The sequence below is a fragment of the Epinephelus fuscoguttatus genome, linkage group LG19, assembly GCF_011397635.1.
Source record: "Epinephelus fuscoguttatus linkage group LG19, E.fuscoguttatus.final_Chr_v1".
Lineage (NCBI taxonomy): Eukaryota > Metazoa > Chordata > Actinopteri > Perciformes > Serranidae > Epinephelus > Epinephelus fuscoguttatus.
Window position 1 is genome coordinate 19216089 of NC_064770.1, and position 60948 is coordinate 19277036.

Here is a 60948-nt window from a genome sequence, read left to right on the forward strand (position 1 = left end):
TCATGTGCGTGTATAGACAGATCCTTTATTGTACAACTGAACTTTGTTGGAGCAACACACGCTCGCTTATTCTCGCTATCACATACACACACATTCATATCTATATCTTTAAGATATATGATAAATAGTGAGTAAAAACAAAATGAAACAAGCATAATCCATGTTCAGTTGTCTTACTCTGAGCTCATATAGCTGATACATTAACAGAATGGCATGCTGGCTAGCAAATGATTAAGTGTTGACCTTCTTTCACGCCCACAGTTCCTTGTAGTAGCTCAATTCTACCACTTGGAGGCACTGTGACTTACAAAACACCCTATTCACCCCAGGGAAACATGAGTGTTGGTGAAACATGTCAGCACTACATACACACATTTTGACATGATATCATTTTAATTACAGAATGCTGTGCTAGTGAAGGAAAAAGCACAGCTCAAACAACCATCATTATTTTGTACATATAACTTCTAATAAAAGTATTTCTCAGTAAAATCGCCTGATGATATGCTCTTCATGAACATTAATCCAGGCTGTGAACAGGCAGACTTTAAAGATAAAAAAATAGCACCATCTGGCTACAGTTTGAGGACATGGAAACTTGTGCAGACATTATTTCCGCAAAACAACATAAATCAAAGAAAACACTTAAATGTGGTTCAGGAAAAATGCCTCAGCAGCATCTCTGTGGGAAAAAAAGCTATTTTTATTTTTAAATCAGACATATTGAGATCATTGGTGGATACACAGTAATGTTGAGCTTCTTATAAAACACACTGATGTTTTTGCTAGAGAAGTTTCCCTGACAGATTCTCTCTTCCGTCTGACATTTATCAAAATGTTTGACTTTCCAAAACAATATTGAGTACACAGATCATACACAGCAGAGACTGCCAGCACAATGAAGCCATATTACAGTATACTTGAGATCCGTTTTGGTCTCAAGACCACCTTTAGGGTGCATTTTTACTTACTCATGTCTCGGTCTAGGACAAAGAGGACTCAGGAAGACTGTCAAGGCCACAACTGGGGCGATATCACTAAACTGCCTGAGCAAAACTGAAGTGTTGAATCAGCTGATTTCAGCCCCTTGTGATTTTTGTACTTGTTTTGCTCATAGAAAGGAAAATTCCCACACTTGAAAACTACCTCTGCAATGACTTTTGATTATTTATCAAGACATCTCTCTTGGCACACCTATACACACATAGCATACTGTATACATGGCAATATAAGAGGAGAATGAAGAAGAATCTTTATGTTTTCTGTAGGTATTTTTTTTACAGAAATGTGGATGTTTCAGAATAATTTGAGGAGTGCCTATGATTTGTATGTTCCACTTTTTATCATAAGTGTGTCATGCAGTGTGAGACTTGCACTGGTCTGGTCTTGTCACGGCTTGGTCTCAGTTTGGGTGGTCTTGACTATAACACTGCTACAATATCAATCAAAGTATCTCTGTCTTACATGTTGTAAAATAATTGGAGACTGAGTTTAGATGCAAAGATCACCATTAGATGTCAGCAGAGGATTTATAGGCTATATGTGCTCCAGTCAGTCGTAGAAGAAGTATTCAGGGGCTGTATTCACAAACATTCTGAGATACTGATACTCGCAGAGAGCTCTCAACGTAGCCTAAAATTTTTTTATAAGGTCATGGCTTGAGAGTGATTTAGGAAAGTACTCTGAGCAAGGAAAGGGACAGAAAGCTTTACCTTAGTGAGGAGGTGTGGTTGACCCCCGTTGCCAGATGTGACACATTCTTTTAACAGATGTGATTGGTTGTCACAGACACACCCTTTTGTGTGCATGTAAGGCGTGGGCACCCAGTGGAAATAAGATGAACTGCTGACTGTGAAAGTGTTGTCACTGTTAGTGTGATCACTCTGCTGATGGAAGGTTGAGACAGACTCAAGTAATTGCTGCTGCACTGGTGCATTTTTCAAGTCTTCTAAATATCTTAGTGTTGTGATCATTTTATTTCTGGTGTTATAGCGTTGAGTGGGAAATGTGTGCGTATCCCTAATGATTTCAACCACACAAATTAGAAAGTCCTAAAAGTCCTCCTCCATGCGCCCAACAGATTTTCACCTTAGGAGCTCTACTAAGGTCTAAGATGCTATGTTAATAACTTTCATCCTTACCAGGACCTAGTCTTAACTATGAGGGAAAATTCGAACAAAACGTCATAAATCTAAGAATAAGAATTTCATCACTTGGATCAACTATTAGTACTAGGAAACTTAGTGAATATGGCCCCAGATCTTTGACTTAATTTAAGGTAAAAGTAGCAATACCCACACTGTCACTGCATTCTAAACCCTTCTTAAGTAAAAGTATTATAAGCATAAAAATATACTCAGAGTCGTTATGTGAAATGTGTCCTTTCATTATCATATATATTATACTGGATTATAATTAGAGATGCATCAGTGTGTAAGCATCACTAATGCTGCAGCTGGTAAAGGTGGAGCTAATTTCAACTCCTTAATGGGTAGTTAAGCCTGTAAAAAATATCATGAGTTATTAGTTGATTTATATTTTGTATTAATCATCTGAATCAATGCAAAAGTAAAAAACAAATTACTACTAACTAAAGCTGTCAAATAAATCCCAAAATGGCATGGAGTAGAGCTTTAAAGAAGCATAAAAATTCAAAATTGTACTTAAATTTTGTGTTTAAATAAAAGTATTTAGTTAAATTCCACCACTGCTTTTATTCTACAGGTCTAAACAAACTAAACTACAGGTTCTAAACTGTGTTTTAACCTGTATAAAGCAGTGAAGCAGTGAGAGTGAATGCTCATGGCAAGAGGAAAAAAATTAGAATCCTATTACCTATATGTCCACTAGGGGGTGACTGCAACACACTTTTCTTGTCATGCATGTCCTCCAGAAACAGGTTCTGTTTGTTTTCTAAATTTTGAAAAGTAAAAAAAAAATATCAGAACTCTGCAGGCTGTTGTTTGATTCATATGGCACATAATATAATACATCACTGTTCCTCCCAAAGTGAAGAAGATACATTTTCCCACTCTGCTTGCGTTTTAAAGCGTACAACACTGGGGTAACATGACACTAATCTTCTCTCATGCTCCCTCTCAGAAGTTGGCACCACACTGGATTATTGAAATAGGATTCTGCTGTTTGATCACAAGCAGTTTATATGATGTCTTATACTCAACATCAGGAACAAAGTTTATAGCTGCCAGCTCTCCAATGTGTGCACATGATGTACAACTACTGTGCAAAACAGCTGCTGAATTTCCTATTAGAACAAATTTAATAGTAATGTCCTAATGTCTGCCATGTGGATCATATATTTTTAATACTTTAGGAGATTTTTTTTTCTGACAACACATCTTTCCATTTATTTGAGTAACATTTTGATTTCAAACTTTTACTTGTGGTGGAATAATTTTAGACTTTAGTGTGTCTACTTTGCTTAAGTAAAGCGTCTAAGTACTTCTTTAATATTTTTTATTATCATTGGACACATGCTGATCACATGGTGAACTTTCAATGTGCTGTTCTGTTATACCGATGCTCTTAAAGTCAGATCAGTTTCATGTGATGCTTCAATATGACGTGATTCAGAGCATCCTCAGACTCCAGACATGTTCACAGATAATGCCAGCAGCCATGAAGGATAAACACCAACCTTTTTTTAGCTGCCTACCAGACGCCAAGGTGCAATTACCATTAGTTCACATACTACCCAATGCCATCTGTGCTCACACTTGTATTCACACGTGCACGCCTGCAGTGCATTATGCAGGCAAACAGAATTCACCACACACACACACACACACACACACACACACGCACAAAGAAGCGTGTTACATCCCACACAACCTGTGTGAATTTTATCCATTCACTAAGGCTGCTGAACCCGCAGACGGAGGATTCACTTCTCAGTTTGTTGGATAAAAGATCTCTTTCTAACGTCATCAGTCCTGACACAAAAGAGAGGCCAGTTAATGCTGCTCTGGTTAAAGTCCCTGGGCATACACATAACATATTGAAGATGTCAAGAAAACTCCGGAGGCCTATAATGGCCTCACAGCTCCATTTCAAACGTGGTTAACCTTAAGGGTTATTTATCACCGGGAGGGTCACCGGAGGGCACTTAGTATTTACTGCAGGACATGTTGGATGGGGGAGAGGAGATTGAGAGGAAGCCACCCTCAGCACCATCCACTGGGTGCTTACTTTGGTGACTGTATAAACACATCAACACTGTTTAACTACTTGATTAAGAAAAAAAGCAAAGGATATTTACACGTTGACAGCCAAGTGTTTTCTTGGTATCCCAGGAACGCAACAGGATCATTTCCATAAGTCTATGGTTGGGAATTTCTCTGGTGAGACATAATGGTTGTGAAGCAGCACACACAATGGGGCTGCCGTCAGCTGATGGGTCCCTGAATGGAACATGTGAGGACTTCAGAGGAAGCTGCAGCCCTCCTCTCTTCTTTCTCTTTAGATTTGTTGCCTTTTTCATCCAGGGTGTCTGCCTCCCCGAACAAACCCCAGAGCCTTCAGATGTGGCTAAACGATAGAGAAAATGGGCAAGCCCAGTTTATTCAAAGCTGATTTCATCACGCCCATAAATCTCGGAGAAATCAAAGCCCATCTCATGCCCGCCCCTCTCCTCTGCCTTTGTCTTGCTAATACACATTAGAGTGCGGCTGGCTGCCCACTTTTACGGCAGCCCGGACAGGATCTGGGCAAAGTTGCAAATTTAGAACCTGGAGGCACCTTTGACCCTTGACCCCCGCCGTTAAATCTTGCCACTAGCGTCCGCCTTAGACCCCCGCCATGCGGAGGAATCTCCCAGCTCCATTTCCTGCTTAAAACTACCTAAAACTTACAGGAGGGCATGAAGACATATACGATGAAGACGACAAGGGGATAAGACAAAAAAATAATCTCATCTGATTTGTACTCATATGCACATGACCACAAATGCACCACTATCTTACCAACACACTCGTACAGACATTAAATGCATTGTATCTATGTGTGTGAGTATAAGCCCACAAACACTAAATCACCCATGCTCTTTATAACATGGTTTCACAGTCGAGAGCATATGTGAGACGTTTCCTACAGCAGCCAGCTGTCAGGAGATCTTCAATGCACAACTTTAAAACTGCATATAGACTTCAAAAAACAGAGAGAGAATATATTTGGAGTTAAGTTTTAGATTAAAGTTTAAGGAACAGCACCACAGTGTGTATTCACTCATCCCAAGTGACCCTGGATAATATTTGATTCAAAACATTGCTTCTGTAACTTGAGACTTAATTAAAACACTGTGTTGTTAATAATTTAGTGCCAGCAGAGAGACTCTACCGGTCGTAATCGTTGAGTAAGAAGAGAGGTGGTTACATGGGGGAAAAAAGGAGGAGAAAAAAGATCAATTATTCACTGCTATTTTTAAGCACTTTAAGTCTGGTTTCATAAATATCAGGGAAGGATTTGGGAAGAAGTGCTAACATTTGGTGCTTCAATATGGTGCTTCCCTTCCATATTTCTGTGTGTCCGTCCGTCTGTCACACACACACACACACACACACACACACACACACACACACACACACACATACACACACATACCTCATGCATACTTAAGATACACTCCAAAGCTGTGTGGCCACTAGCCAGCAACAAAGGCCTTCTAATCAAACACTGGTGGCTAACAAGGGTTTCTATACGGGTGTGATGAGTCTACTGAGGCAAACATTTCTCCTTTAATTTTCAACAGTGAGTCGGAGAGTGTGTTGCCACTCTCTGGTGTTTCAGGCCTGAGCAAAGCTCCTCCAAATTAGAGAGTGGTGTGACAGTGCCGAGATGCATCACTGTGGGGAAACATGGAGCAGCGGTTACACGGCTGCTGATCCATTTATGGGCTTCAAATAGGCTTCCCACATTTGAGTTAGAGATGAAAATATGCAGATAATTTGAGAGAGCTTGTGAGAGCTTGCGCGCACAGGCACGTGAGGACGATTACACACAAAGTGGCACAAAAAAAAAAAAAGATTTTAAAACATGATACGGTTGAGAGCAAAACAGATTCTCTTCCATTCACACATTAATGAGGGAGCAATTACCCCCAAAATGAAGATGTTAAATGTATCTGATCAGCTTGATCATAAAATTGTGTCTTTTCTAAAGCATGAGTCTCTTATCAAGTGCCAGGAGACATGCTTGTGAAGTCAGAGGTGACAGTACAAAGAGAAATAATCTGTACTTTATTTAATGGTAAATTAGACTCTTCATGTTTTGCTACATCTGCTACCCATGAGTCATTCTTTGTAAATGCAACCAACAAAAATTAAGTAAACTCAGAGCACTGTTATGGCCTTTCAGATTCACAATATTATTGAGCTGGAACTCTGGTATCTTGAGAATATCTAAAATTGGTTTGTTATTGTCTGACATACTTAAATACATACATACCTGATATACATATTTACATACATACTAACATTCATCCATCCATCCATACGTACATACATATATCCATACATACATACATACATCCATACATACATATATACAAACATACATACATACATACATACATACATACGTACATGCATACATACATACATACATATATCCATACATACATATATACAAACATACATACATACATACATACATATATATCCATCCATATATATATATATGTATACACACACACACACACACACACACATACATACATACATACATACACACTAACTTGACATACATACATTCATACATAAATCCATCCATCCGTACATACATACATACATACTAACTTGACATACATACATACATACATACTAACTGGAAATACATACATACATACATACAAACACACATAACACATTGTTATGTAGATCCGATTACAGGCATTCATCAGTCAGTGGGCTAAATAAGTCCGACAGGCGGATGTGATATCTGCTGGCAGATCAGATGAAGGATGGCGGTCGTGCCCTAATTGAGGGGTCAAACTGAAGTAGCTGTGTTATTTCAACCTCACTGACCCTGGCCGGTGGCCCCAGTCTCCCCGGTGGATTTCAGAGTGGATGGGGAGCTGAGACCAGCCGTGCAGTCGGTGTTTGTAGTGGGTGGCTTTGTTTGTCTTCCCAGGCTCAAAACCCTTCTCTGGTGACTGATGATCAGAGTCCTGGTTGCTGCTGGAGTCTGAAATAAGTAAAGCTAGAGTTACACCTTTAGCAAACACTCCATCGCCCAAAGTTCAGAAAAAAGGTGGATGAGACTGACACCAGCTAAAAGTTAAGAGCTAAAAACTCTCTCTCACACACATACAACCACACACATAGGTAAAAGTTGCCAGTTCCCGAACTCTATCTGCTCAAACAGATAGTCTCTGCCAGGATATGTCTCTTATCTATCTGATTCGTCAGCGGTAAAATCCCAGGGATCGCCTGCATCCTCTGATTGGATGTAACAGCCTATTTCCTCCCTTTTCCCCTTCATCACCAGATCACCACAAGCTAAGTTTGTACCAGTTCATCCTCATTTGCCATCAACTGAAAAATGGCTGAGGCCAAAATATCCTGCAGCAAGAGAGCCCTAGGTTTCTTTTCTCTTATGGTGACTGACATGAAATCACATCTATCTGTTTGAGCAGATAGAAAAGAAAAAGGCATTTTAATGATGTTTAAAGGCTGTAAACACTGTTCTTCTCACTTGAACCTAAATGTGACTTCATTTTGATGAGATTTAAAGTAGCAAAGCGTTGACTTCCTCTGCAATTTCAAGCGTAAGAATGTATGAGTAAGAATTTCCAATTAGGGCTTTAAAGAGTGTTGATGTGATAGAGACCGGACAATGTAAGCAGCACCAAGGCCAGAAAACCTTTTTAAAGCTGCTGGCATAAACCTGTAAACACTAAGGAACCCCAGCTGTAAGCAGCCAGTCTAAACCTTGTTATCCCATAGTTAACCCTGTCATGAGGAATGGTCACACACCTAAATATTAAGACAGAGGGAGAGAAAAAGAAAAGAGGGAAATGTCTCTCCATTTTTAGATGGGGTTAATAGGTTCCCCTAAATGTCTGCGTTGTGCAAATATTGACAGTGTCTCCTACGTCTCATCTTAATGACCTGGTCTGTGCCTGATCTCTCCTCCGGTCATGTTGCCTAAAGAGCCCAAACAGCTGCTCTGCAGTCGCTTCACATCTGTCCTGAGCAAACCCAGACCAGCCTGATGTACTCAGACCCACATTGCTAATGATTGCCCAGACTCCTCGCAACAGAGATGGGAGATTTAGAGGTGCGTACAACTGCAAAAGTAAAGCTATACAAAGGCATGGATGCACATACCATTAGCTCATCATGAATCATTTGAGAACAATCTGACTTTAATGAGAAGTGTGTAACAATATCTTCCTCTATCATATCTCTTCAAAAGATAATTTCATTATAATGTCTGGGGAGGGACGTTATTTAATTATCTGAATAATGTAATCTCAATTCAATCACTATATTACTGGGTAACAACTCTAATTCAAAACATTTCGAGAAGTCAACATGAAATGTAAGATCGAGACAACGATACGTGAGGCTATCGTGTAACTCAATCAGGTTCACATTCCACATAACAATTAGAAACTGTTATTGAAGTAATTAAAAGTTTGGAAAGTTTAGATGATCCACTCTTTGTTCGGGGCTCTTCAGAGAAATGATTTGTTGAAAACCACGCCTTTGCCCTGGAGAAGTTTCTCTCTGCAACAACACATTTTCTATTATGTAGTTTGTGTCAAACTAACAGTTAAGTGAGACAAGCCAGGTTAATTCAAACGTCTCTAAGAGCCTCTTATTCAATTCCACATTGATGGTGTCAGGCAGAGAAACTGCCCCGGGCCCGCAAAAGGCTGTGAACCCTATAAATGTGTTTTGGAAAAGTCTGAACTGGTGAGTGAATTGTTGTTAAGCAAGAAAACACTTAAACACTTACACCCAGGCGCACCCACTGCACAGCTGGCATGTACCTCATAACTGCCAAGTATATCTTTCTAAAATTACTTATAAAAGCATCAAAATACAGAGATAGCAATCAATGATTTTAAAAGAAAACTATGCCGAGCTTGGTTGTTTATTCTTCTTCAAAAAAATAAAGGGCTTCAAAAGGATTTGCATTCCTTGGATAGTTTAGAAAGCCTCAAGTGGCAGTGCCAAACAATGGTGATCATTAGCCATATCAGAAAGAGCACTGACTAATGAGCAAGTTAACCTTTTAACCTGCAGACACAGGGCTCCTGACTGGCCTGTGAAGTCAAGCATGAAGCCTTGTGTCACCTCCATCAAACAAGTCTGCATTTACGAGAAGCATACATATGCATTTTAAGCAACACATTCTCAGTCTGACCTCGTCACATATCAATGTTTGGTCATGGACTTTCTTTTTCCTGGGTGTGTTGGTTGTTGACGTTCTGGGACACCGTATCAAGCATTACCTGTTACATGCATTGTCTTCTTTCAAAATAAACTTCCATTTTCACAGGAAATTTAACGTGTCTCTTTCAAAATAAATGTGCTACATCAGTACAACACTGCAAATTGACCTTTTTTTTTCCTTCAACAACAAACACACATGGTTGGGTTTCGACAACAAAAACACGTGGTTAGTTCTAGGAAAAAAGAACAAGGTTAGGCTTTAGAATCTTACACCGCTCTCTTGGGTGAAAGTTGGTTTGTTGGACCCATCCTCAACCTCTCCCACCCACCTCAGTTGGACTCTCGCAGGCTAAACTTTCGTCCTTGTCCCGCCGTGTTTCCCCCTGACACCCCCGGGCACTGTTAAACTGCCGCGTATCATGCCGAGGTTAAAGGACGCCTTTCTGACGACGCAAGTCACTACCCAAGCACCAGATTTCGATGACTTTGAAGTGAGATCGGTCTCTTTTAAGAGCTTTAAAAACAATGCTTACAGTTTCCAAATAGTGAGTTGTGTGATCAAGAGAAGGGGTAGTTAAATCATGGATAGGCTTGGATGGATCACTGAAGGGGCCTACTGGGCACAGGGGCAGGGCCCCAAAGTGTCAGAGGCCCCATGGGCTTCACCTACAAAATTTCACATACTGACGAGGAAAAGAAGGAAGACATGCAAAATAACTTCAGAAAGAGGCAAAACAACCATAAAGAGAGACCAAAGTAGACACAAAATGACATCAGAGATGAGTTGCAAAACAACAAGAAGAGGGAAAACCACCACTAAGACTGTTTGTCATGCTACTTAGAGAGGTGGTGGGGCCTTTTGCATGTCTGTGCCCAGGGGCTCATTGTGTCATAATCCGTCCATGTGGGCAGACACCCACCTTTTGAAATCCCTTTCTTCCATCCATTAATACTCTCTGCACCGTGAACTCTCAACATGCTTTTAAGCATTTTTGCAGAAGATGGTAAACTTGGCTGGAGATAAACTCTGCAAGTCTTCCTCCTCTAGCTTGTTGCAGAGATTGATGGCTGTTAGAGCCTTGACCCTTTTGCTACCTGTATATGAAAAAGGCCTAATCTACATACCTTCCATTGATTCATCCAAGAAAAATAAGTCTGCCTCTTTGTGCACCACACACACGACTCAGTGCCCACATTATATATCGGTAATGTCCTCCATTAACCATTGTTAGTTAAGCCTTCATGCATTCATCTACTGGTTGAATAGGAATAACAGCAAAAATAAGAGATCTTTGACAGAAGTAACGAGTGCCTTTACAGCTCCACTGGCACCTTGAGTGTGCATATGCGCTATAATGAGACTTTTCCATCTGTGGCTGTCAAGGTGTCAAGGAGCCTTTTGAAAACTCCAGAGTTCGCACCATGTTCGTTTTGTCAACACTAAACTTCTGGGTCATAAAAAGCAGGATTCATAGGAAGAAGCTCTGGGTTAGCCAGAGGTAAGATGAGGATTTGTTCGCCACAAAGCCTGTGGTGGAGCACAGCGGTCAAGTACCGGCCTCAAAGCTGTACATCATCCCAGTGAAGCAAAACAGGTGAGCAGTTAATAAGTCATCATGGGTCATGTTACACACACACATTCAGCAACAAAAGAAATCATCGCAGAGGATGCACTTGAAAAAAAGTGTATGCATACACAGTGAATTACACACGATAAACACATAAAGAACAGCACAGTGCTGCAAAACATATCGATGCAAGCAGTCATTTCTTATCCCTGTGCCACCTCAATTAGAGAAGTCCATTGATTCTCGATGTTCGATAGGACTATGCAAGGACAGGACTGTATGTCACACGTTCCTACCTCTGCCCCCTATTTCCCACGAGCACAATAGGCATCATAAATCTGATCTGGCCATAAAACTCTGCCCTCAGCTGAGATAAACACTGTCACTAGCACATTCCTTTGCACACAGACTGTTTAAAACCTTATCTTTATCATGACTATTGTGACCTAAACATGCATTCATAAACGTTAGCTGCACGCTGTACCTTACATGTAAACACCAATACACCGAGGCCAGTTGTGTGTGGCTACTGCGCAGCCAGATGTTCAGACCACAGCAGCCTCATGCTAAGCCTGTGAGCGTTCACATGTCCTACTCAACCGCTACTAAAGATGAGTGGTGAGTGGAGCTGACCAACCCTGACGGCTGTGGCTCACCAAATTCTGTTTGATCTTGGCGCAGCCTGCTAAAAACACCGAAAGGCAGGCTGTTGCAGGATGCTTGTTGTGGGCAACATGAAGTTAATTTCGACACTCAGTGACACGGTGACACGCTGCAGCAGAAATGTTCCCACTGAGGCTTGTTGCTGTAAACACACCTGGATAGTAAACTGTTGCCAGTACTTTCTGAGTTTATCCTATGATTTTGGAAATGTTTTATCATTGAAAGCAATGTGTAAATCCCTACAGTGGGCTGTTTTATATTTAGTTAAGTCACCAAAACTTAAGAAAATAACTCACCTTAAATCTTAGTTTAAAACATGTACATACAAGCAGGATTTTGTGACATCACTACTATTTTGAAGACCTGTTCAGGTCCTATATTTACACAAGTGTAATTTGGAAACATGAAGAAGTCATGAAGACTTCAGTGCACATACACTGAGAATGGACTCCCATGCTGTAGGAGACATTTTGTGTCCAGTTGTTAAACTTTTGAAATTAACAATATATGCACGATCATGGTTTCTGGACTTTTCAATAAGGGAGAAGAAGTAAATGTTATTCTAAGAAATCTTTAACAAGGTAATTAAAAGTTTTTGTAGAAAAAAAAAACTATCTAACACAAATTGTTATTCCATGGAGAATATTTTTTATTCAATTTTATTCTATTATTTATTCTTATGTCATAAATCATGTCTGGAGGGGATCATTTAGAAAATTAAGTTTACAATTAATCTTAATCCCTCCGGAAACAGTACTGAGAAGGAAAAATATTCACAAATCACTGTAGTTTTAAAATAAAATAAACCTTCATTCCAACCCAGTCTAACCCCCAACTCGTCAAATACCGATGCTTGGTCAGTGGCGTGCTGAGGAACTCTTAAGCAGCTACATGAGATGCCCTGGGCGACAGCATATTTAGATGCTCTGAGGAAGTGCTGCAGTGAGAAGAGTGACAAAATCCACATAGGGCAGGCGGGTGGAGAGGTGAATATGTCAGACAAACTACGGACTTTCACCCAGGAGATCACTGTTTGTGTCACATGTGAAACCAAAAGTCAATCAAGTTATTTTGGTTATAATGTAATGTGCCGGTATGTGTAGCATACTATGCTAGTGACGTATGTAATGTGAGGTTACATTAGTAACAAAGGCAGTTACTTTAGGATAATACATGATGTTTTTTTTTCTAAACCTAACCACACACTTCTGCAGCCTAAACCTAAGGAAGTAAAGCTAAAAACATTTCCTGTGAAAACAGAAGTTTATTTTGAAAAGACGCAATGCTTGTAACAAGCGTAAATTGACATGTCGTTCCTGGGTGTTCAAAACTGGTGCTGGAGAAGTACCTACAGTGTCATAGTTTCATGTGCAGGGCCACTGACTAAGCGTTTGTATTTCATGAGTTAGGAGTGAGAAATTGTTGCACATGAATTGATGTAATAATGTCTTAGTTGTACAAAATCATATAATATAATATAGTGCCTGAATTTCTAATTCATGCTTCATAAATTATCTGACATGATGTACTACGTGAACCTCAGGCTATTGCTGGACTTTGACACGGATTTATGTTAGGCGCTGGAATAACCAGTGAGTAGCAAAGACGAGGACGAGGTCAGTGCAGCCATGTCAGCTATTATACTGCCTTCAATTTAAATTAAGAAACTAGTGGTGTGCACTTGCTTCCTGTCTTAAGAAGCTTTTCGAAAGATTAATTGCTTTCTACCAGCCGCTTACAATGAAGGTCAGTTATTGAGCTTTATTTTAGTCTGTTCATTATTTGCAGGAGGAGAGAGGGAGCAGAGGAAAAGTGGAAAGAGAGAGAGGAAGCCCTTTGAAAAGTTCTTGATGAGCTAAAAGAGATTTTTCAAAGTTCGTAGGGCATGAAGCCATCTTTAAAGCTGACAGCTCTTTGATCCTGCGGTTTGCCATGATTTGTTTCTGATTAATGTGGAATTTGGTCTTTTCATTCATGTGGATACATCCCCTCCTGTTAACACACACACACACACACACACACACACACACACACTCATGCACTTATACTTAAACCTAACTTTGCTTCAACGCAGTCACACACAGTACTGACACACCAAATGCGAGAGATGCCAAAACACAGCTGACTCCAAAAAAACTGCATCCCAGCGCTGTGGGGAATGCAGCCTGTTTTTGTCTGGTTGGAAAACAAGGAAAGCAAAATGTCACCCTAAAGGCAAAATGTAAGAGAATAAAAAACATAGGGAAAGAATTTGCAAAATAACGGATTAGTGAGTATCATACTACTGGAAAGTGGTTTCACTGAGAATTTATTGCATAGTATTGCAGTTCAAGCCCGGCCACAGTAAACAAAGGATGTTCCAGGTGAAACAAGAGAACGTTACCTTTCATTTTATTTGCCTTCAGACATTAAATACATGCCAAGAGAAAATAAAAGCTGTCAACACTTTTGTAAACTCCTCAGGTCATTTTAACCTCAGCAGACTGTTTGAACTTCATGCTCCTCTCTGTCTCAGCTGTACAGACGGGATTTTTTTTTTTAATAACACAACATTTCTGATTATAACCTGGAAATAGAATCTATCATTTCATCCTATTTCAAAGCGCTATGAGCGACAGTGTGAAGGCGTGTTTACGAAAAGTACCGAGCCTTTCTTCAACTTAATGTTGTCTTTACTAGCATCAGAAACTTGCAGAAGAATACATGAGCAGCCCAAATTGACCAGTCAAACGTCATTCAATCTCCACGTGGTATCTCTGTGGCTCCAACTTGTAGTAGGTGAGGTTCTGAGGAGGTACGCAGTAGTATGCTGAAGCTACAGCTGGCTCCTGTCGGTGTAAAAGAAAGTCCTGTACTTCTGACCTCCTATCATTTAGCGAAGGACCAGTTGATTCTGCACAGAAACCTCATCTCAGGTATCTAAAGGGAAACATCTGTATTTTTGAACCTGGACTTTATTTTCCCATGAATTTGTGTCTAAGTGACAAGAAATTGGTCCGGTATTGAGCAGGAGTGCAGCAGCCGGCAGCCACAAAATGGGCTGCAATGTAATACTTTGGGGTCAACAGTGCAACATCAGTGTATGTCCACTTTAAGTGCTTGTTTTTGTTGGCTGAGATCATTATTAGAGGTGTCTAAAAATAATACGGAAAGGACCCTACAGAGAAATAAAATGTTTTCCTTTACTATTTGCTTGATCCGACCTGTTTGTTATTGTGTCTGACCAAGTCTCGCCCAATGAGAAGTCTCGTTCTGAAGTCAACAAACAGAAAAAAAATGTTTTATTTCTCTGTGGGGTTCTTTCTGTAATGTTGTCAGACACTTATATCAACAGTCTGAGCCTGTCAGTGGCCAAAACAAGCCATTTTAATGAAAGTACATTGACGGTGCATAATTGCCCCAAAGGATTACATTGCAGCTTGTTTCATGGCTGCAGTGCTCTTGCTCAGTGCTAGACCAAGTTCAAAAAATCTTGTTCCCATTAGTCATTTAGACACAAAACATAGGGAAATAGGGGCCAGGATAAAAAATACAGAAGTTTCCCTTTAATTTAATCTTACACCCACAGCCCAAATCTTGTGAACATATGTAAGGAATGGAAAAAAGACTGACCATTAAACTGAGAGCTGTTAATCTGGCTGTGAAGTCCACCACTCATGAATGATATGCTTATAAAATTGCTCAGACCTTGTGGTCCTCACACTCTACTGCAAACCAGTCCGAGATGATGATTCATTTACACCAAAAATAAATTGTTCCCAAACAATGTGTTTCAAAGTAAGCAGTTCAACCTAAATATTTGAAGTGTAAATGAAATATTCTTTTGCAAAGCCCCTTTAATGAGTAAATTAGAGAGAATTTATGTCAAAGTTAGCTTACACAAACAAAACAAAGCTATTGTAATAATTATGAGTAACGAGTCAGACAAAATAGCCACATGCAGCTGATTCTCTGGATATGATACAGTCATTACAATGATAATAGTGACTGTATTACTGGACGAATAATTGAATTAGTCTGCCTTGTCTCTTCTTATATAGAACAACTCCCAGTCCTCTGAGCTATGGGTCACTGGATGGTGGAAATGCTTTAGCAAGTGACCAGAGAGGAACGCAAACTGTTTAACTGTGTGAAGTTAATAACTGGATGTAGCAGGGCTAATGTCACAGTACTGTAAATGTGGGATGACATCAAGTAGAGAGTGCGTGTGTGTGTGTCTGCCTGTATGTGTGTGTGTCTAAGCAATGAGGACATGAGTTACAAAGCCGAACCATCCAACCCACCCACCCACATTATTATCCCTCCCACCCTTTCCTCTCTGTGCACTGCAGCAGCCAAGTCAGGAGAGCCGGAGCTGGGCAGGGAGCGGGATCGAGCGGGTGGTCGTCTGCAAGCAACCTATAAAACATCTCTGTCCATGAGGTTAGGAAATATCCTTGGCCCTGTGCTAAAGAGGTTACTGTTCAATCTGATATTCAATTTTCTCCCCCATCCTTAATATTTCCACTGTAACAATACAACACAGGTCATGGCCTTTTGTTAATCAGTAGCACTAATGATTACCTTTGTTTTACTCATCTGTTTATTTGTATGTTTGATAGATTAGGGTTTCGTTTCCGCCAGTGGAGAAACATTTTTTTAAATGAATGGTAATGAAGTCACATGGAGTTACATGAAATGTAATCCCTGTCAGTGTATGGCCAGATGTCCAAGGAATTGAGTTAGCAGACAAACCCAACCCTAACAATTTACGTCCTCACAGTGCCGACATTCAGTACCAGTGCTGAAAGTGCAGTCGTGTGCTCTCAATGTAGTGAGGCAGAATGTACAGGTGTGGAGGTCCAGTGGTAGACAGACATGTGGCTGACTCTCATGCAAGAAACTGGACTAATGTCCCATCGAAACCCAGCAGTCAGTTTTTATTGACTAAAACTCCAATTTTTCACTAAGCCAGTTTAGTTGTCTGACCCTATCTATACCTCAACCACAGGTTATTTGCCATAACTGCAGTCTTTACCTGAATTTAACCAAAGTTTCAGCTCATTCCTAGTCCTTGTTTGCCAAATACTGCCATTTTGTTCCGTCCCTCAGAATGTGATATCGCGGCTGAAGGTGTCTTTATGAGATACACCATGCTCCCAACAAACTCCAATGTAAACCAGTCTGAGGCAATACTTGACGATGAAAGCGACTGACATTGTATATAGAGCAAGAAAGTCCATGTAGAGCGGATAGGAAGGGAGGCGAATGGGTCAAACAAAACTGGACTATCAGCCAGGAGACCACAGTTTGTGTCCAGTGTGAAAAGCTATTGTTTTAACGTAATGTTTGGCACTTTACGTACAGTCATTACAAAGTGATAGGACTCTTGGCATTTTTACATCTTGTTACATACTTATCTTAGCCCAAACCATGTTGGGCAAACATGTTTTTTCTAAACCTAAGTGTAGTTTTGTTCCCTAAACCATACCGCGACCATTTCACAACATTAACCACATTACTGCTGTACATTGCTATGAGACACAGAGAGGAGTGATGAACTGACTTTTTGCTAAGCCCTGCCCCCTTTGCAATGATCCGACAAGCTGTCGGAGTAAGCATGGAGCCCACACTGCAACTAACTGCCCTCCCTGAAGAACCATTATCATATTTTTGGAAAACTGAAGCAGTGATTCCAGAGAGAAGCAGACAGAGGGGTCTACAGTCTGTGTTTGAAGGATATATCCAGGATGTCAAACTGACTCAGCAGCAACAACAGGTTAAAAAGACAAAGATAGAAGATAAGCAAAAACAGCATGTGTATACATTCAGGAGGCTATATCTTCAGTAGCTAGCTAGCTAACCCCACACTTTTCAGGGACTGATTTTGGTTTTGGAACAGGGAAGAAACTTATATCTTTTTCCAGCCTCTCCAGGTAACGAGTATCATTAATACACAACGTGCTCCAGGCACAACATTTAGCTCCAAATCCACAAAACCAGCCTGAAAATGAAGGAAGTCTGAGATGATTGCCTTAGAGTCAATGGAGCACAGCTGTGTTGTTGTCAGACCCTGGTGTGAGCTGGCCCAGTGCTATGTTATGTTTGACCAGACTGTGTTCGGGGAGGGCGGGACTTAGTGAAAGGTCCATTGGTCAGTATTTGACAACCTGGGGTAAGAACGTGTTGATAGTTTTGTTATGTTTTGTGACGTGGACATTAATAGTAGTTGCCATTGAATGCAATCCAAGGTTTTGCAGATACTGACATAATCACGTGGAGATAGGATTGCAGCATGAGCACAAGTTGGAGGATGATAACTTCTTGAGCCGAAGCAGTTCTTTATTCTTACGCTTAGTCAAAACATGTCAGAAGCAAGCACGTCACATATTGTTATTTTAAGAAAATGTTTGCGACTCAGAAATGCCATCATTTTGCTTGTGAGTGACCCTTAACATGCTCCAGCAAAGTTAATGGAACAAAAGTCAACCAGAGCATAAGCTAAAGTTCGTCTTGTCTTACTATATGGTAATCAACTCAAAACAATGACCAACTGATTGCCAATGCTAACAATAACCCTAAATTCCTCTCTTTGATGGGTTACTTTCTTTTGAACTCTTGATGACTCCTTACGCAGCTTCTGACAGGTGAGAAGAGATTTTTAAGTGTGAGTAGAAAAGCTTGCTGTTGCTGCACTGGAGGAATTTGATTGAGACAAACCTTGATGGGTCTGGAGCATCACCTTCTCAAACTAGCACAGCACCACAGCTGACATAAATGTTAACACTCACTCGCTGAACAGTTATATGGAAGGTGACACGTGAAGAAATACAACAGAACAAAGCCAGTTTACGCCCTATAGGAGGGATGGATGACCTAGATAAAGAGCTCTCTTGTGGTAAAGGCTGAAATTAATTCCATACTGTGACAACCTTCCTGTCCCAATCCTCAGGCATCGGCTGAAACTATAGGCAGAAAGAAATGGAGCATCTTGATTGTGCACCTTGTTACTTGGAAGACTTTGAGCCATCATCATGGGTAGGCTGGTGAACAATAGATAATGGAGATGTTAATGATACCGAGAACAGCCTCCAGCACACAAACGTTTGATTTCACACAGTTTCTATACGTCCTGCGCCAGCGTGGCTGTGTTGTGAAGCTAAGGCAGAGGAGCTTCATTGTGCCGCGAGGAAGGAAAGAGAGAAGATCAGAGGAGGTTCTATAATAGTCCCTCCACATAACTTCGACCAGCTGGTGTACACCCACAGAATGGAAAAACTGGGCTTTGGGGTTCAGCATGTTGTCTCACAATGTGACTTAATGGAAGTCATCAAAGGGAAAGCAGTGGAGAGTAAGGTTTTGAATGAATTACAGGATAATTGCTGAGGCTTTTAGATGTGGTATGATGCGGCGCAGGCTTGGATATGGAGGGAAAGAGGAAGAAGAGTGGGAGGATTCCTGGGAGTTTGGTGGATCCTCATGTGAGAGGAAAGCTTGACTCGGGATACATTCTTTGGCAGATCTAAATTAATGATTAGAGTTTGTTTGGTGGCATGCAGATAAACCATCAACAGCATCTGTGTGTCTCTCGTATCATCTGTCATGCTTGTGCCTGTTTCGAGTTTGAGCAACAGTCTCAAAAGAGCAAACATAGTAGCGGAGAAAGAAATGAAAGCTTGTCATCTCAGTGACAATGAGTGACAGCGCTCCCCTGATACCATGGCAACACAAGGAACTCTACTCAATAGAGTCCATGACGAATCAGGACCTTGAAGTTCGCTGCTCTCCGACTGAGGACAGCAGGGGGAGGGAGATCAAGGATGGGACTCATACAGATCAGGAATAGTTCACAAGCTTTATATAAGATATGAAATTTGCGAGTGAGAGTGAATGGCATCCTTATTGGGAATCAGCTTGAGACTTGCTATTATGAGTCATTACCGCACTTTAGTGGTTGGGAGTGCGAAGAGTGCAATAAGACAAGGATAAGTGGTTTTACAGAAGGCCTCTATATCATTTCAGTAAAATGCAAAGAAATTCCTGTAAGCATTTGTAGCATTTTATGACCTTTGTATTGGGCCGTGTTCAGGGCATGAATAGCATTGGGAAAAATCGAATATGATCCAGGAAGTCCGTCCATGTATTCATTCATTCAATTGTTCAATTCAGTCAGGAAAATGGAAAATGCAAAAACAGATTAGGATTCCAGATTTGCACTGCTTAGCTTACCATATCTTATAATTTTGGACTCTTCTGGTGAGACGAATACTGCTTATAACCAAGGATAAAGTTCGCCTATAATCACTGTGGTGAAGGTTAGTATCTGTCATCCTCTCTAATGGCCCTGACACACCAAGCCGATGTCAATGTCCGGCCGCTGGTGAGTGTCTGTCACCCTAGTTTTGCAGTGTGTCCAGCGTCATTGGCACTAGTTAGCCCTTTTCAGCCCTTGTTGCCTGTTTTTTGGCCGATTCAGCATGTTGAATTGTCGTCACAGCCAGGAGAACCCATCAGACAGTCAGGGCACTGTCGGTGAATTAAATTTCTCTGATTGGCAGTTCAACTCAGTGCACGAAGAGACAAAACAAAAGTGAAGGAGGCAAACAAACAGCTCAACTTTTTGTGTTATTGTTCGCCAGCACATGGTAAAAATGCTTTGTTCTTTCAACATTGGTTGTGTTATTAATTTGCTAACTGGCTAACGAGAATCTTAAATCCATCCTGACAGTCTTCCAGTTTTCCTTTTTGAAAGACGAATACAGATTACTACCGCGTGCTGCTATGGAGTGTTATTTACCCTTATACTGGCACAGATCATATGTGCCAGTTGGCCGTTGGTTGTAGTCTTTGCGGTGTGCTCAAGAGCAACTTCTTGGCGATGTGAGGCGATACAGTTGGCCTTCGTTGCCACTAGTTCTTTGATGGTGGTCTGGTGTGTCTGGGCCTTAAGATGAAAACATTTCCAATTTAATATCAACAAAAATGGAAAAACTGAACCGATCATTTTTTATTCTTACATTTCTGTTCTCCAGATTGAATGAAAGAACTGAATGAATGCATGATGCTACACTAAACACTGCTGGGAAGACTTATCAGACACAAGACACCCTCTGAATTATTTATAATGCTTTCAGGCAAGATTGTACAACTCTGGGTAGCAAAAATGTGTGTGAGATAAATTGTGGACTCACTACAGTGCTGCATTGTACATCCTGTACTTGGAATGTGCACTTTTACATATTTAGCTGGCCAGTGTAGCGCACTGCTTGGTGACATTTCATTGCATTGCAACAGACACAAGCCTGAACGCAGCCTTAAGCAACTTACTGACATCTGAGATCGACACAACCAATTGTTGATCGGCAGATTTTGGCTTCCAATTGTGGCATCCGTAAGAGATGTATTAGAATATATGAAATGGTGTTTTTTGCCTGGTACAAACTTGAGGGCTATCGGGAATAAGCACAAGAAATAAGAAATACTCAAGGAGAGATAAGTGATACGTTTGTGAGGATGGGAGATAAACAGAGTCTGGTGCAAGAGCCGTCTTGGGAAATTCCCTGCTCTGCTCTGGCATTGCTTTAATTTCCGTTTAATCCCAGGAGCAGGAGTTTAACGAACCAATTAATTGCAAAATCAGATTAAATCCCTGAAAGCCTTGAAATTATCTCTGTGTGAAGTGTTTCTCCGATGCTCAAGGCACACATATTACTGTCCCCAGTTAATTTTTATTGTAAGATCTCTGTTAAAAGCCAACAAGTCCTTGAGTCGTGAACACCCTCTCTCTCCGCCCCTTTTTATCCCTGTCCACGGCCATAAATGAAATATGTTCCGCAGTGTAACTTGATTAAATATAATGCCGTGTGGGCTTGTCTCTGCCATGTCCAGAAGGAGCTGTCCTGTCGTCAGAAGCACCATTTTAAAAATATCCTTATCTATGACACACAAATGTACAGATAAATGTAACTGTCTGGTCCTGAGGCCAGCTTAGACAGTGCTGTGCCCTCCACTCCAGATTAGCACCGGCTAAAGGGTAAGGATCCTCGTGCTCGGCCTCTCTGGAGGTTGCAGACAGACGACAGACCACACAACAGTCAGTCCACTCAGTAATCCTACTGAGAGTCCCACAAAACCCTCACCCCTTAAGGTCCAAATCTTGGATTATGAAGGTGACATTGGTCCATAGAGAGTAGGGGGCTGTGCACACCTCACTACAGAGAAAGCAAGATAAGACTGCAAAAGCTCTGAGATGTCTGAGCTGGGTGGGATCACAGGTGGTAGAGCAACTAATGCTGATTTTTTTCTTGTCGGCCCCATGTGATTAATGCAAATTAAAGGACATTATAAAACCCTTTAAAGATATGACAAGCAAACTACAAATGTGTTTTAATGTGCTTTAGACAGACTTGTTCAGATATTGAATTTCATGCGGGAATTCCACAGCAGAAAAGGTTTTGCGACTGGGGACACAATGTATGAGGTAGTGATAAAGTCATTACAATGGCATGCCACTGGGATTTGGAGAAGACTGGCCTAATGGAGAGTCCAAAGTGGTACCAGGCAGGCGGGCGACTGCAACAAATAGTGCTGGGAGACCACAGAATGAACATTAACGACAGAACTGCCTGTACTGGTTAGAGGGCACTTCTCCCCTCATCCCTTGCCTCCAGGGAATCTCTGGTTACAACACGTGGATTTCACTGGAGGTGATGCAACATCCAGTCTTCACAGCATCACAGTATCTGTTTGTCCTCTGAATGATCTGTACTGATGCGCTCTTGTACATTAATAAAATGTGATCAAAATGAAGCGTATAAGAATATATTTTCAGAATCTGAATGATTGGCACGACGATGAAAGAAAAAAATCGAAGCAGCTTCAAAGCTCAAACTGACAGCCATGTTGAGTGCCATATGTGAAGTCTAATAATCTCATTGGACAAAGCCTGAAGTCCCGACCCTTTGAGAGCACTGGGGAGATCAGCTGTTTTGCATAAGGTTAATGGTTTGAAGACAAAGAACAAATGGTTTTGTGCTCTAGACTCTTGAACTGCAGCAGAATTTAGGGTAAACAAAATTCCACCAAGGGCAAGATGAGTGCATTTTTTATGTGGCATTTGAATACCAACAGCACACAGAGCAAAGCTATGCTAATGCTTGAAGGCTAATTAAAGTCAAAGCAATTACTAAATCAAAAAAACTGATTAAAAAGAAGTCTGATGGCATCTGTTTTGGCTCATGATGAGCTAAAACTTAGAACATAGCAATGAGCAGCATGAAAACATGTAAGAGACTTGATTACATTCACAGATGAATTGTTAAGTTTGTTAAAGGTTTCAACAAATGCTTAACTATAATGGCATTAAAGGGATCATTTGCTGACTTCCAACCAGCTTTGTATTGAAACAGTGTGGCTGGTATGTGTAAATTAATTGTGGTAAACTTCCCTCCATCTCCCCGCTTATCTCTCAGCTCAAATGGATTTTTTGCTGGCTCCAGGGCTGGTGGACGAACTACAGATTGTACTTCTGCATTTTCGTATGCCTACCACAACAAACAGACTATAGAACAGTAAAATTAAGCAGTGCTCATCAAATATAAATCAGTATTCTATTACTGTATTGCATTTTTCTTTCCTAAAAAGTCCTCAGAGACATATTTTAGTGCACTGTTTGCCTGTAATATGAGAATTTGTGAGGAGAAAGTGGGCGCCATACTGTTTTCTCAGTTGTAAACCAGAGGCTGAAAATGCTGAGATCAATCGGTAAAACTAGGCCCTGCTGATAAAATATGAACCAAGATTTTGTTACTGCATTGCCTATTTCTTGCCTAAAATGTTTTCAGGAACATATTTTAGTGTACTGTTGAACTATAATTTGAGATCATTTGTCACCAGCTGGCCACTATATTGTTTCCTGTGGAAGAACGAACAAGCTAGCCTTACAATATCCACCAGCAAGAGCATTTACAGTATAAACTAAATTACCGCGACTGTGTTGTGTGAACATGAGTCACCAAATCTACAGGCACAAAAAAGTTAAGCAAAAAATATTAAGGTACTAAAAAATAAATATTAAGCCCAATTCTGACACCGACACACAGTGAGAACGAAAACAGAGGGCCTGGCAGGGATGATTGGCTGTTAAAACAGGTGATGTGCTTCATGTTCTAAAAAGTAGCTGCTGGCGATTTGACCAACTGAGCTGCAGGCAATACCATCAGCCAGCTTGAGTTGAGCTGGGACTGTCCAGTTCAAACTGCTGCAACTTTTCTCTACACATTCTAAAACAGTTTCGTCTCATCGCAAATCTTTGGTCTGAACTTGGCTTTGGTGTAAGTGTACGCTGTATTTGTATTTTTGCTCTGCTTTAACTTAAACACTGACCAACTGGAGCCACAATAGACGAGCAACTCCAGTGTTCTGCTTCTGCGAGGTAAAATGAATGTTTGATAACGTGGAGTCTGGTGGCGATCTCAATTCCCCATCAGAAAAGGCATCTGACAACAAGGAAAAGCTGTGGAAACATTCTTAAAACAGCGGACGCTTAATCTGATAATGATTTTTTGTGGCTAAAAACTAACCAGTTGAGGCAGTGTTTGCTCAGCGCCGTTTGATTTTATGTACATGATGTGGGGGCTTCCTACCCGTAAGTTGTTCACAATAAACATTGTGATTCTGTCTGCTGCAGCATAGTGCATTCTGGTAGGTGTAGGTTTTCTACATCTTGAGCAAAAGCAAATGCCATAGCTTTTTCCCTCAGTTTTCTCTGGTCATAATGTATTAATTTGAAAAGTATTCGCATCTGGCTGCTGCATGGACAACACAGTGTTCTGAAAAGACAACAATTTCAGCAATGAAATACTTCTTTAATGTGAAGTGACAGTATGTTGAGCAAATGTTATGTAATTTAAATATATTAATCATATGTTAATGCTCAAGTGAAATGAGCATATAAAGCACTGTTAATGGAGTGGTCTTACTGTAACCTAAACTGCTTTCACAGTAAGTACTTTGATGGCATTATCACAAGGGGTTACTCTGCCTCTTTAGCTTATTGAAATTTTCAAAGATGTTTAATAAATTGTTTAAACCTACCCAACACATTATGAAAATTCAGTTTTACATGGAATTGCCCTCTTTATATACTAAGCCCTGGAGCCATGATACCCAAATTAATAGCACTGAACCACAGCTCTGTGCCATTTGAACAGATGCCTGAGAAATCTGCCTTATTATCCCAGGTACAACGTGTTGAGAAACGTTTAATTATTCTATGTGTTATGACAAGTTGTTTTCAGATTCAACCGAGCATTCACAGCCGGGATCCTGCCAATGAGGAGCTGTTGTACATTAGCAGCACATCAGAATCTGACAGCAGTGATACTCAGTGCTTAGATTTGACCCAACAAGCCCGAGGTGTGGGTGTGCTGTGCACAGATCCGTAAATGAGAAAAAAACACCTGCCCCACCTTCAAACATAAATTCTCACCCATGTTGTACCTGCAGTTACGTAAATAAAGTCAGTTGCACACAATGCCGAGAGGCCCTTTTGAGAGAGGGATTAGATTTGGATTAGCTATGTCAGCACATATATGTCAACGCCAAGTCTACTGTCTCAGATTAATGCTTGCCACTTCCTATCGGATTAGGATTAGGGCTTTGGACAATGCAGAATAAAAGATTAGGGACCAGGGAGGAAGGCAATTGTCTTAATAACCACTGAAACAAAGTTTAACCACCGTAAGAATATTAACTCCCTGTTCTTTTCTTTCCGATCTGGGGGCTCTGTAGATCTCAGAGATGTCAGCTCTGTCTTAGAGATCAGGCTTTCAATGTGCCTCCACATAAATACATCCAGTATTTATAAAGAAACTTCAGCTGCCTTGGAATCGTACATCCTGTCAATGACTCAGCCACATCAACAATGTGAAACATTTGCTGTTCTTTATCCTTTTACATCCTTTGTGGTCTTCTTTAGATTCTCAAAGAATGGGTTGTGCGCATAAAAAAAAAAAATCACAAAGAAATAGCCGCAACAACCTATTGAGTCTAATTCCTGTCTGTTTTGTATTGGATGACCTCATACAGGAGCTTTTTTTTTTTATTCCAAAGGTCAGCAAGCCAAATGTGAAAATAATGTAACAAAAGCTCTTTCATTCCCTGCAAGGTGCATTGAGAATAACCCAACTGCCAGAAAAAATGTTGGTATTGTATGTTCCCACAAACCACGGATATCTAACATTTTTACATTATTATGTAGCGGATATGTTGAAACTTAAATTTCTTTATGTTTCAACAAAGTGGTGGTTAACACATAGTTATGATAAGCACAAAAAACCTTGAGAACATCATGTTTTGGCTTAATAAAAAAAGATTTTGGAGGTACAGTCATAATTTGAAATGCTGCTGACAATATCTCGCTAAAAAATACCCGGTTTTGTTGTTTGTTGGTCTCGAACAGTGGTCTCCAGCTTGGTGTCACGCCATCCACCATCTGCTTCATCTCACAATGACAAATTTAGCTCATATACATTTAATGTCACTTAGGAAACGCTGATATTGAACATATGAAATGTAAAAATGTAACATATCCATGGTTTGCAGCAACAAACAATGCTAACATTTTCTTCCGGTGACTGGGCCGTTCTCTGCAGGACTTGCCAAATTTCAGCTTTCACTCTGTGAGGTTGTCTCAGCCCTGACTATTTTAGTTTAGCAATTCTGTTTGCTAAATTTGGACCATGCACCTGGGAAAATTTGGGGTTTAGAGTTGGTGGCGACAAAGGCTTACTGTTACCTCACATTGCCTATATCTCGGCCAAAAAGTTGCACTTGACTTGAACACACTGCAAAGACTGTGGCCAACTAGCACATACATTCTGTGCATGTGTGAAAGGAAGTAAGGACGAATTCATGATGTTACTTAGCTAGTTAGCACATTAACAACAGAACCAAATGTTGAAAAGAACAAATAATATTCACAGTGCACCAGCGAAACTAACACAGCCAACAACACAATTGCTTAAGATCTCAACAGCTCGATGTCACGCCCTCTTGACTTTAGCTGTTGACTTGCTGTCCTTACTTCCACTTCACTTCTCATTCACTAAGCTGAACTGCCAGTCAGAAGGATTTCATTCAATGCTGTGTGCAACGCCCATTCAACATGCTGAAACAGGCTGAAATTAGCCAATAAGGGCTGACTAATGCCAACAGTGAAGGACACACTGCAAATATTAAGGCAACAGATGCTCACCAACGGCCCAGCATTGACCGACAGGTGTGTCACCTTGGTGTGTCAGGGCTCGTAGTTGTTGCATCTGTTGTTAATGTCACATAAAGCTAAATTATTAACCACACAGAGTGATTTTGGAGAACTTGATTAAATCCCTAAATCACTGAGTGATTCCCACAGTTGAGTCCCATGTAGAGTGGATGAATGACTTGCAATCATTTCTGCGGGAACAGATCAAACACATTTAACTCACGACTTGTGTGAATGACATCTTGTTAGAATACAAAGGCTTTTCATTGACATCATAATACGGGCGACAGCTCATCCGGCTGCTAGCACCTAGACTCCAAATTTCTGTACATCTGTTCTCTAAACCAAACAGTCTGCTGCTGTATGATGTTTTATTTTCCTTCACTTGTATTCAGCAGTGTTGATTCTATTCCCCAGTGGTAGCTGCCAAGTAGATGTGTGAAGTCGCTCGGTGCTCAGGGCTGCCAGGTGTCTTATTTTCCTTGTCTTCCCAACCTTCAAACAACAGCAGCCTCCCTTACAAGAGCCGGGAGGGATGTGTGCTAACAGCAATTCCCCAGTTGGGAGCCTAGCAATTACAGCACCCCTCCTCTATCCCTGTAATTGCAAAGGGAGCTGCTTCCTGAGCGATCAGACTGCTAGCCTGCCACCAGGGAGACTGGCTTCATCACCTCCGGCAGCCCCAGGTAAATGAGGGTGTTTTGCTGGAGAGTTAAGTAAAGGTTGTTCGTTAATAGAGTGGGGTGATTCATATCTCGCTTGAACCATAACCTTTTGCTCTGCGGTTAGTTGTGTTGCATGATGGATGGGGCGGGTTGCTTGAGGCAAGTGCACAGACAACCTGTGGTGCCTCCTTTAAAATACGACAGAACAGAACAAAATGATGAAATATAGCAAATGCAAATATGTGCAACAGAATGTAACTCTACTGAACGTTGTATCAGCAGCGGCAAGATCACTTGTGCTTCAGGTAACAGCTCAAATACACAAACAGGACAAAAGTACGTCGTGTTTACACCCACATAAACACATTTAAACAGCGGCTTGTAACCTTACCTCACGTCATATTGTCGAGTGCCGAGTGTTAAGTGTCACCGGGGGACATAAAGGAATGCCAGTGTTTTTCATAATATGTCATTTCTCCCTGGATGAGAAACCTGACACTTTGTTATGTGTTTCTGGAGGTCATGGCAACAAAACCCACTCATTGGTGGCAGCGGGGCGGCTGAGACAGCTAAAAGTAGTTAACGCTGCTGTGCTAATTAGCCAGTTGATGGTGAATTAGACACAGCGGTACACCTTTGCCTGCAGGGATGCAGAAATCCATACAGGTGAGGTGGGGGTAGAGCGTTAAAGAGCAACACAAGTTCAGCATTTTAAAAGAGCAGAACAATGACACAACCTATGACATGCTTTAAATATAATATAGTAAAATAAATGTTAAAGTCCAGGTAAAGTAAAATCAGATATGTTAGTTGGACCAGTAAAACCATTGCATGATAACCTGTAAATAACAAACATCAGATTTGTCCCTCTCTTTTAGTGGAAAGAAGTAGTGTTACAAGTAGTTTACATTCTGAAAACATTCAGTCCATCTACAAAACATATGATAAACAGCCTGAGGTGAAGGCTGAACGATGAAAGCAAAAAGTGCAATAACATGTCTGCTTTTCAGCAAACTCACCCTCAGACCGTGGCTTTGATGCTGATACTATTTTGTAAGCAGTAAGATAGCTAGCTTTCACAGCTGCTATGCTGATCTGCGGGCTGAAACTAAAACCAGAGTTAGGTTTCCTCAACCCTGCAAACAATTCATGTATCTTCTCTGTTCTTGTCCTTGCAAGTTGTTGTATTTTTCGCCATGATGCGATTGATAGTGGTGCTGAATATACTATTCCACGAGCACTGAAAGGTACTGTGAGCGCACCAAACACAGTGACTTCCCCTGTGTGTTAGCGGTGAGTTTGCTATGTTCAGCAAGCTCTCTTAGCTCTTTCAGTCTAACAATTACACGAATAAACAACGCTGCTAAATATCACAATCATATAGACACGAGCAAAATTGCCGTAACGAATGCACCTTTTGGTCCTCTAACCCAAATCAGCTACCCAAGCCGGCGGTAGTTACTGCCGCTGTTGTAAGATGCTAATGCAGCGGTGCAGTGGCTCTCTTGATCTTCAGCTCCTTCTTCAGCTCAGGGAGTGTGTGTGCTTCATGCTTCTTGGTCAGCTACTGAACAAGAGTCTTTCACAGCACAGCAGCTTGTTCTTCGGCTCGTGGTGTGTGTGTGTGTGCTTTGTGCTACTTGGTTAGCTGCTAACGAGAGTCTGTCACTTCGCAGTGGTTTATTCTTTGGCTCAGCTACTGAGTGGACACACTGCCAGTTTCTCATAGCAGAGAATACTGCTCATTTTTTGTCATAATTTTATTGCCTAATTCTATATGCTTTGCAATTTTGGTTTTGCTTTACCCGGACTTTTATACAGTCAGGCTAATGATGACACACCATTTATGATTTTGGTAAAACATGTTTATTTCTTACTTCATAAAATTGACATGACTGCACCATTTCAGTCAAGTTCTCTGCCAAACCTGCTTCATCTCCATGTTTGTAAAGCAATGCATACAGCGAAATAGTGCCTCTACCACAGCGGGGTTGCAGTACATCATTACGGAATGATGTCTGTCAAAATGTTGACAACTCTATGTCTACAAAGGTTGAATAAAACTCAACCATACATCAAATCTAAATTAGGAATTTTGGCCCAAGGCAGGTTTATTTTGATTCTCTTCAGCTGTCACTGAAAGTAAACTACAAAGATGCTTATTTCAGTTGTTGTATAATGGGTGAGGGCATCATTAACACATCAAGTATCACCTGTCATTTAAAAAAAAAAAAAGAAAAAAGCTGTACAGGATGATCTATGAGAGCCATTTCAGTAGAGATCAATGAATGTAATTATGCCATACGATTCTTTTCTTTTTGAAAAGAACAATAACTGATTAGGCATTGTGAAATCCGTGCAGAAGGTTTCTGGATAGAAACATTCCAAAAGTATCGTGTCAGGACACTGTACTGGATCCTAATCAACATTCCTTTGTATAAATAGTGGTTAAGTCAAAACATTGCAGTGGAAATTTATATTATTATATTAATTTGAAGTTGGCTCAAGGGTCAACCATAAACTTACTACCATTAATGGATCCATGTTTTATTGCGGTGCTCCAGGGATCAAGGCAGTGCCATCACTCAGGTCTAATTGACATGATGAGGAGCTATTACTGTATTGATCCACCTGGCAAGTGGCACTGGATCAGCTGAGGCCTGTATCGACCTGACTAAGTGGGTCCACAGACCTCTGAGGGTCAGGCAAATGTTAAGGGGATATTACCAATTGTTTGTCAAGTTGGATCTTGTTCAGCTTTAGGTGAAGCAAGAGCAGCATTTGGACAAGTCCAACAAGTATGAACCCAGAAAAAAAAAATCCTGATGGGGAAAAAAAGGATACTGACCCTGCTCGTAATACCCGTAAAAACATTGTGCTTTTATAAAAATGCTCATGTACTCGATGAGAATCTGGAACATGAAGTGTTATGAATAATCCTGGTTAGGCAGCTTAGTGAGTTAATATCATAACAATAAATTATCATAAAATAGACTTCTGAACTTTTTACACAGCCACCAAATACTGTACATACACTGTATAACAATATCTCCAGAGTGATATGATTATAAAAAACACAGACAAGGGACCAGCATGAGTCTGTCGTCATAGCTTCCCCCTCAGTCCCAGCCAAAGTCATGACCAGTCATCTGGTAAAACTTGCTGTTAAAGGGTTTATAAAAGTCCCTTAGCCTCTGCACCACCTCTGGGTCAATATTAGGATGGGTCCTGCCTTTGGTTTTGCCCAGGCAGTGTGGTTTGCTGTTCCCCTCAGGTCTCTTAAGGCAAGGGAAGCCCTTGGCTGGGTTAAAGTGGAAATGCTTCTCCGTGACCACCCTCCTGAGACTGAGAAAGTCTTGGACGCGAGCCATCTCGCCCGCGGGGTCGCTAATCAGATGCTCTCCGCTGACGAACAGCAGCTGCTCCATCGGGAAATACTGGAGCCAGCGCTCAAGGTGCTTTGCATACATGCCAATTTGAACGGCGCTCCATGTGGTGTCAATCAAACCCGCTGACATGTTCTTAAAGGTCAGGTTCTCGAACGAGGGGATGTCCGGCTTTTTGGAGCGAGTCTGGGTGTAGTCTGAGATGGCCCGGGTGACAGGATCCCGGACGACTACAATCAGCTTTGTGTCTTTAGACATGGTGTAGATTCTTGCAGGGACCTCCTTGGTGACATAGTAGCTGGGTGTCTTCTCCATGGTCAACTGGCCCTCTGATGACTTGGGCATCAGTTCCCTGCAAAAGGACATAAACACACTGATTTACATTTGGGCTGCAGGCACAACTTGGTACCATTGTATATTTTATTCATCTTTCCACCACCTCAAAAACTTTTAAAGCTCCCGCACAGGAAGATGAGATTAACACTGACACAGAAGCTCCATGGCAGGTTTAAAATACTGTCAGGTAGGAGCAAGTCAATCATCATCAAGGAGACAATTGTAGACATCACGGGCAACACTAGCAGAGCCTGTGAGTGTACCCAAAGTGACAGGAACTGGTAGGTAAAGCAGGAGTCCTATCAATCATCGGTGATTGCGTGTGAACACAATACACAGTTCATAACATGTTCCAAATACAAACCCTTAAGGGATACATTCATCTCCCGCTGCTGCACTTAATCTAGCTAAAGACCTCAATCCTTTTTCAAGCCCCACAATCCCCACATTGAAATATTCCACACCTTCATTACATTATACAAAGGACGGTTTAACGGTGAATAGGCAGCATTATGCGTCTTAATGTCATGCCAAGACAGATGTCTGTGACTGTACCTTTCCCGTCATGTCTGTCTGTAATTTTGCGTGAAATGTGAAGATTTTTAGGAGCCACGCATTCCTCTGGAGAAAATGCAAAGCCTGGGAGCTGTCTATTCCCATAACTGCGCATTCTTCTTGACCCTGGATGGCTCTGGTTGATCATAATATAGCCTGTTAACTGCAGCCCTGACTGGATAATGGCTAAAGTGAGCCAAGGGGGATTAGGACTAAGCCAAACACGCTAGAGCATTAGAGGCTGCCCGACTGCCTTGTTGGCTGGCTGGGTGGCTGGCTCGTCTCTGGAGAGAGGAGGAGAGAGGGGGGGAGATATGTGGCTGCGACGATGAGACTCACTGGTGAGCAGTTAATCCATGAGGAAATACAAGAGATGGACAAAATAACACAGCCAACCAAATCTAGTTACTGTTTGTGAGACTGACCCACCTCACCTCAAAATATTAATGGAAATGGGCGCTATGGATACCCACAAGTCTCTCCTGCCCACTTTAAGTTCGTTCCATGCAGTGTTTTTTCCTATTGTATTTGAATATTTCTGCATACTGGGGTCTGTAAACAGTATTGGAAATGTATAAATTGGATATGACTGGTAAGTCTTGTCTTGTGGATTCAGTGAGACCAATTTTGTTCATGCATGATGATGTTAACCCTCATAGTGGCCATTTCATTGTAGGGAGGCCATTTCTTTGACATCACTATACAAAATGACCTATTGTGACCTTGAAGATAATCAAAGACTCATGAAACTCGACAAAGATAAACTAGAGACCTCAGGCATTCAGAGGATGTATGGCTTATCGAGGTATGTTGATGATAAGGGGCTTTCTCAGCGGTTTCCAGAACAGAAGTGCTCACCTTCCAATAGAATGTCAAAAAGATGCTAATCATACAGAAATCTCAAAATGTCAAACGTTTTTGATGCCACGTCACAGCATGAATTTTGCTGTGTTGTTTCTCAAAGTCTTGGTGTCTTAATGTGGTATTTTGGAGGGATTTTTTTTTTAACCAATTATATAAAGTCTCGAATTGTCAAAAAAGCTTACAACAGACTTGTATTTGGGAATGCTCATGTTTGAGTGAAATGAACTGAGCAAACATTAGCTCAAGTGGGTAGTCAGCATTACGGTTTTATACACCCAAAGACCAGGCCTCTGATAAAGACAGGGCTTTATTATTTTTTTTTAATTTATGGTATATTGAGCACCAAATCTGTGTAACAAATGGCATCAACCCAAAAACGGATGCAACAACCTATGAGACCTAATTGAACATGATATGGCCATCGTATACTTCCATCATAATGTTCTAAGCCCCTATACATATACTCTACACTTATAAAATTTGAATAGGCGCCCCTAAACAAAACATAGTATTTAGTACATATTCATGCCTAGACACTGCTGAGCTGCATCTCAAAATATTCTCAGAGTTCTCAGCTTTCAGATGATGTATACCACTTCTATGGGGCAAATACTGTTGACCCGCTATCTGTCCCTAAAGATCCCCTGCCTCTGCTTAAAAAAAGACAAAATTGGTGTATGATATGGAGACATGGAGCGGAAGAGGTTAACCTATTTAAATTGTAAACTCCACACAAGCTAAAACTTCCCAACTTGTTATATGTGTAAAAATACTTGCACATGCATAATTTTTGTGTCAATGCATTGAAGAGGAGCTCAGTATTTTCTTAGGGGCTGACGCCTGTGAACACAACATCACATATATGTTTTCTCGCCTTGTATTGAAACAGAAAGCGAGATATGCACACTCAGGAGATTGAAGAGATTTATTTATTAACTGCATCAAACTAACAGTTGGTCCCTGCGGTCCTTCATCCGAGGATGATATCCCATACAGACTCAACAGATGTCTTGAAAGCGAGAGCAGTGTGCCCATATCGCATTTTCTGCTATATGTGAGGACGGAAATAAATATAAGCCATGATGCGATGCTCACAAGCATCAGCCCTCCAACATATCACATTTTGGTTTAAGTCAGTCAAAATGTAAATCTTCAGTTATTACAGTATTTGTTAATGTCCTCATGTTTTGATTGTGAGCGGTTGAATCTGAATTGAACAACGGGAAAGCAGAGGAGCCATGTCATTAAAGTGATTACAATAATTTCCAACCATCTGTTGGTGCATGCACAAGGAGCTTCAATATCCCTCTCTGAACCCAGCAGCTTTCATCTTACAAATTTATGTGGTGGGAACGAGCAGAAAATGATCTGCCAGATTTTGCTGTGCTGCAGAGCACTGGGGGGGAAAAAGCTTTAGTGATTATGGGAAAAGTAGGCATCACCCATACCTCATTAGAGCCATACAAACACACAAGGGGTTCTCTTTCTTATGCAGTTTCATCACCTTAATGTCACCTGCTCTTTCCTTTCTATGGAGGCCTGGGCTCTTACACATTTATTCCACTCCTCTCTCCCTGAGTGTCATAGTCTTACCATTGTATGTGGTGGAAAAACCCACCAACCTAATCAAGGTAATAGGTGTGAGAGACACAAACAACTCTATCAGAACGCCCCACAATTATCGTCTGCATCTCTTGGATACACACAAGCGGAGCGCTGTAGGCCTTTCTCGGGGGCCTCAAGGGACACAAAAACTTACTACCAATCAAACTTTCCACTTAGTCCCCGAGCAAAACAATCTGTGTGAGAAGTACATGCATTATTCATCTTAGCAGAGATAAAGCAGGGGAGAACATCTCTGACTGAGCGAGGAGTGAGAGACTTGCCTTAGGGGGGCAGATGTAGCAAGCTTTCACAATTTGTTCTGCTTAATAAACAATGTCGCCTGGAACCAATAGGTTTCAGTGCATCCTCATCTATCAATCAGCCATGCAAAGGCATCATCATTCAGCTTCAAGGCAGTAAGAAAAAAACACAAAACAATCCTCTCTGTAGAATTGAGCCACAGCGTGCCGACTTTTGCCCCTTCATGAATTTTGCATGTTTCGATTTGACCTCATAAAGCTACAAACGCAGCTTTGCTCTAAAAGTGTAACATCTAAGTGGGCTGTAAAGCCATAAAGCAAGAGTCTGAGCTTTGAAGAGTTTCTACCTATAATTGGTGCACTAAAAATAAATCTATATTGATGCTGGGGCATACACGTAAACATCCTCTGCCCTCTAACCTGTCCTCTTAAACTCGCAGGAGAACAGCCGGGCCGAGGAGATAACAGAGGAAGACTTTTAAGAGAATGAGACTGAGCAAGGGAGGAAGGACTGGAAGAAGCACAGAGAGGATTAGCTGGAATCAGGTGCACTGTTGGAGGATGGAGACTGTATAGGCTGACCCCGCTGACCCAGAAGCCTAAGTCTCAGTTTGAAGTCACCAGCCACTTTAGATGCTGTGTGTGCATTTTCCTGCAGCAGTAGCACAAGATAAGTCTCACCCCTACTGCAGCCTACACGCAGATATTAATCCAGGAGTAGTGTGTTGTGTAATTTGCCCGTGTTTAGTCTGCTGGGCAGTCAGGTGTGTCCATTGAACAGGCTCCTGGGAAGAAAACGTTTGAAACCTGGTGCCTTGTTTACATTCGCTGCTATCAGGAAGCAGGTTCAAAGGTAGGAATTTACAACGCTCGGCTGCTGGGTGATGCCCTCGGTGATGAGTTCACCAAAGTGAGGAACGAGTACAGTGCAGAAAACTCAGACAAGACTTAGACTTTTTGTAACCGGCTGGTATTCTGCTTGACTGACTCTAATTGGCATCTATATTTCAGCTTTTCAGACCACCGTGACAAGGGACTGCTCCAGAAAAAAACCCTCAGCGATATCTAATGTCGTGATGAGTTCTAATCTCACACTGCAGCTCTGTGAGTGCTTTAGCTACTGTGGGAATTTTCTCAAAGACAAGATGAGAGGTGGTGGTATGCAGCCACTTATACTAATCAGACCAATACACTGTGAGATGAGTTCCAGACCTAAACTCAAAAAGAGAAAGCATCTTAAGGAGAGATGTTCTTTTGTCATTTGTAGCCCATCTTATCACGCATGTGAAAGTCATCGTCGCTGCGCTTTACACTCAGGACCTTTTTTAACATGACGTTGAACAACGTTCAGTATCTCAACAGCATTCCTGAGCAACAATGGTAATGCAGAGAATGCCTTTTTTCCCATCCTCCGTTATTACTGTCAGTATGCAGAACTCAAGGCCACCTGGCTGTCTGATGGAGACAGGCCCAGTTTGAAGAGAGGAGGAGGAGTGCGTGAGACATTCTGGCTTCCCTCAAACAACTGTCAGTCTCACATTAACACATAACAGTTCTGACAGTCAGTTGTTTATAGAACCAGTGAGCACTTTTTCTCAGGGTGGTGGTGCTGGAACAACGTAAACTAACGATGCCAAATGAATCGCACTGGAAGATTTTACACTGGTAATGCATGAATTTCCATATCGTTCATAGCTACTGCTTTAACTACTGTTTCAACAGATACGTATATTCAGAGAAACGTTGGAGATACTTGCAGTGTGTTTTATTGTTAACAGGTTGTTATTGTCTGCTTTCATTTTGGAGGACAGCTCAAAGAGACGAAGCAACAATGTCACATCAAAGTCTAGTTAGAGGTCTCGGAGTAATATATGCACATACGCAAAAAACTGTGTTATATATTTTTTTAAACACCAGAGGGGACTTATAAATCCTCCCATGTGATGTCACTTGAGTCAGCGTCTTTTGGGGCCGGATTACAAAGTTTAAATGCTCTGTATGTGACATTCAGAGCACTGATAGTAGTAGCAAACCAATATTTTCTATCTAAAGATACAGTATAATGAAGTAATGACATCCTGAGCAAAGATTGTACAACTGTGTGTGTTGTAATCTGAGCTTCTCTGTGGTTTGTTGTGTGAAGCTGGTCCCACCATGTGTGCATGTTAGGGCATGTTTGTATCCCACTGGCTAGCACGGCACTCAAACTGTGGTTACCCCCAATCTCAATATTGAGACCACATCAGCGCGGAAGCGTAGCACCCACCCTCTAGTTCCCCGTTGGTCAACACTGTTAGCTTTGTCATCACTGTTGCTGTTGTTTATAGAGTTAGCACCGTTAGCTAGGCCTGTCGCGATATGCAATAAGTTGATTAATTGCATGGTAAATTAAAAGGGAGACGGTAAGTTTTTGAATTGCCATATTCCTGCATGTTTGTTTTCCTCGTCTCTCTCCACCAAAGAGACTGGACGACAAGAGCGTTCACTGCCGCGCATAGTCTGGCAGTCAGGTGAGTTGGTTCATTAGCGTAATGAACGGAGGGAAAGCTCTTGTCATTGAGTGTCTTTATCTCTGTGGGGGAGGCAGGGCTATGGGCTACACACACACACACACACACACATACACACACACACACAGTGCGATCTTCGTGAGGGGGAGACGAGGAGGAGAAAAAAACAACAGTTGAGTGTAAGAGAAAGACGGGGAACTTGTTCCTACACAAAATGCCACAGCCCCTGTGTGGGAGTATTTTGGATTTAAACCAAATGACAGAGCCCAGTAATTTGGACGGGCCGATGTGCCAGGTTTGTTCTAAAACCATCTCAACAAAAAGAGCGAATATGACCAACTGCACACCTAAGAGTGAGAGACTGAGAGTCTATTTTTTGTATTTATTTATTCATTTCGATATTTTTATGTTTTATTTGGGATATTTAAATTTTCTTATTTGCATTCCGAAATATTCTCGTCAAATAAATGTTTATTTCTCTTTAAAAGGGTGTACTTGCATCTTTTTGCCTTTATTATCATTATATAAGTTTAAAAAATTAAATTTAAAAAGCAAAATTACAACAATGGTCTTAATAGCACAATATTACGCAATATTATCGCTTATCGCAATAATTTCTGACGCAATTAATCGGCCAGCAAAATTTGTTATTGTGACAGGCCTACTGTTAGCTGCTAGCTGCCAGCTCAGCAACCTCCATGTTGAGAACCATGTTCAGACAACTAATATGCTGTAAATTTTACATATACGCCCTTTAAAGATGAAAAAAGTTAGAAAGCTATGAGTTAGAAAGAAGCAAGCTCACCACACCTCTGTCATCATCTCCTCACCTCTGTTTGAGGCTAGAGCATAGACGTATAATAATATCTAAGTACTGGATCCCAAGATGGCACCTATTCATTCCAATGGTATAGCTTGCCTGGCGCATACTTTAAACCTCCATGGCTCAAGAATTCATAACAGAGAGAGTCATAATTGACTTTGTTTGCAGTTGGAGGTGTCCTGTCAACAGTTTTACAGACATCTCTTTAATAATGGTGCTTTATGGGGAAAATGCTTTTTGGGCCATGGGGGATTTGTTTTGCTGCAATACCGCTAGTGGCCACTGGGAAAAAACTGGCTGCAAGGAAGAGCTGCTTTCCTGAGGGCCTGGGCTTGAGACTCGAGGCTTCATTAGCTGCTACTGGCTTAATGAACTAACCAAACTGGCGAGGGGCTAGTTGAATTGTGTGTGATGTAAGCACCAGGTTTTGGCAAGGAAGAAGAATAAAAAAAGACAATATCTGTGGCTCCGCTGCATCCACTTTGATCCCCTTTAAAAAAAGAAAGAAAGAAACTGCCCATCATCAGTTCGACAAAGTAATAGAAGTGCGATGCTAAATCAGTACTAAACAAGCAGCACTGCTAACCAGAACCCCCCCCCCCCAATTCTGAATAAGTGTCACAAAGCGACTTCAGAGAAAAGCTGAAAGACACCGGCCAGCAGCAAAAGCAACTACTGTAGCAGTGATAATAAAGACTTGGTTGAACAAAGGCAACAACACTAACCCATATAATCGAGTGGGCTCCAATAGCCTAGAGTTTCTTGGAATGAAGTGTTGGAGGAGATTGAATGAACAAAGGAACAGAAACTCATTGAATGAAAAACCGAAAGAAGAAGCTACAGCCAAGAGAAATGAGAGCAGCTGATTATTACATACTGTATGTGTTCATGTCACTGACTGTGGTTCTAAATAGCAAAACAAAATAATATGTCAGAATTATACTGTAATTGTTGGTACTATTTGGATACCTATACAGGCAATCCATGGTGGATAAAGTACCTGAAAGCCATACTTGAGTAAAGGCACAGATACCTTACCAGAGGATGAGTTTGGTAGAGGTTAAAATCACCTATTAGAATACTACTCAAGCAAAAGTCTTAAATTTAATATCTGTAATTTACTGTATTTAATTGTATTTAATTGTATTAGATATAGTTAAGTACTTAAGTGAAAGTTAAAGTTTATTTTGTCCTTAAAAATGGGGCCTACACTTGAAGAAAAACAAGCTCTTCACAACTTAAAGGATTTAAAGGCAACCTTTGACCTCCAGGGCAGACGCACTGAAGTGGAGCTGTCACCGCGCAGTTGCCTGTCACAAATCTCTATGTCCTCGAATCATTACTACCCTTTCTGCTGTGGGACTATGCTTTCTGTTTCTATTATGAAGTCAGTCTCATTGTATGGTGGAATTTTGCTCATGTTGTTGCTAGCATGTAGTATCTAATCTGATGTGCAGCACTTGTTTGCACTTGTTCGTACGTGATTACCCTGTGGTGTAACTTGCAAACTAGGGCCACTGATCACCAAACCTAGTGATTTTATTTGTGGTAACTAAGAAAAGAAAATGCTAATGAGAAATATATCGGAATAAGTGAAAGATGACAGAAATATAAAGTACAGATACCCCTGAAAATACATTACACAGCTGCAGGCAATAATGTCATGCTAAAATATCAGTAAACAGCTATTTCAATCGAAAATGTTGGTCAGCTACAGCTGCGATTGTGGGTGTGACGCATTTTCATTTCAGTAAATATGGGCATCATTTACTTTGTCAAAGCACCCACAATTATGACGTTAGAGTTTCCACTTAATGGGATGAGACAACCCATTCTTTACATCTTATGTATGTTTCCAACATATGCAGTGATTGGTACAATTAGGTCATTCCCCACCACAGATGCATGCTGGTCTGAGAGGATCAGCGAAAGCAAACAAGACTTCAAAGAGGCAAAACCAAAGATGGCTGAGGCAGATTTCTAAAGTTGCTCTGACTTGCTGTCAGGCAGTCTCTGCAGCAGAGAGACAGATAGAAGCAGGAAACAACACATTCTCTCTGAAGATACTACAAAAGAGAGAGAGAGAGATGAGGAAGTCAACAACTCAAGGGGATATAATGGAGTGAACTTGTTTTGTTTCAGTGTTTCCAAAGTGCTGTAATAAGTGCTGTGGTTTGACAAATTGCCTCAAGCTAAAGCCCAAGGGGTTGTTGCAGCAAATTAAACCTTCAATCTCCAGAAATGGGTGGGGAGGTGCACATTATTGACAATCTGGAGGACTTATTCGAAGAACGCTAGCATCATTTCAGGCTATCGGAAGAAATCTGATAGAGTCTGATGTTTTGGAGTGTGGGGGATTATGGTTTGTGGAAATATTTTAGGAATGTTTGGAACAACAGCTAGCATGTGTGAATTGTTTCTGCGAGGCATCTCATTATCAACGCAGTTTTCCCTTCTTTTCCTGTCAGTGTGCTGACACATTAGTTTAAGCTGGGGGGATATACCTATATCAAGAGCTCTTTCACTTAATGCCGATCCCCCTGCGTCCTTGCAAAGGAGCTAGGAGTGTTGAGTAAGCAAAATTCCACCGGTGGACTCGAATGAACCTTCTCCTGGGAAAAACGTAACTTTTCCACACAGAGATCTCTGAAAGTCAACTTTCAGGCTGAAAAGCTTAAGTGTAGTGTTTGAGTCTTTTCTTGGGCGGGTTCCAATGAATGCTCTTTCTGATGAACTCCTGCTGGGCTTCGTCAAAGGGCACTTTCACCCTTCTGAGCACATTTGCATACAAAGTGAAGGCAGAGAAAACATGTTTCACACTAATTGTCTGCTCTTTTATTGTCAGGGTTAATGCAGACCTCAGGGGTTCTCCAGCATCCCCTTTCATTGAGCTCCATAATGCTGTTGCGCTTTCTAAAGACTCACTTTAAATTTACTGCCCTCTATCTGCCACTGGCCTGCAGTAAGCTTTCCCTGGGGCTCTGAGGAGGATTAGGCCGTCTTCTCTGACACCCTCAGTGAGTTAGTAAGAAGGCGGCTCATTGTTCTATATATGGAGCCTCAAGAGGAAAAACACAATCTCAGCAATTAAGTCACATCTACTGTATAGACCTTGATTTGAGAATGCATTCAGTAGATGAGTATTAACCTGCCAGAATAAGACGTACGAGAGGAAGTTGGTGCTGTTATTAAAGAAAGGAGGGGCCAAGGACTTGCCTTCTGTGTGAGCGTGTCTGCTTGCCTCTCTGTTTCTGCCCATGGGTGACAACGTGCTGTATTGTGGTTGGTGTCCTGCTGGGCTGGGGCCTCTCCGCTATGTGGGGCCTCCAGTAGGATGGACATAGCAGACCTCCAGCAGGATGGACACACCAATCACAGCAGATAAATAGTGTAGGCACAACTCAATGCCACCACAGGAGCTGATAAGCCCACCCAGTGGAACTCCTCTCCCCAAGCCACTGCACGCCATTAGTCTCAGGGCAATGATGTGAAACATATAGGGGAAACAAACCCACACACACACCTTTGTCTGGCTTTATGCTCTCAGCTTATCTTTAAGACTAACTTCTGTGCAGACAGGATGCAGGACAGCATGAAGACATATGCTTCAGAAACAGCTAAAACTTTATAGAAAAATGCTCATTTGGTGAGTTGAGGACAAACTCAGTGACCGTGTGCTCTGCCATAAAGCCAGGCGAGGGGCTTTCTGAGCTCCACTAAATGATCATTAAGGGTTGACTCCATGTCTTGGTGCTCTGCTGTATGGGGTCAGTCTGTGGCACAGTGCTCTCACTGTGACAACTCAAGCCAAGTTGTTTTAATTAGCCAGATCACCTCTGTGGGAAAAAGAGGCCTTCATTATACAGTACACGTCCCAAGATGAAACAGTTTTCCACATCCACAGGCCGCTGCTGTGAACAAGTCGCTGGCATGTCTCAATTATATAAAACTGCTTCTCTGACTACACAACATTGTATTGTGTCCATCTTTAATGATAGCTTCTCCACCCTTTTAGACATTAACGTGCATTGCCTTGAGCATAACTTGATTTTAAAAACAAGCTTGAGGACTTTGCGCCTAAAGTTAAAAAAAAATCTTGTTTTTGTTACTCAGTCTGTAGAGATGGACAAAAGACCACTCTCCACACACTGATCATCCAAAAATGTCCTAAACCTGTCCGGAAATTCTTCAAGGAGCTTAAGCGAAAAGTCCTTTGAACAATGCTTCGCTTCCCCTATTGTAGCTTTATGAAGCCAGCTTTGAAACAGTGTCTAGATCCTTTGACATTGCCCCGCTAATCCCTCGGCTCAGCCAAATGGACACTCGAAACAGCAGCATCTCTGATTATCTCTTATTAACAATGTGGTCGCTCTGATGTAAAGCATTCAGTGCCACACCATTTCCGGGAACATCTTGGGTACATGACAAATCAATATTTTCCACGAACATTGCGTGCTTGTGATTTATTTCCAGTAAGAGAAGCAAGTTGTGTAACTGTGCAGCTGAGTCAATAGTAAAGAGCTTGCATATTGAGATTGTGAGGCACGGTACAAGGACAACAGTTGCCATGGCAGGGAATACAATAAAAATGTTACGTTACACAATATTGAAGGTGTAAGCAGTCTCGGGTCTCTACCTCTGACACTGATGTGTATTTGGATTGAGGATCAAAACAAATTACTGCCTCTGAATCAATACTCTGAGAACTCATAATGTTGAATCACACTCCTGGCATCTCAAGGATGACGACATGATGTAACTTGCTGATTTCTAAACTGAAGGGGTTGTTTCTTCCTTTGAACTGCACCCAGAGTTGAGCTCTGCTGTATCTGTTTCTACCTGATGCTCCCTTTGTGTCAGGAAGTGGAGATTCAAGGACGAATGGGATGTAGAAACATTCCAGGAACACGGAGTGAAGGCTATGCAAACAAGCAGGAAATCAATTGTGCTTTGCAAATGAACATGGCCGGGAAGAGTTGTGCTAAAATGCCAAGTTTTAGTCTTTAGAGAAATGTGGGTAGTGCCCTTTGACCTGTGGTATACTGATGTTAGAGGTGCATTGATTGCACCTGCAGTTGCTTAAACTATAAGGTACAGTGATGTTAGAATGTCATAGCAAATATATCAAAAGTTTGTAGGGTATTCATTCTAATACTATAACCTGAGGTGACTCTTATCACCTTATCAGCAGGTTTTATTGGCTGGGTTTCAGTTTCATTCCTGTCAGTAATATACCTACACATGTGTTTACTATTATAGACACATTACATATGCTACACTCATGTTTTGTATCCGCCTTAACCATAGATGTGAAAAATGTAATAAAAGAGGTAATCAACATGACAACCGAGGAATAAATGAAGTTTTTTTTTATATCGACCACAAGGATCTTGTTACGGAATTTATCTAATTGCATCTCAGTATCAGGTCATTATCTCATCTTATCACCTTGCAAATCTAATATCTTCCTTGGAAACGCACTGATACATGAGTTGTGTTCACAGCTTATTATCACATATTGTGCTTTTTTCCCCCCTGTTGCAATAAATTATATGGGACTTGCCAGGATAATGTAATATACACGCTATGTTGCAATACAAGAAAATTAAGCTTACACGAGGACAGAGGAACAACGTTAAATATTTTCCTTTTCATGTAGCCTGTTATAGATATTCCAGCCTATTGTCTTGTGTTTTTATGGTAAAAAGTAGATACAATTTGCATGAAGGTGGCACAAAGAAGAGATAAAATTTTCAGAGGAGGAACAATTATGATTTATTTTGGAGTTCTGTATCCAACCAGCCTCCCTTCATGATGCCCTTGAGCAAAACACTTGATTTAAATGTGTAAATGAAGTAAACAGAGCTCAGCTGATTGTCTATCTCTGAATTCATGTTTTTAAAAACAGCTGATCAGTGCGCTACCTGTACCACTCCAGTCCCTTGTCGTAGTTGCGGTCGAAGAAGTGCGGCTCCGCTCCCACCGCTCTGATGTCTGGATGCAGGCGCAGAAACTCCAGCAGCGCCCGGGTCCCTCCTTTCTTCACCCCGATGATGATCGCCTGGGGCAACTTTTTACTTTCCGACTCATTGAGGAAACCTGACATGGCATTATCATCCAACGCCTTCGCCTCGCCTCTAATTTCATCCCACTCCTCTCCTCTGCTGTCCAAATCGTTTTCGTTATTCAGCAAGTCCCTGGACGCCCCGAGAGAGGACTCCTGATTGTCAACTTCTGAGTCGTTGTCGTGCCTGCTCACCGAGCCGTACGCCAGGTTTGGCATGGTTGAGCAGTAGCCGACACAACAATATATCATGTACACCCAGAGGGACAGCATTATGCAGAACATAAAGAGTTTGTTTTTCACGTGGGATGATGGCACAACATGTAGATTGTGTAGAATCGGACTATATTCCATAGGGCCGCCGTGAAAAAGTTATATTCCAGTCAACAGGCATTTTGGCAAAGGCGCCTCACTCCTCTGCCATGACTCAGATCCTGGACACCCGGTGCGCAATTTCCCAAAACACAAGTTTCAGCCAATACAAACTGATACTGGCCGTTCACCTCCTGCTTCAACCCCAGGTCTGCTTGGAGAATGTGATGGATATATATTTAGTTTATTCTTGATAGAAACAAAAAAGAGAGAAATAAATAGAACAAAACAAAGCAGGCAGTGGAAATAGCGCAGGTGAGCGACACGCGCGTCAGAGACAGAGTTTGTCTCCCATCACTTGCTCTCAGTGTGTGAGCGCTCACACAGCATGCTGCACCAAGTTATGTGCGCCAGGCAGCAAGCCAGCTGGAATATGAAAAGGACACTTCCGGTTTAGCCTTTCAAAATAAACCCGAAGAAAGTGTGGCAAAGTAAGCTGAAAAAAAAAGAAAGATTTGAATCCTGGGAATTTGAGTCATCTACCATTTGAAAAACACAATTCTTTAGGCTTATGGCAATAACGTTTATTATCTGCAAATTATCTCAACAAATTGGATAAACTGAGCATATGCAGCAAGATATATCAGTGCATGTCACAGCTTTAGAGACGACCAACACAGCAATATATAGTTCATCTCATCACATATGACACACATTGTTGTAGCTGATTTTGGATTTTCACTGTCTTAAACTGTAACTGTGCTTTGGCAACACATAAGAAATATCATGCCAATAAAGCTTATTAAATTGAATTGAATTGAATTGAAAACTGCATACATCTCTAAGTTTTTGTCTTTTGATTTTGGACGCTGGATTTGATCTCTATATGCAAAATATTCACCATTAAGTAGACTGCATCATTGCTGCTGCAGCTTTAAAATATATTTATTTATGTATGTAATGAGATGTTTATAGTAGTTAAATGTGTATGTTCACCTTTTTTGTCCTTGTTTTAACTGTAAGTCTTTTACATATCTCCCAAGAACACAAAAACAGAGTCAGTTTCCATATATGTGTGCTCACCTACTTGGCCATCAAAGCTTATTCTTGCTCTGTCTGATTCATCCCTTTTATTTTGAAAGTTGTCAGTGTCCCGGACCTGTTCTGTCTCTCTTTGTGCGCACTGACGCAACTCTCACAGCCTCAGAAACACTGGAGGGCGGATGACTACCGGTGGAGTTGAACAATCCTTCCACTCTGAACATGATTAAAGTATTTTTAATGTCAAACACTGGATGACATTACAAACCAAGTCCTAGTCAGAGGTCAGATGTAGCTCCTTTTTTATATTGGATGGAATAAGCACCAGACTATAGAACAACAGTTTCAAGTTTTTTCTTTGTCAAAATACCTGCCAAGTTAAACAGAAGGCAAGTTTGAGATTGACAGCCTACCTGTTTGTGAAATTTTGGGGGATATTTGGATCACAAATTGTGAAATTAGGTAACAGATACATAGAGATTAGAGCTGTCTTTTGCTTATACTCCTGACAATAGAAAACAGAAGTATCCCAGGCTAACTCTGACATGAATCAGCAAGAATCAGAAGAACTATAGAATCACATTTATTGGCCAATGTGAACACATACAAGGAATTTGACTCCAGGTTTTTGCATTGATCTCAATGTAATAATGTACAATGTGAATATATCGACAGAACAGCTAGGAACAAGGACAACAAAATTGGTGACAATTGGCACAGTAAAGGTACAGCATATGTACACAAGTATATTAATGTTCTTATCATTTTTATTATTATTATTATTATTATTATTATATATTTTCTATTTGTCACTAACAAGAAGAAGAACAAATGAGAAACCAGCTGATTATTATTATTATTATTATTATTATTATTATTATTTTAATTTGTATATCATTTTGTTTTATTTTTTGGTAGTTGATGGCTTTTGCCTACATGTTTTCTCTTTTTAATTTATTTTATGTTTGATTTTTTTAATGTAAAAAAATAAATAAATAAAATAAAACTCTGGGTGGCACTCGGCTGCGGCTGCCTATGTCACCTACAGGAAGATCTGCCTCTGAGAATAGGTGTTTACATACATATATATGAAAAGCATATGTTTACTTGTTTGCATGTTTATGACTTAACATGTGCACTTCTGTCATTTACACCACATCAAACATTAGCTTTAAATACCAGGTGACAAACAAGTGGCATGACTTGAAGATATGCCCCACGGATCAGCTGTTTCTTTAACAGCTTTACACTTTTCTTGGTATTGTGGGACGTATGGTCGAGTGAGTCAGAGTTAATTGGCCTCATAATCCTTCTTAATTGCCCTTGTAATCATTCCAAACAATATGAACATGCCGTCCTACATAAACAACTGCTGTCAGTGTATTTTGGGGATCCATAAAAGTTAATAATTTACTCTGCAGGGGTGGGGTGGTACAGATACTGGAGTCATATGAAGATGTGTGAATGTGACTTCTGAAATGTCACCTAAAGTTTAGTGTGTGTGTGTCCGTGTGTGTATGTGTGTGTGTGTGTGTGTGTGTGTGTGTGTGTGTGTGTGTGTGTGTGTTAGCACCTCCTCTTGATGCAGGGTCAAAGGCCTTCAGTCCCACTGCACCCCTGAGCTAGCAGAGGATTAGCAGGATTACCCCAGAGCTGCCATGTCAGTCAGAGTTTCAACAGAGACAACCCTGCCCCCTTCATCTAAGCCCCTTATCTCATCTCTCAGACACTGCTGTATATGATATATATGTGCTGTGTGTGTGTGTGTGTGTGTGTGTGTGTTTTCTAATCCTAATAGTTGCATTTCCACAGTGCATGGGCACAAGATAACCTGTGTGTGTCAAGGGGTTTACTTGGAGCTACACAGTCACGGTTTGCCCTTTCTCCATGTGTGTCTCTCTGTGTACAGACCGTGTTTGTCTTTGCACTGTGTACTTGTAACTCTCCGTGTGGAAGTTGAATGGTAGAGTTCAAGTGTTGTCAGAGTATTAACTTTACTCTGAAGTCCACTTTTTCTGTGTTTAGCAATTGGAAGAAGCCACTTATAGATGGCTGACGTATAATCTTCCACAACACTTATTCCTCCACCCAGAACTCCCAGTACGAGAACACTATCAGTCAACGCATGTCTGTTTTGAAATACTTACAATATGTTTGTCTAACTTGACCTTTTTACGATAAAGTATTAGTCACAACCAAAGTTTTCTGACAAATTCAGTCCATTCTTGCCAAGCGTAAGCACACTGGAACACTGTAATAGAGCACTGCCAGATGAACAGAGTTAAATGAACAATTATTGTCTCCTCTAAATAATATTATGTCTGGGAATGTTGCAACTGACATGAGAACATTACATGTAAGTGAACTAAAGGTCCATAGTGTAGGATTTAGGGGAATGTATTGGCAGAAATGGAATGTCATATATTGAGTTTAGTGATGTTTTCTTCAGTGTATAATCACCTGGAAATAAGAATCACTGTGGTTTCATGACCTTAGAATGAGCCGTTTAAATCTACATAGGGAGCATGTCCTTGTTGCGATGTTTTTTTTCCTACTATAGCGAAGGCAAGACCCGCCCTACTCTGTCTTACTCCGATTGACTTACCCTGACATTCTTACCCTAACCCTAACCAATCTCATTCCTCATGCCTAAACCTAACCAATCCAGGCAAAAAAGCCAATGACTACTAGCCAATCAGAGGGAGAGTAGGGTGACCCATGCCTTGGCCATAGCAGGATTCATAATTTCACGTTCTTGTCCATGTACATCGCCATGCTACACTGCCATGTTTCTACAGAAGCCCAGAATGGGCAAACCTAACACTGGCTGTAGATATGGCCATTTGCATTTTCACGTCAGCCACCACAGTTAGCAGCCCTACCGCAACAAGCAGCATAAGAAAAATACAGATTTTTCAATGTGAAACTGGTTTATTCAGTGTTTTTTCTTTAAATCACTAGGTGCATTTGATTTGGAAAAGAGAAGACCTCTGTGGATAATTCAGCTCCTGGTAAAAACCTCCCGACTGTCTGGATCTTAAGATATCGGAGAGAAAAGGTGAGCACTTAATAGCAGGTCTCCAACATGCTGAGCAGCTTTGAAGAAACATTGCTTTGTTATATGAACTTGCTTTACTCCAACACGGTCTCACTCTGAAGTCGTCAAATTCTGGCGCTTGGGCAGTGACTTGTGGTGTTGGACAGTGACAAAAAAAAACATCCTTTAACGCTGGCATGATACGCCTCCGGTCACTGTTGTAGTTTAACGGTGCTTGGTGGTGTCAGGGGGAAACGTGATGGAACAAGAATGAAAGTTAAGGCGGTGAAAGACCAAGAAGGGCGAGCGGGATAGGTGGTGGATGGGTCCAACCAACACTGGCTTTCACCCAGGAGAGCAGTGTTCAATTCCTGAAAGATCATAAAGCCAAACCCTGTTCTTTTTTCCTAAACCTAAACCCACGTGCGTTAGTTGTTGGAGGAAAAAAAAACATCAATTCACGTTGTTGTACTGACGTAGTGCGTTTATTTTGAAAGAGACTGTATGTAAATGGTAAATTTCCTGTGAAGACAGAAGTCTATTTTGAAAGAAGACAATGCATGTAACAGGCAGAACTTGACACAGCATCTCAGAACACCAACAACCAACGTACCCTGGGTACCTTTCGCGTCATATCTGGGTGTAGAAGGTCCATGACCGAAAGTTGATATGTGTTTACTGGTTAAAATCATTGGGTCTGTTTGATTTTGAGAGGAAGAGACCCATATGGAATATTTGGCTCATCGTAAAAACCTCCTGAACAGAAAAAGTGAGCATACATTAGCAGGTGCTGGGCTGGTAGCTCATCTGCGATGTGTCGAATATTTGTAGTGTTTGATTTGTAGTGTGAAACTGCTTTATTTAGTGTTTCTACTGGTTTTAATCACCTGGTCCATTTGTTGTGGAGAGGAAGAGACTTCTGTGGATAATTCAGCTCCCTGTAAAAACCTCCTGAACAATGAATACCGAAGGAATTCTAACTGGGAGAAGTTTCAACTGGTTGCAATCTGCAATCCTCACCACAAGATGCCACTAAATCCCCCTAAATCTTACACGCTGCTCCTTTAAATAAGAAAAATGTGTAGAAGTATCTGGTCTTCACTCAGGTGGAATTTTGCCTGCTTAGAGTAATATTACCATCCTATCAAAGTTGTGACTCTGCCCTTCTCTGCTAAGAAAGCAAGATTATTTAATCCAGTATTATTAAAATGTGTCAAGGTAAACAGTGAAGTTACCTCTGTATAAATAATTAAAGACACTTTAACATGCAGCACACTAATATTACAAATAATTTATTTACTTTAATGGCACTTGTGTAAAGCCGATAATATTTCGATGAATTCTAGGATGATATTAAGATGTATTAATAATGATATATGTTCACTAACACACTATAAAAATGGACCTGGATCTTATTTTTGCCTTTTTTCTGGGGTTTCATTTTTGTCTGCATGGAGGGGATTGACAGACTTCAAAGTAGAGCACAGTCATGGAAGGATGAGGCTTAAAGTAAGAACAAAAGACACCTAAGGGAGGATGCACACATACACAAACACGCATGCACACACACGCACACACAAAGGGCACACAAGCAGACACACTTTTTTTCCAAAATAAAAGTATGTGTGCTGCTTTGCTCCGTCTGTTGTGCTTCATGATGCACAGAGACAATACTTTAAACCCACATACACACGTGCACTCTGTGTCACTGCACACGGACTAAGGAGAAGAAAACCGGACCCACTAAAGGGAGCGCTTGACTTGTTCTACACATCCTCAATACGATACCACTAACTGAACCATGTTAACACATTCCTCTTCTGCAGCCTAAACAGATGACATAAACTGCAGCTCATACATGAAAGCCAGACAGTGGAATGGGATCAGTACACACTGTGATACTGAGTTCAGGCGTGTGTAATCTAATGAAATCTGACCTATCCTGTGTGTGTTTGGGTTGTCAGCCTGACATGTGGTGGCGTTTTATGCTTTAGTAAAAGTAAAAATGTAGTTTAACAGTGTTCACACCACAGAAAAAAACTTTTGTTGCATCATTGTGTGGAGAAGAAAGCCTAAAGCTGAGTCTTTTTACCCAACAAGGACATGTGGTGTCCCACACACCTGCTTGCACAATAATAGCGCTGCTAACAATCTGTGCTAGCTTAACAACTTGCCCTGTCAACATGTTTTCAAAACCCACTTTTCAGCTTTCTCGCAGGTGTGTGAATAAAGTGGGAATCAGGTGCAAAGGTGTGCCCTGAGTGTATTCTTATGTCTGTGCTGTAGGGTAAGATTCAACGTGCGCTCATAGTTAAGTACACAAATGAATGTGCTCAGACGTGACAGTGCACTAACGTCACTGTTGGACCAACCTCCAGATGTCAAAGATCTGAGCCCATTACAGAGTAAAGTGGACTGATGGATGATCCCATTTGCTGCTCTGTCCCAGAACACAAACAACACTAGGACAGAGGAGGTCTTACACACGCAAAGCCCTCAATCTAATGACGGGGTTATTAGGCCAGCCAAGAGGCAGATCAAGACACCGCTCTGGCTCCTTAAGTCCTCCTTCAAGGTCTTCAACTCTGGCTAAGGCCATTTAGAATGTCTATAAATTCTCTGGAGCCATGCTAGAGACCATCTTATCTTCTGTTAAGAAAGAGTCTGAGCGGATTTCCCCGCTTGATCCTGTAGAAAAGGTCTTATCCCTTACTGCTGTCCTCCTGGACCTGAAAGCAGCCCTGTGGCAGGTTGGAGGGCTCAAGCAGGCTTAGATGTTCTGCTCCTGCCAAGTCTTGCACAAACTAGAACAAAATCCGTGATGCTGTTTGGTCTTTTATAGAGTGTAAAACAGTGGCTCAATTAGATGTAAAGATGCACGACTTTTGGGAACGAGCATTGGCATGTGGATGCAATGCTTCGAAAACATGAAGCAGGATCCTTGCCCTCTCCTCAAACTGCAAATTCTATTGGTTTAAGAAAATTAACTCATGCTGATGTGGCCTATTTGTTTTGCCCATCTTTTACCCTATAAGGAAGTTCCTTAGCATCACACTGTATAAAGAGCATAACTTTTTATAAGCTGAAGGAATTGTCTCAAAAGTTCTTCCATATGAAAACTGGTTGTGTATTCCTGTAAGTATATGAGTTCTCCGGATCCTTTTCACAACATCCAGATGGTTCACAAGTTTAGCATCAAGGCCTTAGGTGTGGTACAAGGTTTCAGGTGTGATACAACTTTATCACTTCATTTTCAAGTCGTCATTCCACTTTAGTTTATGTAGTTTCACTTTGTAAGAAACATCTGCAGCAAACTTTCTACTTTCTGAAATAAATAGACTCCAGTAAGTGCTCAGGTTTCTTTTGAATTTTAGGGGGCACACATAAGAAACAGGGAGTTTTGGGGGGCCTTTGCGAGAAAATGCGTGTCAAACAATTTTCTGCATTCAGGTTCATGTATATGAACCAAACATGTATGTGTGTTTTCTGCATCAGTCCATGGTCTTTAATTTGGTCAAAAGTAAAGTCCTCTGCTGCTTTCATGTTAAAGGAGAGGTCCGGTATTTTTGCACTTTGAGCCCCATTTCTGGGTTGTTTATGATGACATAGAGTGGCTAAGACCAAAATACACTGCTGCCTATGGCCATGTGTGAACCTACCTAAAACCACCCTAAACGTTCGTTTTCAAAGCCATGAAACTCACCGTGTGGTCAGTGGTGTTCATTGATGTTCTGACATAAAAATGGTCGCAAACTGTGGTTTCTGTGATGATTTATTTGACATTTTGTGTAGTCCATTGTTTTTCCATAGGAAGCCTCATTGTCTGTTGGTAGTAATCCACCACCAGAAAAAGAAAGGGGGTTGTTTACGACAAGGTTGTAGTCATTGTAGTCTTTTAGCTCAGCGAAAGTGCTGGCTCGACAGTGCTGTGTGCGCTCCTGAAGGAAGAACGAGAACAAACGAAAAGGTTTTGTAATAAGTTTAAACAACTGCACAGTGGATTACTCACTTGTAAACAACCTTTGCAGTACAATGCCTTTGAACACAACGCCAACCGTCTTCTTCTGCTTCTTTTCTGTGTCCCATTACATTGCAATGGTTTCCTGCTGGTTGGCTACACCCACGTAAAGGAGCATTATCGCCATCAAGTGAGCTGGAGTGTATAACGCCTCAGGGTTAAACGAATGATCAAGCGGAAGTTTACATACAGGTGTGAGGCAGCTGAAAAAATAGTTCCACAATCGAGATGAATAGCGAAAACAAGACGGAAACAGTTTGCTATGATTTTTATGTCAGAACATCAACTACCACTGGCTTTGAAAATGATTGTTTAGGGTGGTTTTAGGACAGATTCACACATGGCCATAGGCTGCAGTGTTAAGTCAGGCAGGGGAAAGCCATATTCTCGGAAAATGAGCAGTCATCACTATTTTGGTCTTAGCCATTCTATTTCATCATAAACAACCCAGAAATTGGGCTCAAAGTGCAAAATACCGGACTTCTCCTTTAACTTGGGGGACAAATGCGCCTGTTCTAAATCAGTGGTTCCCAACTGGTCTGGCCAAGGGGTCCAGATTTTTCCTTAGTCAATAGTTCAAGGTCCAAACAATTTAATATTTAGCGTCATACGTGTCCTCAAGCTAGTTTACTGTCTCTGTCAAGTAGCTATCGATTAGCCATTCACTCTACAGCAGGAAAAGGCACTACAAAATAAAAGCTTTGTGCCAGAAATTTGCTGTTCCTCAAAATAAAGTGTGTGACACATTTGAGAGTCAGTTGTGGTCCATTCAGAATGGATCCACGACCTTCTTTTGGACCATGATCCACCACTTGGGAACCACTGTTCTAAATATTCACGACCCAAAATCTATGCCTATGTACCCCGAAAAATGTGGGAATAACAGTAACTTCATATCATAGGAAGACATTTCAGTCACCTTCAATAATTTTTATTTTCAAATGTGCTATTATATGCTTTTTAGCTGTTCTGTCTTGTACCATCATTTGGGTTATAGTGATCATTTGATCAAGTTTCTACAGTATAATTAGAGATGTGATACACATTTAAATGCCAGAAGATTGCAGGTGCCACCCAGACAGGGAAGCAAATCATACTGCTCCTGCTTCAGGTGTTAGTTCACTTGAAAGACAGTTACCATAATCACTGTCAAAGTAGCTCATAAGGTCTAATTATCAATGGAAAACTACGTGTTTAGATATGAAATGTCTTTGATATCTGGTGGACTTCTATTATGTAGAGGAATATAATGATTTTATTCATCCCGTCTTTGTCTTTCTTTACAGGCTTACTCAGAAACAAAACTATTCACACACAGCTGGTGTGTCTTTTTTAACCACCAACTGCTGCTTTATTATAATAAATACAGATAATAACTTCAAAAGACAGCACAGCCTTGCCATTTGACCATTTCCAAAAACAGATCCTACCAGTCAAAGAACACATGTTGCCTGTGTTCAAAAGGTTGCAGCGAAAACATTCGCTGGCAACAGCGGCAACTAGATACCACCAAGTTGAAGGCTTGGAGGCTGGGTGTCCCTCAGGGGGTATATCCTGGATGAAAATGTAGCCCATTATTCGAGCTGAGAACAGGTGCTTTCAACAAAGAACGCTGCATCATTGCGCTCCTGTGGGAAATAAGGGAAAATATCAAGGTCCAGGAATTTACGATGTGGCCTTTTGAAAGCAAAGCAGATCAGATGCCACGTTGTGAGTCAAGCTAGGGAAGCCATTTATAGAATAAAGATGAAAAACACAGAAGGCTTCTGCTACATGAATCAGTAATGCAATAGAGTTTTCCTAACCAGCATACAGCAGGTTAATTGGACACACACATGAAAGTTAGTCATGAAGTTATTTTGAATCTGCCATGTATGATGAATCACATTCATTATTTTAATTATTATGTATCACTAGATGAAGCATAAAATGCTGCAATTATTTTATATTTTAACCTCTAATCAAGATGACATAAATAAATAACACTTTAATGCTGATGGAGCTCATACTTAGAAGCACAAAACAAAGAGAGCTGAACATGCTGCAGCGTGATTCACAAACCATTTACTTTACAGATTGGTGTCTAATTATTTGATCTCCGCTCTCAGCCAGTATTTATTGTTCAGTCGAGACACTGAGCATGTCAGCAAAAACTCCGAGGTCACAAGAAAGCAGATCTGTGGCCAAGAAAAATGTCTCACTGAAGCTCCGTCCGGGTGGAGGTCCTCTAAAGACATGTTAAGCTCCATGTTTCCACCACTTCTCCTTCCCTGTGCTTTTGTTTCAACATTCCTGACGTGCTTCTTCTCTCACTTCCCTTTCATTTCACTCATCAGGTACTCACAAATTTTGCTTCCCTACTCAGATATCTTGAGCATCTCTTAAGAAAAGTTACAGAAGAAGCGGGTTCAGACAAAGTTTCTTCACCCAAGGATACGGATCCTCTTCTTTCTCACTCCATTTTCACGATAGCCTTCATCCAGAGGCCACAGCTCCTGTCAGACCAGAGCAGGGTCCCTTTGATCTGGGCTGAGATGACAAGGCTGTGTGGTCCCAGCGCCCCAGGCCTCCTCTGTCACCACACACAGAATATGACAAGGTCAGTCAGGGGAGGGCAGAGGGAACAGACGCATGACCTCCAATCTACCTGCATAACAGGGTGGAGAGAACACAGCTAAAGACTACTTAGGGCTAGTGATGGGCGGACCGATTCTTTTTACAGTATTGTTTTCATTCGAGTTGATACATGTTAAATGCTCAAAACTTGTGAACCTTTCAAATTTTCTCAGTGGCGCTTGTTATAGTACATGCACATTTGACTGCCAGTGCTGCCAACTCCACAAAACTTCTCCTCAGTGCATTACCAGTCATGATTCAGCATTACACTTCTATGTAGGTAGGCTATGCAAGCTCAGTACAATTTTACTTACCAGTGATTTGTCATATTTTAAGGGGCAAGTTTATCCCATGACTTGTGCTGCATTCATGTGATGTTAGAAAAATCTTAAATCTTTGCTCTTCATTATCAATGTGTTGTTCAAATGCTCTGAGCAATAGAATAAAATGCATTGTTTTTTGTTTCCACATCAGAACTTAAAGCTCATGAACACACCGAAGTCGGAAGAATGACCATCTGAGGAGCAAAGGAATGCCCCATTGGCCTTGGCTAGTGGACTCAACTTGAGTCCGATTTAATTGGTCCTCATTCACTCATCGTAGCAGGCAGTATGAGCGATACTTGACAGTAACAGTGAATAGGTGAGTGGAAAAGAGATGTACATTCATGAGCACTTGGACATTTGACACACTGACCCCATACGTAACTGACACTAAGACAGTCCCTCCAGGATCTCGCGGCAGAAAAACCTTGAATTTGCGGACAGTTTTGTCAAAAATTGCGATAAAAATTGTGGCATTTTATGTATTTTTTTGCGGGAAATTGCGGCAAATGACAAAACAAGGAAAAAAAAGATTTTTTTTTTTTAAATTACTACCTCCAAAAAACTAAGTCATGTAATCACTTGCTATAATAATCATACTGAATATTACAAAAATAGCTACAAATGTGTTTTATAGTTCTCCTCTTTAGTTTTATTTAATTAGTTTCAAAACATGGATTCCAATAATGTTGCAAAGAGTCCTGAGTGAATATTGTAACTCTCAAACCAGACAATGTGACAGTAAAACAACATGTAAGCTACATCTTCTGTAAACATAACATTTTAATTTTAATATGCCTGACCACCTCTGGTTGGCCAGAAAATGCGGAAAAACGCAACTGATTGATGGAAGGGAGTCAGCTGATAGATCACGTGATTCCTTTCTATGCAACCAATTGGCGAATCTCATTCAGGGCACCCTATTTAATCTGCTCTGGCCTGCCTACTGTTGCTGTTTCCTCTGCAAGCCGCTTCGCATTCTGCCTCCACCTCAGCTCCTCCTTTTCATGCCGTGTCTGACTTATCAATGTCATCTCTGTCTGTCATTGATGCTGCTCTGTTCTGTTCCCAGGGATCTTTGCTGCTGCTCTCCCTGCCTTAGGCTTTCCATGTAGGCACATGGAAGGGCAGGAAGGTTTGCTCTCTCTGCCTCAGGCTTTAACCTTATTTGCAGGTGGAAGGGCAGACAGGTGTGCTCTCTCAGCCTTAGGATGTCATTGTAGGCGCGTGCATGAGGCTTTCTGCCTAAGACTGAGGAAAGGCAGAGAGGCCCCAGAACAGAGTCATACTGCTAAATGTAATACTGCAATGGACTAAAGTGTTCCTCACTGAATTAACATTTTGTCCAACATTGTTTTCCCATGTAAAAAGTGACAAAAATCACATTAAAAGGGTTCTGATAGCACATCTTCTTATTCATTTCTTCCTCATTGAGAAATTCTAGATCTGGCCTCCATCTACTAATACTGCTGCTTGCAGTAGGATGGGTGAAAGGGCAGTGTTGGCATTAGAGGAAATATTGGAGAGATTAAGTCATACATGTTTGAGTCTGTTGTGCTCCAAAATTGGCAACTAGCAGATGATTTAGAATGGCTAGCATTTAAATATATGCCAGAGTTCTAATCAAAGTTTGCAGAAAAATATATCCTGTTTGGCTGAGGTTTCTTTGCTGGCAGTTGCGTTTTGAAGTTGTTCTTTAGTGAAAAACTTTGTACAGATACAAGGCAGTATATCAATGTCAATGTCGGACATTTTAGGGAACATGAATACATTTTTGAGGGAGAGGGGATCTTTAACTAAAAGAGAAAAACCTCTGTGTGCACTGTTAAATTTAGGTACATTACCATGAGCTATAGAAACAGACAGGTTTACAGGTCTCCCTGAGGAGAAACAACTTTGTTTGTTCTGTGATTTAGGTTAACATTTAAGTTGATGTGGTCCATTTCATGTTTTATTGTTCATTATATGATGATTTAAGGACTACGCTTTGTAATAAAATGTCCATAATTTTCTGGATTGATGGTTATAAAAAACTATGATGCTGTGTTTTTTGAGGGGAACCTTTTTATGTGGCAGATTTTATTTGTATAAGTTCTTTCAAGTTAAGTAATAATAATAATAATAAGTTATATTATGTTCATGACTGACACCACTGCAACAGTATTTTTGGTCTCTTATAAAGTCCATGTGGACTGGGAAATTCTGTGTGCATGATACCATAAATAACATGTAGTAAACTGCAGACATGCATATAGTGTATATGGTTTGTTATTCCTTGTGAGCAGTAAATGATCGTTGGCGCCTCAGTGTTGCAAAAGTTTAAAGTTTAGTAAGAATGCAATCACTGCTCTGATTGAAAAGTCAAGAAATTTCCAGGCGGGCCGCTTCAATAAATTAGAAATAGCTCAAAAACACATGCTGTTTGTCTCTGAGCTGCACTCATTAGAAACGTACAGCCATTTTTCACTCTTCTAGTTGTATTTTCAATCACTCATGCAGTTGTCATATCTGCTGACTTTATTCTGTGTGGAAATGAAATAAAGCTGGTCTGTGGGCAAGTAGTCAACCCCCTGAGGAAGAGACAAGACAAACATGATAAGAGGCTGTTGGTAAAATTACAGACTGCAGGCAGCCCTTAATGGAGTTCAGCGCAGGGTTGAGGGAAGTAAGGTCAGTCAGTCATCGAAGCTCCTACGCTGACGCTGATGCTTCCTACATTCCTGAGCACCAATGTCAACAGGAAAAAGAGGCCAATTATTACATTAAGTTTAACCTTTTAAACATGAATCCTGACAAACATGCAAACTTTATTGTACTTTTAGTCTACAAAGAATGCTGCTTTTAATGATAATATACCGATTCCACATTAACAAAGCATAAAGGCGCCATATGAAGCCAATACAAACAGCGTACTGACGATTATAAAGTCTCCCTGCAGAGCTAACCACGCTCATTAGCATTAGATAAACACACTGCTGCGCTTGAAACATATTTAGTGTATGCATATTTCATAAGGGTTGTGACAGACCATTGAAAATTCAAGATTTACAGTCCATGCTACAGCAGTAAGGGTGGGCAAATACCATACACCACATAAACCAACTTTGGTATACATTCTTCACTGAGTTCATAATCCAGATTTTTTTGCCAAATATACACAGCACAGGTCTTAACTCAAGGAGTCAGAGCTCTCTGAACATTTGATTTATGGACCCTTCAGCGTTCACTTTGGCGGAGCCATTCTTGACCTGAGTCTCTAAAGCTTTAGGTTTGAACAAGTGCTGTGGGATCCAGCTCTGTAATTCAGCTTTGTGCGCACTGTGTACATTTTACTTTTCCCATGGTCTATGAGCAATCAGCTGTAATATCCAGCCTGTAAATCTCTCTATCACCAGTGGCTGCCAGCCCAGGGAGGAGTTGGCTTGTCCCTCAGGTTGCTCGCCTCACGTCATAAATCCCGGACCATCTGAGCTCAATCTGTCTTTCAGATCCATGAAATGCCAAGGCTACCTCAAGGCCTTGGTTTCCACAAGTGTTGGTCTCATATCAAATGTGCTGCTTTTGTGTGTGTGTGTGTGTGTGTGTGTGTGTAGTACAGGAGCCGCGAGAGCTCAACACACTGCAAGTAACAGAAGAAGTGCATTCACAGATGTGCTACAAATACAATGCTGCAAGAAGTACAGAAAACAACAGATAAACAGAAAATCATATTTTAGTTTCCATGCTCTGACTGCTCTGAACCACTTATGTTAAACAGTGGTTCCCCACTGGTTCAGATTTCTCCCTAGCCACTAGATCAAGGTCCATGCAGGTTACATTTAGTGTCATACTCACATTTGGCCATGTCCTCGAGCTAGTTTGCTGTCTCTGTCAAGTAGCTATTCGTTAGTCACTCACTCTACAGCAAGAAACGACACTTAAAAAACGCAGCTCTGTGTCGTAAATCCACTCTACCTAAAAAATACAGACTGTTTTTTACAAACTTGACACATTTGCGAGTCACTTGCGGCCCATTCAGAATGAACCTGTGACCCATTTTTGGACCGCGACCCACTAGTTGAGAACCAGTGATGTAAAATACCAGCTAACTTAGCATTAGCCTTCAGTTACATTACTTCTGTTTTCTTGGGTAGGGCTTACAGTGCATATCCATATCTGTGCTGTTTAACTGTGTTTTATCTATTTATTTTTTGTTGTTTTGTTTTCTTTATTTGCTTGTGTTTTGTCTGTTTGTATGTTTGTGTGCTGAGCTCTAAGGGGCCACCATACATATGCATGCTTGTGTGTTATATGACATATGTTATTATTTTGTTGATAATACTTCTGTACTTTTACAAAAGTCAGTTTTTAATGCTGGCCTTTACTCAAGGACTGTACTTACACAATACTGAGGTACCAACTTTACTTGAGCATTTCCATATTTTGCTCTTTTACACTTCTAGTGCACTACTTGAAGTTAACTGTTGTACTCTTTACTCCTCTAAATTATTAATAAATCATGAATTATAATGCATTATTATAGGTTAGGATAAAACTTTAGCAATCCCTGGGGGTCAAGATAAAAGTAGGCTATACAGTTATAATTAGTTCCACCTTTAGCAACTTCAACAATGGATGTACACATTAATGCATCAGTCCCGAAAGTGGGGACAGTGCATCACCTTGGTATATGCCACACTTAACCCTTTGAAACTTGGGCAAACTGGCTTGATTTCTTTTAAAAACAAGTGAAGAAGGCAATGAGCAACAAAAGAAGAAATGACCTCAGAAAACAGAGAGAAATTAATAAAAGGTGACAATTAAAAACAAGAAAATTAGTAAAAAAAAAAAAAAAAAAGAAAGAAAGAAAGAAATGACCTGGAAAGAGTGCCTAAAATTATAATTCTGTAACATAATTTTAAAATGTAATAATAATAATAATAATAATAATTATAAACAAAGTTTCAATTTTTTAAAATTAATTTTTAATAACTTTTTTTTTTTTTTTTTTTTTTTTTTTTTTTACAGTTTATGGAACATTTCTTACCAAGTTGCTCACTGCCATTTCCCCCTTGTTTTTTAAAGAAATCACAAAAATTTGCTTAAGGTTCAAATGCTTAACTGCTTAGTCATTCAGACTATGATCTCCTTCATCACTGACTGCTCTTCATCAACATTTTCTACACAGGGAAGGGCATTGCAAGCTTAGGCTATAAATGATGTAATTAGTTAAGGATATAGCCTACATTTTATTAAAACTATAACATATCTCTGTTGGTGTTGGATCTTTCTGTGTTACTGTATTGATCACAGGTGCTCAAAGTTTTGATCACTGAGTAGCACCAGCTACTGGTTGACAGAGCAGTCACAGAGACTCATAGACTAGGCAGACCAACCTGAACCTGAGCACTGCCCGGAATGACTACAAGAAAGCTTACGACCTAATGCCCCACACATGTATACTGGAGTGCCTGGTACTGTACAAAACTAACAGTACACTGATAACATGTGGAAGCTGTGGAAGACAACACTGGAAGCCAACTCCGAGGCCATGGCACAAGCCCCCCATTAATCCTATGAAACCTGGAGTGATATCACTTTTCTTGTGATGCTTTCAGGCACTTTTCGCAAGTATTTAAAGGCACCTGCTGCTGACAATG

General features: G+C 40.9%; 1 protein-coding gene across 1 annotated transcript; it reads right to left on the bottom strand.

Moving 5' to 3' along the window:
• Positions 1-29445: 29445 nt before the first annotated feature.
• hs3st3b1a (heparan sulfate (glucosamine) 3-O-sulfotransferase 3B1a) lies at positions 29446-44657 on the bottom strand. Its single transcript, XM_049562173.1, has 2 exons — positions 43823-44657; positions 29446-31297 (listed from the first exon to the last, which is right to left on the bottom strand). The coding sequence occupies exons 1-2, from the start codon at positions 44314-44316 to the stop codon at positions 30679-30681; spliced, it is 1113 nt and encodes a 370-aa protein (XP_049418130.1). The 5' UTR covers positions 44317-44657; the 3' UTR covers positions 29446-30678.
• Positions 44658-60948: the final 16291 nt, after the last annotated feature.

Bases quoted from the DNA above. Each gene is read 5' to 3' on its own strand.
- hs3st3b1a (XM_049562173.1), bottom strand. From the start codon at position 44,316: ATGGAATATAGTCCGATTCTACACAATCTACATGTTGTGCCATCATCC. The intron at 31,298-43,822 runs GTAGCGCACTGA...GTCCTTTTGCAG, and splicing joins AAGGGACTGGAGTGGTACAG to GGAACTGATGCCCAAGTCAT.